This window comes from Ascaphus truei, chromosome 4 (assembly GCF_040206685.1).
Source record: "Ascaphus truei isolate aAscTru1 chromosome 4, aAscTru1.hap1, whole genome shotgun sequence".
Classification (NCBI taxonomy): domain Eukaryota; kingdom Metazoa; phylum Chordata; class Amphibia; order Anura; family Ascaphidae; genus Ascaphus; species Ascaphus truei.
The window spans coordinates 369519214-369591302 of NC_134486.1; the positions used below are offsets into that span (position 1 = coordinate 369519214).

Sequence of the window (72089 nt, forward strand, 5' to 3'; positions counted from 1 at the left end):
GGCAAGGGCCTTTAATACATGGTCTAAGACTACAACAGAAACAGGCTATTGCAAACACAGGAACAAGTAGAAAAATAAGGCAGTGCACTGCCCAAAGTAACAGAAGGAGGCTCACGTTTTAAGCAACAAAAAATAGATTTATTACATAAAAAGTGGACAAAAGGGCCCCCCCTAGGCCACAGCAGGGGTCCACCAACTAGTTTCAGGCAAAAATGCCCTTTATCAAGGTGTACAGAACAACCCAAAAAGCCCCAATTTATAATACAGCACTGATCGTGCTATCACGTGACGTCATGACCAATCAGAAAGCAGCACCTATTAGATGTGTCACATCAATACACTAAACTTTATTAGACCTCACATGTCTGCAAATACAAGGCAATGAGTATGGGCAAACAGGTAGTGCGCTCTGATTGGTGCACTGACTTCTGGAACAATTGTAACTTTATTAAACTGACATTTAAAAAGTCCAAGACAACACAAAAAGGGGCTTCTTAAACCTTAGTGCAAAGATAAAAAACAACAAAATATAAAGAACAGACATTCTACATAAGGACTAACATTAATAATAAACTTAAAAAAAAATATTAATAACAATTACAACTTAAAATTAAAAACAAACATATGTATAAAGTTCAATTAATCAAAATTGTGAGAGAGATAATAATACATTAACTGCCATGAGGAATTTTAACTATGTCCTAGATGGCATGAATATTAAAAATTGACAAAAATAGCACAGTTGCACACAGAACATTTGCAAGACCGGGAGGGCACAAAATAGATTCATACATAATTGTTAAATGTTACTTAATCATTTATCCACTCTTTCCTTTAAGATTACTAAGCACATAGACCAGAAATTAACCCTAAAATAAAAAAAGAGAAGGGGAGAATCCCCTAAGTATTGAATCAATAATGGTCATATGTGATCTTAGGTTTATCCAAAGGGAAGGGTGAAAGGTCAACATTTGAATACTCCAAAGAACAATAAATACTTGAATGTGAAAAGATTAGGTATATGTTAATTTCACAAAGCAGGAACATGATGATTTCAAAAGACCAATATTCTATTACAGAATATTATTTACTTGAGGAAAATCAATCACCTCAGAAAATGTCTATAACAGAAGATAACATATTTTTATCAAGTTTTTAGGGATTTTCTAGAAAGGTTCCCTTGTAGACATTTGGCAGATATTTCAACACTTAATTAGCAAGATTTTTAGAAAAAGCATATAGTTAGATAGATTTTTAGCAAATTTTATAACCAATCTCTCAAACATTTTTGGCAAATTTTTGGCCAATGTTCTAACCATTTATTTAACAAATTCTGCAACAGATTTTACAGTGAATCTCTAGCAGGATTAATAACAGAATTTTTAGCAAAATGTTTAGCAGAATTTTTTTTAGCAAACATTTTTAACAAGGTTTTTGCAAGATTTTTAGCCACATTTTTAGCAAAAATTAGAGGAAATGTCCCAGGTCCCAATCTGTATTAAGTCCAAATGGAACCTGGGTTTTCAAAGTAAATATCCAAAAGGCTTCTCTCTGATCAAGCCTCTTGGTACGATTACCACCTCTCTCATGACATAAAACTGACTCAATTCCACAAACTTTGAGTAATCTACTATCTCCCTGTGGGCAGTGGGTACAGTTTAGTGGAACCGGATGATTGAGATCTTTTTTCTTAATGAGCCTCACATGCTCCATAATACGTATTTTGAGGCTCCGTGTAGTCCGGCCCACGTACTGTTTGCAAGGAAATGTCCCGGTCACGTGACGCGGGACATTTCAATGCATAGGAGATACCGGCACCCCATAAAGGTGCCTGTATCTCGGGAAGCAGGGGGTCCCCGGACCTGAAACCAACACGGTTCAGCTCCGGAGACCCCCTGCACATATACACTATGAAAGAAATGTATATTAATAAATATTTTAATAAACATCAATACACGATATGGATAATAGATTATTTGCCCATTATTAAACACTGCATTAGCATACAAAAATAAAGTAAATAAATACAGTTATACTTACCACAACAGCAGGTCCCTCTGTCCTCCATAGCAAGAAAGCATATACAGTATACAGTCCATAATAAAGACATTCTAATGGCCCATAACCCCTTAGCGGTTACTAACCGCTATAGTCATTAAGGGGTTAACCCACAACTGACCCGATACAAACCCGGGAGGCCTAAGTACCCACCCATGAATGACTATACCCACACTGTACCCATTGAGTAGTATAGTGGTACATCATACCCATATAATAATAATATGGGCATGATAAGCCTCTATAGCACTCAATGGGCACCCTAATTACAATACATTAATACACAAGACACACAATAATAAAACATAACTAAACTCCAAAAAAAACACACTTCACTAAATAAAAACAGTACCCAGCTAATCCAATGAATACAAGCAATAACAACATCAACAATGAATTAATTAAACCATTAACCAATCAAACCAATTAATTCCTAAACCAACTCAAAATGAATAGTAACACTAACCAATCAAAACAATTAATTACTACAACATTAATGAATTTGAACAGTAAAATAGAAAGAAAGAAATTCTAAAATATCTGAAATAACCATAAAACGCATTAGCTAACATAATACAACATTAACTACAAACGAACACCAATCGCAAACATTTTATTACCATTAAGCAGGAAAAAAACAAACAATCACATCCACATAATAAACTGAAATGAAAAAAAGGAACACCAATACCAAGCGACAAATGCCCCCCAAATATTGTCATAATAATGTATTAATCTGTACCCTAAAGAGGTACCGATTAATATATTATCAGTCAATGTGCCTCTCCCAAAAAATCAAAAAACACATCCAATGAATAAAACTGTAAAAAGAGACATTTACAAACATTCAATATTTTACTTACCATTATAAGCGGTGGCCCTCCGACTCCTGGGGTATCAGGAAGCTCACGTACCTTGAAGCCGTCCAACAGCATCCGATGCCATCCGCCATTAAGATCCGGATCAGGTACGGAAATCTTCTTTTTTCTTTCTTTAATTACCTTCTTCTATCTTCATCTGTAACCATTTCTTGATCTTCTTAATCTTCTATCTTCTTGTTGTAATCCAAAAAGCCCCATGGTAGATCCCAACCGATGTTGTCTCGTCGTCTTCTTGGGCTCAAATGAGGCGTCACGGCCTTAAATAGGGCTTGTGACATCACATTTAGCCTCCAAATGGTTAAAAGCCACCTAATAGGCTGTTAAAACCATGTTCCGACTTTAATTTTTTTTTTTTTTGACATGACGTCACTAAAAGGGAATGGTGCCAGCCAATCAGAATGGCTGTGCTTCATTTGCCTTTAACATGACATCACAAAGCCGGCGTCACATGGTATTTCAGCCAATCAGATTGTGGGAACCAATTCCACACTCTGATTGGCTGAAATACTTTGTGACACCGGCCATCTTGGATTTAGTGACGTCATCTTAAAGGCAAAATAAGCACAGCCATTCTGATTGGCTGGCATCATTCCCTAAACAGCCACTAAGGGCCAAATTCCCCTTCACCCACCCTCGCTGGCCACAGTAAGCCTGGCACGGGTGTTTAACCCCTTCATTGCCTTAGTGGTTAGCCACTAAGGTAATGAAGTTGCTGTAAATGCATTTTTCCTGCATCGGATGCATGCCGGTGGGGCTCCGGAGCTGCTATTAATGGCTATCAGCTCCAGAGACCCCCGGCATCAATCCGAGGCAGGAAAAGGGCCTGATTTTTTCTGTCCCGACACATCGCAGCTCATCGAGGCATCTCCCCACCAATCTACCTAAATTTTGTGGTGAATTGGATTTGGGGAGAAGATCGCCTTTTAGGGCTGCGATAGGCTGCGACAGCTGACTCGCGAGTATCTGAATCGCACGAGTTTATGATCCTTCTGAAAATATTCGATAAGCGGCTGATCGCCGCTCAATTGGCGATTTTCTTTTGGTGATAAAATTTTGCGTCGATACAGGCCGTTATCGAGCACTTATCGAGGCTTACTGAATACGAGCTGTTAGCCAGAGGGATTTCACCAAAGTCACTACTTCAACCAAAAGCTTAACTTTACTTTAAGAAGTGGGACTGCCCCTGAAAGACCAAGATACCATCCCTTAGAGCGCACGCACACATGCCCGTGTGAGTGTTTTATTTATATTCTTACTATATATCCTGATACCTTCCTGATACAATCACAGTTTGCTCACATATTTTGTGTATATATTTATTCCGAGGGTGAGATAAACATCAAAGAAGTAGGAGAAGAAGAATACAGATGCAAGGCGGCGAAAGAATCCAGAAGACAGAAAGGAGACGAAAGAAGGAAGAAAAAAGAAGAAAGAAAAGGGAGTCCAAAAGATACCTTGATGCGACAGCATTCGCACAAGGCCGTGTGAGTGTTAAAAATTATTTTACACCCACAAAACCCTTCATATTGTTATAGAGCATTACACAACCAATTTAGGTTTTATACCAGCCTTCCACCGGTGCTCCCCCATCCCCCCTTTTTTCTTGAATACGAGTAGCCATTTTGGTCGATAAGTGCTCGATAAGGGCCTTATCGAGGCTTTCTGAATGAGGCCCAAAGTCTTTGCTATTTTTGATTTGTGAGGATATCTTCATCATATTGGTTCCCAAACAGTTATGTGACAGGCATTTTTTTTTTCCAAGTATGGCGTTATTTGCCTTATTGGCCTGGAGTCGTTTTTTTGTATTTTAATTAGCAGCCTCATCGGGTTTTAATCCAAAGCATATCTTTTTTTTTTTTTTTTGCACTGTGCTGTGAGTCCTAAACCTGCGGTACCAGTGCCTTCTACATGTGCTGTGCGTACAAGCAGCGCCCCTCAATGGGGCTGGGTCCAGTACGCACCTTCGCGCTGAAGTGCAGCCGCGCCGTACTTCAAGATTTTCCAGAGACACTGAAATGGAGTTTACTGTTTGCGATGGAGGCGTGGCCATGCCCCCACCAACAGTTCATGCAATGAAGGTGAACCAGCCATGTGAGGTCATGGCCACACCCCCGCAAAAACCCCACCATGTCCCCTCCCGTCGCAATCTCTCCCTCTCCCCACAGACCTCAGATCACGGTCAAGCGCTGTGCATGCGCGGCCCCCCCTCGCCAGGCCTGCGTGCTACAGTGCTGACTGGGACCGCAGCCTAAAGCTCCTATTCACCTGTGCTACATCCTAGTGAAGCAGAGCAGTTGCTTCCGATATGTAACTTGCGCTATGTGGAGCTACATGGTTTCCTGGGGAATGCTCATCACAGCTGCCCCTGGAGCTTCACTTGGCTGTTCAAGAAGAGTCCCTGTTTCTAGAAATAGGAGGTGTTGTGATGTGGCCTCTACTACGAGTGTTTATATCGCTTCAGAATCTTCTTCCCATGTCACATCCTCTGCAGCCGCTGAAGAGGGTAAGCAATGTAGTAATGTTTGTGAAAGCACCTATTCACCTGTGCTACATCGGGGTGAAGAAGAGCATCCGAAGCGTAACTTGCGCTAGGTTGAGCTGCTTTAGTCTCCTGTGGAATGCTCATCACGGCTGCATGTGGAGCTTCACATGGCTGTTGAAAAGGAGCCACTGTTTCTGGAGCTGGGAGCTCTTGTGCTGTCTACGCTAGCATTAGTGTATATACCACTTCGGAATCTTCTTCCCATGTGACATCCTCTGCAGCCTCTGAAAAGGGTAAGCTATGTGGTATGAGTTAGGGTGCATTAAGCCAGCAATGAATAGTTACAATAATATAACAAGACAACATCAGCTTTGCTAATTAATATACGATTATTGATACTTTGCTATAAAAAGGTATGCTGATCATTGTTGAAGTATATTAATAATTAGTTCATGAGAATGTGTTTAGTATGATGCGTGACAAGAGTAGTATTACATGACATTGACAGTCCAAATTAGGAAAATTAAAACAACATTTGTAATGTATCAGGCAATCATTTAGCTACTGTACCCAAATAGCTCCCAAATGCTGTTAACTTCAATTAATGTGCTTGTTTTTGGGATAACATTTACGTGACCTGTATTTTTAAGAGTAACATGAATGTTATAAATCAAAGCATTCCTGGTAATGTTTTCAAATATGCAATTGCCATTAGTCTTGGATTGCACTGTTTCACATCCAATGCATGGAAAAGATACAGTATATCATAAGTGAGAAGTATATTAAGTCACAAATTGACACATTCATGTTTTTGCCTTTACCTCTTGAAGCTCACATAAGTTGTGTGCTTTCATGCCCAGTTGCTTGTGATGATGGACCGATAATAGGTTACACATAACATATGTTAATTGAATGTGCATTATTTAATGTTGTGTGAAGGAGTATCTTCATAACATGTTTCTTTACAGTTATGTACTATTATAAAGCCACTCTGTTTAGCTCAAGCATTATAAGCCTGCAGCTCCACCAACACATGGCCCCTTTCAGGTCCTAACACAATCCAATGTATATTGGATGTAGCATTGGGATTTTTTGTCTTTTATTGTATACATTTGGTCTCACCCAATAACACTCCTTTTGGCACAAATATAAATGTGATGGGTGTTGGGGTTAGAGCTTGACAGGATTGTGTATATTTGTAAATTGTGAACTGGTAACAGTTGATTGGAGGTTAGTGAACCCTCCCCCTTGGGTTGAAGCTCACTCCCCCCCCCCCCCCTCTTTAAATAGCAGTTTTTTACATGCACATGTTGGAGACTGGTCTATTGATACATTTCTCCCTGTTATGATTCCCTCCCACTATACTCCTCACCGACCTGTAGGGGCACACAGAGGACTAAGGTTCTGACTCTGGCCGGTTAGAGCTAAAATTATCAATGAAGCCAGCTGCTATCGTATTTCTATGATTAATGTAAATATAGCAGTTTTCCACAGTTAGAGACTCATTCCAGTACTTCAGGATCCCTTTCTCTAGCTCATCTTTGTTTGCCAGTTTCCTCTGCACAATATCCCGAACCTCTGTAGCAGATCGCTCATAATTTTTAAGACTGAACTTCTCCACCAACCAAATAATTTCACTGTGAAATACAAAATTAGGACGTTGAAAAAAGAGTACAGATGCATAGGCATACTGTGTGGCTGGCAAAAGTGTATACAGTACTGTACTTACTCAGTAATAACCCTGCGGACCATCTTATGAGCAGTTCTCTGCCAAAGAGCATGATACCAAACCCAGCATAGTATCACCGGGATGCGCCCTTGACATAAACACCATCAGATTTCTCTTGTTGTGAATCCCTTCTTGTAAATGTGCATTATTCTAATGCTACTTTCTTTGTACATTTCTTGGGTCATGGCTGCTATTCAGAATGTACTGAATTACTAATGACTGTGTATTGCATCTTTGTTTTATTATACAGGTAATGCTACAGGTATACTCCTACCTTTTGACACCTTGCAATTGTAGACAACCAATCACCAACTCAGCCCCGCCCACATCAACACCTTGTGCTGAATATTTCCCCGGTGACATCAGTGGTACTGCACATAAATTCACATAGAAATTGAATTGCCATGCGCCCTGACCTTGATCAGAACACATGTGCTGATACCTGCTGATACAAGATTACCTGCAACCCCAAAACCTACACGTGAAAAACCTAAAGTGTGGGGGGAAAAGGCAGCACCAAAAACTACAAAAGGGAAGACTCCAGGACTCATGCGGAAAAAGAAGAAAATGGCCAAAACCAGAAAAGCTGAGTATGTACCCCAGTCACCATTTCACCCAGCTCATCTCACCTAAAGCCCAGTGCATCCTACTTCAGACTTTGCTCACCTCACCCCAAACCCAGCTCAGTTCAATTTGGATCCTGCTCACCTCACTCTGAATACTGCTCAGACAACTCCAGACCCAGCCCAACTCGGTCCCAGCTCACTCGACTCCAGACCCAGCCCATCTCAGACCTTGCACATTCCCCCACAAAGTACAGAGTTCCTGTCTAGCTGTAACTGATGACTTGGTCAGATGCAGCAGGGCACTGTGAAATGAATTGTAATGTATAATTATGATAGCCCGGGACAAAGCACACCTATAGCCAGTTCTGCCATATATCAGGCCCTGCCACCACATCTGAAGCAGAGGGTGGACACAATGGAAGTAAAAATTAACCTTCTTTTGTAGAGGATGACATGTCTCTATGCAATTATAGGTGCACAGAAGCAGGAAAGAGCAAGACATGTGGAGAAACAACCTAACCCCCCCCCCCCCAACCTCATGTGCCTCCATGCAATACACAGATATTATAAAGCACACCCAACAACCCAGACAGCAATGATGATGGGGGAGGGGGCCAGGGGAAGAGGGGGGTAGTGGGGTGGAGGGTGAAGAGAAAAGTGGGGAGAGAAAAGGAAGAAGGGAAAAGGAAAAGGAGAAAAAGGAAAGAGAAAAAGGAGAAGACAAAAACAAGAAAAAGAAAGAAAAGGATAGAAAAAAGGGGAAATTAAAAAAACGTGAGGGGGAGGGGGTGAGAGAGAAGGGTGAACAGGCACTGACTTAAATGTAATGAAAGCTATATATGGACACATATCCAAATATATATGGACAGTAAATCTCTTAATTATAATTTATGGGCAAAGACCTAGAATGATGAATGTCCAAAATGAATCTACCCTAACACCAAAAATAGGAATGAACAACTCTATGAAAGATTCTACAAAAAATCACTCAAGTCCCAACCTGTGTTTAGACCTGAGGTGATTCGAGTGCGCAACATATAAATCCAGTATATCTCCCGCTGGTCCAGGAGATTAATCCTATCACCACCTCTAACGGGAGGTGGAATATATTCTTGTCACGCTGGGCTCACCACAAACTAGGCGGGACCACGGTGCTGATGTGGGAATGGATATTACGCCACCCACAGCAACGAGGGCACGTCTTGAGTGTAGATTAGTCTGGATATCTGGGCCGGGGCAGGAGAGATACGGGTAGTAGGAGGTACTGTTAGCCAAGGTCGGGAGCGGAGTAGTCAATGCCGTAAGCCAAGGTCAGGTGCCAGAGGGTCGGAGTAGTCGAGGATGAAGCCAGTTCGGTACACAGAGTCAGGTCTGAAAGACAAGACAGGACTAGGGAGGCAGAGAGTGATGAGAACAGCAACAGGTTCTATGCTCAGCCAAAGTGCCAGTGGCACAGCTGAGCATAAGTAGGAGAAGGCATCCAATCGTGGAACTGCAGCGCGGAGGTGTGTGGCTGGCCGGGACTGCGATAGGTAGATTGCAGGTGGAAATGAGGGCTAGGAGACAGGGTTTAGCAGGCTGGAGTGTGCTCCCGTGCGTGTGGCCGGGTGTGAGCAATGGACCAGCACTATTTGGTTGGCGCTTGCGTGCGTGCGCGTGCCTTAGCGCGGCGGTCGGGTGGCATGGAGAGAGGCTGGCAGAAGCGGAGGGGCAGGACCCGTGGTGGTGCCGGTGAGTGGGGAGCACACCGATGGCGACGTGACTCCCCGGGTGTTACAGTTCTATACCACTGAAGGGGTGTATCAATCAATTGTTTTTTTTTTTGGCATTAAGATTAAAATTGAATTTGTTTTTTTATTTGAAGCTTGTTTTGGTGATTGTCAGGTTGTATATTGCCTGGCATGATGGCAATCAATTGTTTTTTGGGTATTTGTAATGGGTTTTTATTTTCTATGTAATACTGTGTTTTATTTTGGGCCTCTTTTTTTTTTTTTTTTTTTTTTTTTTTTTAGCTTTCCTATTTATTGCTATTGTGTTTAAAGCATGCCCATATTATTTGGGCATGCTTTAACACTGTGCCAATCAATGGGTAGCAGGGGTGGTGTTCCCGGGAAGGTGGGTGGTCAGCAGTGTAGGGTGGGTTAATCCTGTAATTACTATAGCGATAGCTAACCACTAAGGTGATTTAAGGGGTTAGGGGCCATTAGATTGTATTTTTTTTATTGTGCTGCTGCTGTTGATGCCCACGGAGGACAAGGACGGTGATAAGGATGAGGACAGCCTTCATCCTGGCAGGGGTAAGTGCCAGTTTAATTTGCTGCTGTTTTATGTTTTATTTTAAATGGGCAAATGCATTATTATCCATATCTGAATAATAGTAATTTTGCCCATTACTGTACTGTATGTATGGGGAGTCTGGGGAGTATTTATTTGAATATATTGATTTTTTATTTTTTTTTTTTATGCACAGGATTGATACCGCAGGCCAGCGGGGACCCCCAGACACCCGTGGGAACCACCCAAGCTCCCATAAACACCCACGGGGACCACCTGAGGACCCCCAGGGGGCCCCTGGATACCCACAGTGACCTGGAGGCCCCCGGACACTCACGGGAATCACCCGAGGACCCCCAGACACCCACGAGGACCACCCGAGGACCCCCAGACACCCACGAGGACCACCCGAGGACACCTATATATTTGTTTGATACAAAGTTATATTATCAATCTATATTGTTTATACTGTTACTGATAATCTCTAGCCCTATCCAGAAATGGAAATATAGATGTAATTATAACGTATCCATCCATATGAGTTTTTCTGGCTTATAAGAATAAATATAATAATACAGGCAGAACTTTATTACTTATGGACATAAATGTGTAGATATGTGTTCCAATAGGAAACACATACACACCCTGGTTTATGAGAGTTATTGACATGATAGAGAGGCTTCAATCAAATAAACAGTAATTTATTAGAACAGCAACAAAATATAACAATTACACAGTTGTACTAATTATACTTCCTTATAAGGTTTGTACTTATTACAGACCTAAAAAAACAATACAATACAGTTCATCCTATCTAAACATACATTGATATATATACAGATTTACAAGTGCACAAGAATTATGATCATAATTACCTTAAATTATGTCTATTGTAATTCCAATAGGCCTTTCTCACTCTCACTCCAAAACTCTTCTCTCCCTTTTCCTCTAACTAACTGAAGCCCCGTCTGTGGGTTTTAAATGTGTTTCTAAAGCCATTGGCCAACAGGAGGTTTGAGGTTTCTGATTGGTTGAGGAAATATGCTCCAACTAAGTTATGTGTGTTTCTCTTTGAAGTTGATGGGAATTCCGAGTAATACCTTATCTATCATATGATGGGAATAAATGGTGGACCAGTCAAAGTTCCCATAGTTTGATCTCTGTGGGGAACGTGTATTTGTTTCCCCTGGGGTCTAAATGCTAATTCAGGAAAAACAAGTCTGATAATAAACAAAAGAAGGTTTATCAGGGTGTGAAGTAAATAAACCTTTTGTTTGTCAATTTCCTCACTTCTTGCATCTCAATTAATGTGTATCCAGATGCAGTATGTACTTCAAAGACAGTTTCTGATTCCTGTTCCACAGAAACAATTCTCTCGGGTAAAAATACTGTAGATACATTTTTTATTAATACCAACAATATAATATTCTTAGGATTATATGCGTCACTCCCGGCTTAGCACTATTGAGGGAAGATAACTCTGGACACAACACAATCCGTCCTGCATCCTCTTACTTCACAAATGTCTCTGTATCACACCGCGAGTCAAAACCGGAGGTGACGTCAGATGCCGGGGGAGCCCGCGAGGAGGACACGAGGGTTACCAGCTGTTTTCCTCCTAGACACACTGGGACAAAACATCAAGACTCTTGGAAGCAGCAAAACATTTGTCCAAGTGACACCAACCCTTACTTACCATGCCAAATATGAATGTAAAGAGTGTGAGTACATGAAGTACATACTTTTAATACACCTTTGTCAAAATTGATCTGCACTATGTATCCTTTATCTGCTTCACCCTGAGATATATTCTGCCTTGATCTTCATGAAAAGAAGCTGATAAGCCACAGTTGGAGAGTGGCTCTATACCAATATACTTCTTCAAAGTAGAAAATCTGTGGGTGCCAAGATCCCACAAATAATCCACTTGTCACAACAGTGCACACTATGTATATTTTCTTTATTTTGGGTTATTCTGCCCCTTCTGGAATTTGTGGAGAGTTGACTGAAGAAGAGGACTGTTGGAAACAAGTCCTCACCAGAGGTTTTTTTAGCAATATTCGCCCAAATATACACTGTATGTTTATTTAATTATTTATTTAATTATTCACTTGTTCACAGTTCACTGGATGATTTTTATCCTTTATTAATCACTTGTATGCTTTGTGAAAGTGCCGCTCAATATCACTTTTTGGTGTTACTTGATTGTGAATTGACATTTAAACATCAGGTGTCAGCCGTGATCAAATCCTCATTTTTTACTTAAAGAACATAGCCAGGATTAAGCACTTGATTCCCTCAGAGGATCTCCCTATCCTGGTTTATTACTTAGTGTCTGGACAATGCAATTTACATGAGATTTTCCTAAACAGAGCTGCAATGGCCTGCAGCTGGTGCATGTAAGGAATCCACTACTGGCTTTGACTATAGCCTTGCAGACCTGTGCAGTTGCAAGCTTCCTCTGGCAATCTATGGCACAGGTGCTGCCTCTCATTGCAGCTTCTGCCCTGTGCTCTTTCATTGGAGGAATTCTCACACACCCTCCTCCTGTGATTGGATCTCCGCCCTTTATATTCTAGGCGTTGGCACTGAACCAGCGCCGAGCATAACTATTCCTACCTCTATGTTACTGTCTCTGCCACAAACCACCCCAGGCCTCTCTCCTAGCGTTCTTACCTTCCAAGTTCCTGAGTATCCAGAGGCCTGGTCCTGGACGTCTGTGCTGAAGCATTGATGCCAGCACTGGCCTGCTGCTATCTCCTTGCAGTGGCCTGCCCTGGACATCTGTGCTGAAGCGTTGTTGCCAGCACTGGTATCTGCTGCATTCCCTCCTAGCAGTGGCTTCCCTTCCTTTCCTGCAGCCTGCTGCTATTCCCTTGCAGTGGCCTGCCTTGGACTTCTGCGCTGAAGCGTTGGTTCTTCCCGACGCTGCCCTGCGGTGAACTTCGGCCAGCCTGCTGTCTCCTCCTGCTGAGATCGGCGCATGCGCGAGGATCAGTATAACCATAGAGTTTACCATAGAGTTTGGCGCCGCGCGCATGCGCGAGGACCACGATTTTTATTGGTTAAAACGCAATTATGACGTCACGGTTTGGCACGAAAATCAGGCAGTCAGCTGTATTTAAATTGTTGTTTTTAATATGCACAGCACTTCTTGATAAAGTTCCTTTGAACGAAACGCGTTGAAGGTTTGCTGTTGTCCCACACCATGAATTATTAATAAAGGACCATTTTACTGCAAGACCTGCTCCTCCTCATTACTGCTGTGCGCTGCACACCCCTGCTTTGGATCTATTCCCTTGCAGTGGCCTGCCTTGGACTTCTGCGCTGAAGCGTTGGTTCTTCCCGACGCTGCCCTGCGGTGAACTTCGGCCAGCCTGCTGTCTCCTCCTGCTGAGATCGGCGTCATGGGCCGAGGCCGCTCCTCGCGCAGAAGCCACCCCCGCGCTCACGCTTCTAAGCTGAAGCGGGGTACTCCTGACTTCCTGTTGCCGAACTCCTGCTTCATTAACGACGATGCTGCCTTCTCCAATCCTGACCCTGCGATGTACGACTACGAACTGCGCACTCCGGATCAGTCTGCGTGGACTAAGGTCGGTGATTATATAACCCCACCTCAGCCCCGCGGTCCGGTCCCGGTTTGTGGCGAGCATCGGCGTAACAGTATGCTCGGCCCATTAAAACCGGACCGCGCCGTGGCGAGGGATGGCAATTTACCAACTGAAGTTATGTCCCGGCCTGCGTACCAGTCCCACTCTGAAGGCCAGTATTTATGTGAAGTACTACCCCTGATTGATGAAATGTTTACCTATGAAGTAGAGAAGAAAGTGGTGGAGCACTGCAGAAAAAATGAAAGGGCTGGAGGCTGCTTGAAAATTAAAAAATGCTTTAATTTATGGCATTGGTAGACCGGGCTACAAAAACAGAGGGTAACTCTGACGCGTTTCGCGCTGTAGAAGCGCTTTATCAAAGAGTGACCTGTGTGTGTGCAATGTCTCCTTTATATATGCCTGAGCTGTGCAGTCTGTTCGCGCCAAAACGGGCCCGCCCGATCACATGGTCGGGTGTAATTACGGGTGCCCATTGAAGTATGGACAGCCCACCCAGCTCCTGCAAGAACAAACTAATTAAAAACAAACATCCTAAATCGCCACTTAACTGAGACTCCTTCTGCAGAGCATCTCTCCTCCCCACTCGGTCTCCTATCTAAATCCAAGATGGCGATCGGAACTAGAAAACTACGGAGGCCCTGAATGGACAGAAAGGTACGCTCTGCAGAATGGTGACTTCAAAGCAAGGAAACTTTATCAACCTAATAAATCAAAACAAAACAATGTATTGATAAAATTATTTGAACAAAAACATGAAACAAGAAGAAAGAAAAAGAGTTAAAAACAGATCTAACACTGTACATGATTAAACTAAATAATAAAATAAACAAAACAGTAATGATATTATAGTATATAAAAATATAAAAAACACACTTATATTAACCCCTAGTAGTGAACAATAGATAAATAATATAATGACATGATTTAGAATAGATCTAGAAAGATACCAGTATGTCCTTAGTGAGAACAACTATACTCATGTACATATACATATATATGATTGACCTAAGCAAAATTATTTAATCCAAATATTAATAAATAAATCTAAACCTATATATAAACAATGACCTAAATATATTTACTACATATTGCTAAATATCTATATAAAGTGATCATAATAAATCATCAAGTAATTGAATCCATCCCTATATGTCATAGCAGAATCAAGTATACAAAAATATATAAACACCTAAAAAATCCTAACAAAAGAAATATAAAGTTTAATTAGATAAGTCATAATACTAATAAAATACTATATAATAATAATATTAATATTTAAAGAAAATGAACTAATTCCCAATCTTGGTTTATTCCAGATGGAAAAAGCGTATTCATACTGAATATCCAGAACATCTCTCGTCTGTTGAGCGTGTTCAGTCTATCACCCCCCCGTTGGGGCATGGGAACATGCTCAACAGCCGAAAAAGAGAAGCCCTGGATACCGCTCTGTGGGCAATGAACAAAATGTCTTGCCAAGGGATGATAATATGGGATTTCTTAATAGCCCTCACATGTTCCATTATTCTTAATTTTAAAGACCTAATGGTTCGGCCTATATAATTTTTTCCACAACCGCAATGAATGATGTACACTGTATAACTGGTATTGCAATTAATGAATGATGTTATCTTTACATTCCTATTTGGTTTCAATATAGTGATGCCGGAAATAGGAATCGCATACTGGCAAATCACACAATGACCACATTTGTGGAAACCCCTAGGGATATTAGTAATTGATGATTGGTGTTGAGATTTAAACATACTGGGGGAAAGAAAACTAGACAAAGATCTTGCCTTTTTGAACACAAATCTCGGTCCCTCACTTACTATCGGCTTCAAATCTTTATCTAATTTTAGCATATCCCAATGCTTGCTGACGATCCGTCTAATTGAATCTGCTTGCCTAGATTGTTGGGTTATATAAAATGGCCCTAATTGATCTTTATTCTGAAAACAATCCACTTTTTTGTTATTATTCCTGCGTGTTATTTTGTTAGCTTGAATAGAGAGAAGGTCTGTCCTACTAGTGTTTTTTACTATATCCAATGCTTCCTGAATATGTGAATGTTGATAACCCCTTTGTACGAATCTGTTAAATAGGTCTATAGACTGGTTCTCGAAAGACTCTTCTGTCGAACACAGTCTCCTTAACCGCAAAAATTGACCTTTCAAAATGCCCTTCTTCAATGGTCTCGAATGGTCACTGTTGGCCATAAGGAATGCATTGCGAGAATTGGGCTTCCTGTACATGTCTGTTTGTATACTTTTGTTGGTATCAACATACAACATTAGGTCCAAATAGCACATTTTTTGGATATGAAAATCATATGTGAAGGTTAAATTATACTCGTTCGTGTTTAGAGTGTTAAAAAAAGATTCAAAGGAAAGAAAATCACCATCCCAAATAAATAGTAAATCATCTATATAACGCTTGTAATATCTAATGTGTTTCCTAAAGCAATTAGATACACCATAAATAAAAGTGGATTCCCAAAGTCCCATAAACAAATTGGCATATGAGGGTGCAAATGAGGTCCCCATAGCCGTGCCCTTAAGTTGTAGATAAAAATGTGAATCAAAATTAAAATAATTGTGTGTCAATAAAAATGTGATAGCATCAATCAAAAAGGTGCAAAGTGTAGTGGGTAAATCAGATAAGTGGAGAAAATGTTGTATGGCCAATAAACCTTGATTGTGTATAATGTTACTGTACAAGGACACAACGTCCATGGTCGCCCAACAATAAGTTGATTCCCATTTAACATTTTGTAAATCAGTTAACAAATGATTTGAGTCTTTAAGGAAAGAAGGTAGGGATTGAACAATGGGTTGTAGAAACCCATCCACATAACGTGATACACCATCTCCCAAAGATCCAATGCTCGCCACTATTTGCCTGCCTGGAGGGCAGGTCAGTGACTTATGGATCTTTGGGAGATGGTGAAAGATGGGCACTATTGGGCATTGACAATACAGGAAGCCCAATTCCTTATCATCAAGGACACACAACAATTTGCCCGTATCAAGAAGTGATAATAGTTCTTTGTTGAACACAGCTGTGGGGTCCCCCATTAGCTTTTTGTAGGTGCAAACATCTCCTAATTGTCTGAGAGCTTCCTGTTTGTAAGCAGCAGAGGACTGTACTACAACTGCTCCCCCTTTGTCAGCATTTTTGATAACAATCGTGTGGTCTTGCTGAAGATTAAATAATTCAATTTTCTCATCTCTTGATAAGTTACTATGGGGTGCTTTCGGGTTGCGTGCACAGTCCTCTGCTAGTTTTTTGAGATCTTCCTCAACTAATCTCTCGAATATGGCAATAAATGGCCCCTTCGATGTATAAGGAATAAAAGTGGATTTTTTCTTGAATTGTGTCGTTGAACAAAGAAATTTTTTGGTACAGACTCATCATTAGAACCCAAATCCTCTTGTTCCAAAAGTAGCCCTTCCATATCCGATATGGCACATAATTCTTTAAATGATGTTAATGAGTGGCGTGGGTCAGGGTCCAAGACTCCCCCAGTCCCAAAAGGGGGCTGGGAGACCGAGGAGACCTCAACCACGTCACTTCTAGAGGTGAAGAATTTTTTAAGGCATAGCTTGCGTATGAAACATTGCAAATCAATCATAGCATTGAAAAGTCTGAAATTGTTAAGTGGTGCGAAATTCAATCCTTTGTTGAGGAGAGATAACTGTCCAGGGGTAAGCGTTTTGTCTGAAATATTAATAACATTGTTACTATCAGATTTTAAAAGTATTTCTTTCTTTTCATAGCTCCACGCATATCCCCGTTTCTTCCTCGACCTCCTCGTCCTCTTCCAGAGCCGTTTTTTGCCTCCTGATCTTTCTGCATTGGAAGCCAGTAGCTAGTTTGTCCTGTCGAGTTAGATGTAGATGGATAATTAGAAACCTCTCGTGATCTGCTACTGGATCTCCATGATTCTATGTTGTCATCAAAGGCCACTGATGTGTTCCTGCCTTCTCCCTCCGATGCATCTGATTCAAAGCTGGATATTTCCGCTGCTCTGCTTTTAAGAATGGATTTATTGGGATTTCTTGAAGATTTCTCTGGATCCCTGGGGACAAAAGGAGACTTTCCAGATCTACCTCTGTTGTTAATAGTATAGGATTTCCTCTGCCACACATAAATTTGATTCTTGACATAGTCCTGCTTGTCACGTTCAAATTTGACCTGCTTCTTAATGATCAATTCTTTTTCCATACATTCTAGGTTTTTTGACAAGATCTGGTCATTTCTCTCAAAGTTATCCATCTCCTCAAAGGCTTTCAATTTCATCTGCAATGTTTCTATGTCTTTAACTAATAAAGCTATTTCTTTTGTTTTTTGTTTAATTATTAAATGAATGAGTTTAAATGAACACTCATTGAGAGTCTGTATCCAAACATTTTCAAAATCAGCATTATTGAAGCCAAAGGAGGGCGCCTTTTTGATGCGAAGGCCTCTTGGTATACGTTTAGTACGGACATAATTTTCAAGGGATGTAATATCCCACCACAGTCTTAAACGAAGGGTTAATAACCTTTCTAATCTAGCAAAATGTGTCCCTAGATCAGATGGTTCATCACATAAAAGTTCTCCGCTGTCATCAAAAGCAATCTCTGCCCTTCTGGTACGTTTAATATTGTCAAAACAGTTATAAGAAAAACTCTTGGTCATCACTTCCACAACATCATCCACTGTGGAATCCTCCATTGTATCCAGCAATAGTATAAATGTATATTCAATAGTAGTCGCTTATTAGGGGTTAATTGAAGATATTGAAAAAAATAGTGCAATACCAAACACTAGAAAAATTAAAAAATAATAAGCCAAATCCCAGCCCTTTTTAACAAAAAATATTAATATCCAATTGAATTAATAAATCAATCCTCCAAGAACATGAGCAACCTATAATCAGGTATAGCAGGAATGGGAAATGAATCCCTGTAGGTGCTACAAATGTCTCTGTGGTATTGTTGCAATATAGCATAGGTGTCCAGGCAAGTAGGTTTACCTATGAAGGTTTAGCCCCTTTGCAAAGACAATGCCGTTGTGATCTCTTTATTAAAGCTTACTGTATCCTGAACTTAAAACAGTCTCTGGCCGCTTGTATTCGCTCTCCTGATTCCCCTATAACCTGGGATAACGTGTACCCTATGGAACTGGCCGACGCCCAAGAGGCACTCTATCTCCTGGCCTCTTCACTGGACATTCATCTAGTACACCAGGGCGCCCTCCTCATGTTGGCTCAGTCTCAAGATACACTCCATGTACTTTCCTCAACACTAGATATTCACATAATAGAACAGGATCCCCTCCTTGCCAGATACGCTGCTGCTTGGCAGAATCTCTATGCTGCCAGTCCTGTTGCTAAACCTGTGGGGGTACCTCTCTCTCCTAAGAATGGTCAAACCATTTCTCTGTCGCTGCCCGCTAAGGAAGAAGCTGCCACGCTCCCTAACCCTGAGGTTATTTCGGTCTTAACCCCTGCTAGTCAGGCCTATGAGTCCCCCACTGTAAATCCCTGCAGTCCCCAGGTCAGTGTGTCTTTCCTAGCACCAGAGAATGAATCCTGTTTGCCTTCTTTTTCTAACCCAAAAATGCTAAGCTCTGTTTCCGAGGTTTTTTCTGTATTAACCCCTGCTAGTCTGCTCTGTGAGGTTCCTACTGCTAACCCTAGTATTCCGCAGTCTTATGATAGGTCCCTAGGGCAAGAGGCAGAACCCCCTATGACCCCACTCTCGGAGACTAGCTTCTATTTCTCTGATTCTCAGGTACAGAGTAATTTTACCCTTGAGGTTTTTCCTATGTTAACCCCTGCAGGTCAGCCCTATGAACCTTCCTTGGTAGATCCCTTTAGTTCGTCAGTCAGGGACACCTCCTTAGCCTCAGAGGATCAACCCCTTATGTCCTCTGACTCGGCTAAAATTCTCGGGGCTATGCCCCCTGAACTTTCGGCAATAATACTGGCTCCAGTAAAAAGTATTCTGGAGCCGTTTGTTTCTCTAAACCTGTTCGCAAATCCCTACTCCTAGGTATTTCGCTCACCCCGTCTGTCACTCAGAGAACTGAGACCCCTGCTTCTGAGCATAGACCCCTTTTCATGGAATCTGTTGTCGTTTCTGATGTCCCAGACACTCTTTCCCAAATACCCACTTCAGAGACCAGCACAGTCGTGGTTGCCCCACTTGCACTGTCTGAGTTCTCCTTTTCTCAAATCCTAGGATTTAAAGCGAACAGTACATATTATGCTCCTTTCCAAGTGACCCCTTCTGAGATCAGCGTATCTGCTGTTGCTCCCTTAGAACCATTAAAGTTAGGGCCCTTCTTTTTGAAGGATCAGGCTTTCAAGTTTGAGACTCCCTTTATCCCTGACTTTGTAAATCTGCAGTCCCTTCTCACTGTAGTTAAAAGTTCTCCAGCAGCCGCTGAGTTAAGCTTTGCCGCTGCCAAATCTTCTGTTATAGAAGCAGCCTTGCCTAGCTTACTTCTGTCTGTCCTATCTGTGATACCTGCAATTCCTTTAATCAGTTCCAAAACCCCTGTCACTAAGTCTCCCATGGAGTCTGATGCCCTCACTAGGGATTCTCAGGGACCCAATTCTGTAACAAGCAAGATGTCCCTTGTGTCTGTTGGAGAGTTTACCCCAGTTTCTCTCACGGATCATGCCACAGCCTCCGGGATGATTAAAAATGACTTTAAGTCTGGGATGCCCATTCCTGTAATAATACTGTTTCACGCTGATTCGCCCACAGTATTCGGGGTATCCACCACTGACTGTATGTCTACTACCACGAACTCAGGGGTATCGCATTTGGAACTTTCCCTTTTTTTAGAAGATCCCGTCTTTAAAATGGACTTATTTTTCTCTGTGTCTTACACAATAATTGCTATTGACTGTCCTGTCCCAAAACTAGGGTTACCTCTCAAAAAGGTGCCTGGAGCTACCGATGTTAAAAACCCTATGTTTAAAACAGTAACAATTTGCATTCCTTCTCCCACAGTATCATGTGAGACCTAGGGACCTGGGATCTCCACTCCGAAGCCAAGCTCTAGTTCTCTGTCTTCTTTCTCTGTGTTGGAGGCACCCAGCTTTAACCCCAAGACTTTTTTCCCTAAGGTTGATGCACCGCTTAACCGCCTGCCTTGTTTTTTGGATAAAATCTGTTTTCTCACCTTTCAAACAGACTCCTTACTCGCAGGTCTCTGTGCGGTGCCCAAAGTGCCCTTTCTGTATGGCAATTGGCCTCTCCCTAAGACGAAGACACCCTTACTGGACCTCGTCGCTTTACCTGAAGCGTCCGTCCCTGTTCTCTATGGGTCCACTATGGGTATAGACATGCTTATTATGTCCTTCGCCAAGGCCACAATTTCGGATTTGATTCTCTCTAAAGATCACAAACCAAAGGAAGCGGATCCTTCTTCAACTGCCAGTACCATGACCAAGAGTTGCATACACACTGCTACAGACTCTCGCAAATTGCTTGGGATAGCAACCCTGCTTGGTATCAAAAGTACCGCTGCAATAGTGTGTAGTGAACCCTCCCACCCCATTCCCTTGCTAACCACCACCCGGAATTCCTTGGAAGCTAAAGACTCTCGCAACTTCCTCCGTGCTGATTTCACCAAAGACATTGCCTTCTCTGAAGGTCCCTCTGCCATTTTTGTCCGACAATCTGTGTCCTGTGTCCCGTACTCTTGGACTATTACTATGCACCGGACACCTGGCTACTGCCCTTCTGATGTTCACATTCCGGAGCCCTCAGGTCCCATTGTTCATGTACCAAGAACTGCAGTACCACCGCTGTCTTTCATGGCACTCGCCAATGTACACCTGGATTGTGGACCTAATTCTCGCCGGAGACACTTCAGGAACAACTCAATGTCTCCCAGACCTATGAATGGTCCTGTTCACCCAGGCTTCTCACCCAGTGGTGGGGGTACTGTAAGGAATCCCAACAAACTATGGGCTTTCAACGCCACCTCTCGCCTAAGGAGGTTTAGGAACAATTCCATGTTCCCCAAATCTGTGATGGATCTTGTTCATCCGGAGGCCTCACCTGAAGGGGGGGGGGGTACTGTAAGGAATCCACTACTGGCTTTGACTATAGCCTTGCAGACCTGTGCAGTTGCAAGCTTCCTCTGGCAATCTATGGCACAGGTGCTGCCTCTCATTGCAGCTTCTGCCCTGTGTTCTTTCATTGGAGGAATTCTCACACACCCTCCTCCTGTGATTGGATCTCCGCCCTTTATATTCTAGGCGTAGGCACTGAACCAGCGCCGAGCATAACTATTCCTACCTCTATGTTACTGTCTCTGCCACAAACCACCCCAGGCCTCTCTCCTAGCGTTCTTACCTTCCAAGTTCCTGAGTATCCAGAGGCCTGGTCCTGGACGTCTGTGCTGAAGCATTGATGCCAGCACTGGCCTGCTGCTATCTCCTTGCAGTGGCCTGCCCTGGACGTCTGTGCTGAAGCGTTGTTGCCAGCACTGGTATCTGCTGCATTCCCTCCTAGCAGTGGCTACCCTTCCTTTCCTGCGGCCTCCTGCTATTCCCTTGCAGTGGCCTGCCTTGGACTTCTGCGCTGAAGCGTTGGTTCTTCCCGACGCTGCCCTGCGGTGAACTTCGGCCAGCCTGCTGTCTCCTCCTGCTGAGATCGGCGTCATGGGCCGAGGCCGCTCCTCGCGCAGAAGCCACCCCCGCGCTCACGCTTCTAAGCTGAAGCGGGGTACTCCTGACTTCCTGTTGCCGAACTCCTGCTTCATTAACGACGATGCTGCCTTCTCCAATCCTGACCCTGCGATGTACGACTACGAACTGCGCACTCCGGATCAGTATGTGTGGACTAAGGTCGGTGATTATATAACCCCACCTCAGCCCCGCGGTCCGGTCCTAGTTTGTGGCGAGCATCGGCGTAACAGTGCAGAATGCAGCAGACAAGTTTTTCCATCCATTTTTGCCACATGTTCTCCGTTTCAACATTGGCTTTTGATATTCACAGTCATGTATAATCATGGTGCAAGCTATCTGAAAGATCTCCTGTTTCCCAAATCTCCTACTCGCTCACTGTAAACCAATGATAACAGTTCCCAGAATCTCTTCAGCTACATTTAGGGCCCACATTTTAAGCCATGCTCCTCCGACTCTTTGGAACACACTGCCTCAAGAAACAGGCTCCTGACTTTACTGTTTAACAAGGCATTTATTTAATAAACCACAACCTGTCTGGTATTCAATAGTTATGTTTCCAATATGTATTCGGTCAAACCTATATTGTTAACGTAGAAGCCCTGTCGGAAAAAGGAATACTCATAACCAAAGAGCTATGTTCAAGTATTGAAGTGATCTGTTGACTTCTAGCATATAGAAAGAATGAAGATATGGATCTAATAAAAGCCATCCATAAAAAGGTATTGAAGTCGTAGTAGGAACTTCAAAGGTGCATGAGAATATATGTAAGCCCATACTGTCCAGGAAATAGGAACTGAATTTCAAACCAAACAAATTGGAAGTAGTAATTAGAAAACACTTCAGATGAATACGAATGCGAAGACTGTCTCTTGGCATAAAAAGGAAAATGTTCAAGATTACCGAAAGTCTGCTTTAAAAAAGGAGGATAGAGACATAGAGGAAGAATGTGTAGCATGTGTAACAAAGGAAAAAACTTAAACAATTATGTTGCTTTTTTTCACAGAACGAAACAAAGCCAAGGGACCAAAAAAATAAAAATAAACACCAGTTATTTTACAGTGGATAGACTAACCCAAAAAAGCCATTACAAATGTTTATAACATTATTTTAGAATAAAAGGTCCTTTTTTTCACGTCACAATGATTCTCATGCAGTACAATAATAGTTATTAAGCAATGGACTGTCACATGGAACTTAAGTAGTAATTAGACACTAGGGGCAAAACTATCATATAGGATAAACCCTTATTTTATCGACAGGTCGTAGACTTGTTACCTAACTAGAGAAATATTGGCATGGACCTTAACCGTGCATGCATGCATGCAGCTTACAACTGTAAATGCTTGCCTCAATCGGTAATCTAACTAGAAGCCAATGTGACAGATATATTACTCTTGATTCCTTTGGGAATAAATGTCATATTTGAAACGTGGACTTATTGTTCACTGTTCATGTATAATATTAGTTGTAAAGTAGTTAAATAACCTACAGAAAGATGGTGAACACATCTGTTTTACAATTAAAACACATAGGATTTTTAATAAGAATAGTAACAGCTTTATTAAAATATACAGCACCCATGTAGCACCCTACAAAGTACTGTAAGGTGTGTTAGGTCAAGGTTTATAGGATGTTTATACTTGTAGCGCCGCTTCTCCCCCCCCCTGGAAGATCTGACCTTGCTACCGGAGTCACGGTGCTTCATACCTGTGAGGTTCCAGGAGATGCTGAGGGTCCACATCGGTTTGTGGAAACAGGACAGGCTTTTGGATGTCATCAGGCTTGGTTCTTCACACGTCTGGTGCAACGCCTCCATTCACTGTGGGCTCCAGGTGTGCTGCAGACAGTCACCACTGTGAAAGTCATACTGCATACCCTTACCCAATAAACTGTAGACTCAGGCAGAGGTATAAAACAGGATCCTCTTTTATTGCATCCACTGCAGGTGTTATTATAGTGAATACATATATCAGCATAGGATCCCAGGCCTCTGGATGGTGCCTGGCCTTCTCTCAGAATTGAGGCCTTTGCAATCTGGTATATCTATTCAGCCCCCTAAGTGGCTGAGAGCACGTCTCACTCCCAGTCGGGAGAAACTCAGACTCGACTGCAACTGACTACAATTTAGAATGCAACCGCTCCTAGTATAGAAGGGGAGGGTACAAGGCCTGCACCGATTAGCTGCACACAAACCCAGTTCACCTCCCCCCGTCACTCAAAGAGGCTGCATGAGGAAGGGGTAAACCCCACAGGATAGCCTGCCACTGCCTGTAGCGACTAGAACTTACGTGAAAAGGGGCAGAAAGTATAACCTGGACCAGCCATAGCTACATACTATAAAGTGGTGTATCTTGATATATCATGTATTACTATGTATTACTGTAATGTTGATTTATTGCACCACCTGTGTGATCATTCATATTGTACCTTTCTCTTCTCTATAGTCAGTGGCAGCTGTGGGAGTTCTTTTAGTATTAGTATAAATAGTTATAGTAGTTACAAAGTGTAATCAGTAGGAAGTAGGAAGATCCTGTCTTGTAAAAGAGATCCAACGAAAATCTTGAAGGAAACGCGCAGCTAAAGTCATTCCCTGTGACTGAGTCAAAGGAAAGTATCAAGAACTTATTTTTCTTTAAAGACGAAGTCAAGACAGAAATGGCCCACTGATCAAGTAGGCTACTGTACATGCAGAACAAGGTTTGCAATTACTAAACATTTTATCATAAAATGAAAACAAGATATTTCAAGGTCTTCAGGTAAAGAGTAAAGTTCTCTTAAAAAAAAATCAGATAATGTATTCGCAAAAATACATCTACAGTAGGTGACAATGTCACAATGCCTTACAATGCCCCTCCAAGCACTTAAAAGACAAAGGTTCAATTCTGGCAGTAAAAATGGCAAATAATCATTTATATACAAACTGTGATAATTTTCTATTGCACTGGAAAATAAACAAAAAAACTGCTAAGTTAAAATATTTGTTTCTTAAGGAACACTTATGTACAGTATATCATTACACTTTCACTCTCTGCATACTGTATACATAATTGAATAAAAAAGAGCAATGTTAACATGTAACTGAAATATAATTTGAAATGTATATTTTTTATTAAAACATATTTATTACATTATCTCTGTTAAACATATGTAGCCTAGTTCCCCTGGCTATGGGTTTCCCGGCCCTGGTTCTTGGTAAGTGCCGGCAGTGTTAGGGTTAAATTCTTCCTCATGAGCCAGCTTGAGAGTCACGCAGTACACTTTAATTGTATCTGAATGTCGCCATAGCAAGGTGCAGGCTAGTGATCGTTGAAAGCATCAAGCCTGGGTGGGGGGGTTATAGGTGTCAGCAATGTGTGGTGATGCCTGTGCTGCCCTCAGACCAGCCCAGCTTTGGGGCATAGTCACAAACCACTCGTCCCAGGTATACAAGATGTCTTTCCCAAATTGAGTGTGTGAGGTTCCAGGATGTAGCCTGCTCCATAGTGAGCAAGATGTTTCTACCTCACTCCATAAGGGGGCGAGGAGGTGATGACTAGCCCCAAGGGCCTCAAGCCCTTGGGGGCCCTAGTCAGGGACAAAGATACCGCAAGACGCGAGGGAAGGTGTTCATCTGTAGGGTGTGATGAAGTACCTGTCTTGCGTGATAGATGGAATCTGCTGACCTGCCAATAAATGGTACAACGTTCCCTGTCTCCTGTCTAATTACTGGAAAGAGGTTCCTGCGGGGTCCATCTCTGCTCCTGCCAGATCCCTACAGGATGGAGGAGCTGTGCCAGATGAGTTTCATTGCTTTTCCCCTATACAAATGTGGAAACTCAGGCTTCCAGACAGACAAAGGGTGAGCCCATACAGCACCACGTACACCTGTAACAGCCAGATCTCCCTCTGGGGCATCTCCTCCGGCTAAAAGGTGATGAGATGATGTGCACGCCCTTGCGCCATGTGATAATGTCATGTGACGTTGCATTGTCAAGGCGACACGTCAGGTGGTAGCATGAAGCGATGCCGGCACTTACAGAGGCCCCGTGCCTTTCCCACGGCCCGACTAGATTAATCAGTTTTAATGTAACCACCACCACATTTAAACTGTGATTACAGAAGTTGACCGGTGAAGAGTGCAGGGCTTCTGTAACAGCTGTAGTCGCACCGATGACAACACCATCATGCCGTCCCTGGTCACCTGTCCACACACTCGATCCAACCCTGTTCCACAGTCACCCACACTCCATACACAGTCCAATCCTGCCTCCTAACACAGTCACCCACCTGCCCCCAAACACACAGTCCAAACCTGCATCCTTACACAGTAAACCCCCCAATATACACACAGTTCAACCCCCCCCCCCACCCTCTCCCCCCCTCCCCACATACAATTCAATCCTGGCTTCTTACACAGTCCCCCCACACACACAAACATGCACGCGCACATTAGCCTCCTTATATACGAGCACCACCACACGCGCTGGTCACCATCCCTCCACACACAGTACTGCCTCCCCCACCACCACACACAGTAACTTTTCTACCTCCCAGTGACACTTCCTCCCTACTCACTCTAGTCTCAACCCTATTGCAGACCTCTTACATGCCTGTATGGAGGGGAAGGAGTTGGTCAATGTTGGGCTGCTGCTTCTGCAGTTGCCTGGCCCCTCCTCCCAATCTGAGAGCTCTAAAGAGCACAAACTAAGGCCTAGATCCACTTCTGCATGATATCCTCAGGACTTCTATTTCATCTGTGCACTGGACCAACCAGAGAGAATCTACTGTCTAGTCTGTAAAATGTATGTTATGGAGTACAAATCTATTTCCCACTATTTGTATAGGGAATTTACCTTCACTATTATTCTGAGACATAAATGTACTTATATTTAAAAGATCTTACATCTAATTTATCCAAACCCTACTTTTATACTGCTGCGGCCAGCTTTATCCTAACGTTTGCCCGGAATTATTTTCGGCTGGGCGCCGAACTTGGCCGTGCGCCAGCCGCCTTCCCCTCCCCGCGTGCGCATCTTCTAGCGCCTCGCGACCCCCTGCTGCTCACCTCGCGATCCCCAGCTGCTCCCCCTTGCTCCCCCTGGCTGCTCGGCATCTTCCCCTTACCCCATCAACAGTCGGTGCCTTCGGGGATGCCGGGGAACCCTGGCACGGTGTGACCGGCGCCACTGTGACGCGCGGCACGTGCCAGGAAAAAGCAGCGACACAGCCGCGTCTGCCCGCACTTTGCGGTGGCGGCTGCTTTAGAATAAAAGCGGGTGCCACTGTATTAGTGTTCTACAAACTACAGGACTTGAAATAATGAATAATAAGGATAGGCAGCAATACAAAAGGATACCAAGAATGGGCTTTTTTTAGGTATTTTGTAACTACAGATGAGTTTGCAAACTTAGATAAATGAGCCACATCATGTCCATTAACTGACTTTTACAAGCACTGTAGTTTTAGTGTGACTGAATAAAAATAAATCAGTTTACAGTGCAGCTGAAATTCGATTATTGTGCTCAACTCTTGCTCGTCAGTAGCTTCTATTTTAAGGAAAACGTTGTACATGTTCCATAATATTATGTCCTAAATGCATATTCTAAAGGGTAATTTATGACCTACAGTACAAAATAATGAGACAGCCTCATTGCACCTGATATTTGTACAATATGTATTTTAACTTACATTGAAATTCAAAAATGTGATTTCAACATTGCCAACAAAGCACCAAATAAAAAAATATATATTAAAATTCGAATAAAGTGCCCTTCCTTCTATATGTGAAGACAGTATTTTGCAGTTACATATTGTCTTCAGCCGCCTATTAACATAACATAACAGTTAAGTATTAGCTACTGTATGCTGCAAATTTGCCAAATGTGTGATTTAAGAGTAGATGTCATCCCCAGATTAAACATTCTATTTTGAACTATATGACTGAGCATCCCAGAAACCTGTCTCACCCCCTGAGGGACCGCCTCCCCTGCTGCTCTCCTATGGTGGTCTTTCCATTAACCATACCCCCATACCAGGGAATAGACAGGGAAGAGGGGTAGGCATACTACTTTCCTTATGCTACACATTTCACATCATATCCCCTTTTCCCTTCCTCTCCTTCTAATCCAATGTAGTCTACACTGTCCACCTCTTTTCCCCCCTTTATCTCCATGTTTCTGTCATCTATCGCCCCCCCCCCCTCAATTTATTGATAGCTTCCCTCTGCTTTTCACCCTTCCTCTCTTCTGACACACCTACTGTCATCCTGGGAGACTTTAGCATACCTATCAAAAATCCCAATGCCACTTCAGCCCGTCCATTTTCTCTCCCTAACCTCCTCTTATAGTTTATCACAATGGACCACCTCCTACTCACTACACTGGACTCTTCCTTGACCTGTTTTCTCCCGCTTCTGCTCAGTCTACAACTCCTCTAATATGCCAGTCTTCATAATAAAGGTGAAGCCCGACTGGTTACCCCTGAAAACCGGCAGGTCCCTGGCAGCTAAATTGCACCATAAGCCAGGGATACTATAATGTATATGAAAACCCTGACCTGTTGTGTGGTTTGCCTGTTCCCCTTCCCCAATAAACATGGGATTTCGGGGGTGGGAGTTTCAAGGGGACTATTTGGGTCACAATTTGTTTACATTTTGTGTAGGAGTTCGGTGTACAAAGTTACCAGTAAAAAAACAAAAAAGGTCCAGCACACATTGATAAATTGTGACGTTCAGGGGATTCCTACTCCTCCATGTGTCCCCGTCACCGCTGTTTCCCCTGCCTCTGATCTTTCCCCCTTGCCTCCTCGTTCTCCTCTCCCTTCCTCCTCCTGCATCTGTCCCTCTGCGGCATGCCCTGACGCGCTCCCAGTTTCCACGTGCGTTCCCAGCATGTCCCCAAACACCCGATCCCCTCCGCGGTACTCACTGCTCGCTGCGTCCCTCTTTTTCCCCTCTGGTCACATTGCCTCCTTCAGTCACTCCTCTGGTTCCCTCTCCTGCCTCGGTGGGCGCCCCCGTGGCACGGCGCTCCGCGCACTTCCTGACACAGCCTGTGCGTGCGCGCACCCTAACCTTACAGAGGGCGTGCGCACACGTTCCTCTTGTAAACCTTCCCAGACCTCTGGTTCCGCCCCCCATGCTGTACAAGCCATTTCCCTCTCTGATCTACCTGTCTCCTCCCTCTCTCCTTCTCACCTATCCCTGCTGCCTCTCACATTACCCTCTGCTCCTCCTCTCTCTCCCATTGGTGTTCCCTCCTTTATAACCCCTGTCTGTCCTCTTACTCATTGCTCTGCATAGCTTCTTGTGACCCTGTGTGTGCAGTCCTATGCTTGGCTCTCCTGTCTTTTTCAGCATTTGTTCCTGTCCCTGCTACCCTTTGGATCTCCCTGGCTTGAACTCTGCTTTGTACTGGATTACCCTGCTCCCTCCTGCCCTTGAACCCCACATCCGGATATGATTTCGCTGTCTTCTGTTAACCCTGGACTCTGGCATACGGACATCACCATCCTGCTCTCTATTGCCCCTGGACTCTGGCACACGGACATCACTATCCAAACTCTGAGACCCAAGGCGCTGCAAGTATATCTTAACCCTTTCTCTACAGGCCCGGCAACGCACCACCACACTCCGTGCATGCCCTCACTGCTGTGGGTGCGTGTTAAAATCTTACCCACCTCAGTACTGGGGACTGGCCAGGTCTGCGAGCATACAGGCGTTACATTATGCAATAAAATAAATAAATGCAGACCCCCCGGAGGTGGGTCAAGGTGTTTCCTTGTAACATTTACAATTCGTCAGCAACCAACTGACCACTGTTTCACAACAATTTGCTAATTTGTCTGTCCAGGAAACCCCAGTGGCTCCGTCACCTCCTGTCTCTGTGACCTACGGTAATCCTGGGCCACATATACCACCTCGCAACCGGCATGATGGGGACCCTCTCGCTTGCTGCGGATTCCTAAACCAATGCAAGGTTGAATTTGAAACGTCTCCCTCTCTGTTTCCTACCGGCCGTTCCAAGGTGGCTTACATTTATGCCTTACTCACCAGCGATGCCCTCGCTTAGGCTTCTCCCCTCTGGGAGCATAAATCTGAATTAACCCAGGATTACCCTAAATTTAGGCATGAATTTCAACAAGTGTTTGACACTCCCGCACGCCGGGAGACGGCCGCTTTTTCTCTTTTTCATATCTCACAGACTCGAAGATCTGCTGCCAAGTACGCAATAGAGTTCCGCACCCTCGCCGCGGAGACTCAATGGAACGACGAGGCAATTGCCGCCGCTTACTGGCACGGTCTGTCTGACACCTTGAAAGATGATCTCACCAACTCACACCCGGCCATCCTCTCTGGAAGAACTGATCACTCTCAGCATACGTATGGATCAACGTACCCAGGAACGACGTCACGAGCGACACTGTTCCCGTTCTCTTTCTTCCTCGATTGTCTCCCACAGGTCTTCCCCTTCGCCCTTCCTGGCATTGGACGCCCCAGAACCGATGCAGATCGGTATCCAACAACCTCGGGCTGCGGAGAGAATGCGACGTCGTCAGAAGGGACTTTGTTTCTATTGTGGTTCCCCAGAACATCGTCTCCAGAACTGTCCCCTGAAGCTGGGAAACGGGAACACCCAGTAAAGGTAGAGGGGCTTCTACTGGGTACTATCTCTTCTTGCCCCTCTCTCCCTAAGGATCTCCCAAAGAAATTCATGCTTCCTGTAACGCTGGCGGGCCCTGATCTTCTATTAGAAGTAAAAGCTTTCATTGACTCTGGATCTGGCGGTAACTTCTTGGATCATACCTTCGCCTCTGAGAACCAAATTCCTCTGGTCAAGAGAAAAGCACCCATTGGCCTTGAAGCTATCGATGGACGTCCGCTTCAGCCAGCCTTCATCATCTGGGAGTCCATTCCTCTTTCTTTGACCTTGGCGGACGGTCATAAAGAGGTAATAGTTTTTGATATCTTCCATTCTCCTACCGTTCAGGTTATTCTAGGATTGCCTTGGCTGCAACTCCACAATCCACGCATTGATTGGACCGCCGCTTTACCTATCCAATGGCCTTCCTCATCTGAGCCAGTTTCTACTACTCTTCCTGCTGCTGTGCTCGCCGGTTTGGAGTTCGTTCCTGCTAACCTATTGATTCTTCTGACCATGTATCACGAGTTCCTGGATGTGTTCAACAAAGTACAAGCTGAAGTACTGCCTCCCAATTGTCCCTACGATTGTCCTATTGATTTAATTCCAGGTACTATCCTCCCAAAGTCGAAATCATATCCTTTATCCGTTCCTGAAACTGAGGCTATGACGTCTTACATCCAAGAAAATTTGGAGAAAGGATTAATCCGCAATTCTACCTCCCCCGCTGGGGCAGGCTTCTTCTTCGTGAAGAAGAAGGATGGATCTCTAAGACCCTGTATCGACTTTCGCGGACTCAACAAAATCACGGTAAAAAATCGATATCCTCTTCCCCTAAATTCTGAACTTTTCGATCGTCTTCAAGGAGCCTCTATCTTCTCCAAACTTAATTTAAGAGGAGCCTATAATCTCATTCTTATAAGAGAAGGGGATGAATGGAAACCCGCGTTTAATACGCGATCTGGACATTATGAGTATCTAGTGATACGCAATGCTCCTGCCGTTTTCCAAGAGTTCATGAACGATATCTTCCGAGACGTATTGGGAACATTTGTTATCGTATACTTGGATGACATTCTCATTTTTTCTAAGGACTTAGAGGAACACATTCGCCATACCAAACTGGTGCTTTCTAGGCTCCGTGCTAATCGCCTATACGCCAAGATGGAGAAGTGTTTGTTCCACTAGACGTCTACTGCCTTCCTAGGCTATATTATCTCTAATCAGGGTTTTTCTATGGACCCAGAGAAATTGAAGTCTGTCCTCGACTGGCCGCTGCCAAACTCTCTCAAGGCCGGGCAGCGCTTTTCTTGGCTTTGCCAATTATTACCGGAAATTCATCCATAATTTTTCTTCCATTGCGCTACCCATCACCGCCTTGACAAAAAAAGGTGCTGACCCCACGACTTGGCCTCCCGAAGCCATTGACGCCTTCGAGTTTCTCAAAAAAGCCTTAGTTTCTGCACCAATCCTACGACATCCTGATACTTCACTTCCCTTCACGTTAGAAGTGGATGCCTCGGATGTGGGAGCCGGTGCAGTACTCTCTCAGAGATCCTCTCCCCAAGAGAAACTCCACCCCTGTGGTTTTTTTTCTCGGAAATTCTCGTCTGCCGAGAGAAATTATGATGTTGGGAATCGTGAGCTATTGGCCATTAAATTGGCTCTTCAGGAGTGGAGGCATCTTCTCGAAGGTACCAAGGAGCCTATTGCCATCCTCACCGATCACAAAAAATTACTGTATATCGAGGGGGCTCGACGATTAGGATCTCGTCAGGCTCGTTGGTCTCTTTTTTTTTTCCCCGTTTCAACTATACCATTTCTTATATCCCTGGTACCAAAAATATCAAAGCAGACGCTCTCTCTCGCCAGTTCTCCACGGAGAACGAATCCAGTGAGTCCGCTGAATCTATTCTCCCTGTCAAGTGCATAATCTCTGCCAATAATTTTGATGTTTTGGATGAAATCAACAAGGCCCAGGTTCACATTCCCAGGAGACTCAGGGTACCAGAGGGACGCTTATATGCAGCTCCACGTTTTCGCCACAAAATTTTACTTCAGGGACATTCTTCTAGATCGGCCGGTCATCCAGGCATCAAGAGGACAGCAGATCTTATCAAACGGACCTTTTGGTGGCCTAAGATGAACAAGGACATTTTTTATTTCACTAGTGCTTGTCCGGTATGTGCCCAGAGTAAATCCGCCCATCACAAAACTTCTGGCCTTCTCATGCCTCTTCCCATCCCGGTGCAACCTTGGAAGCACATCTCTATGGACTTCATTGTCGAGCTTCCCAATTCTAAAGGAATGAATACCATTCTTGTTGTTGTAGACAGATTTTCTAAGTATTCACACTTTATTCCCCTCAAGGGCCTCCCTAATTCTGCTACTTTGACCGATATTTTTTCTAAGGAAATTTTCAGATTTCACGGTGTTCCTGTTTTGATTGTTTCTGCCAGAAGCTCTCAATTCATCTCTAAATTTTGGCGTGCGTTTTCCCAGAGACTTGGGCTTTCCCTTCTTTTTTCTTCTGGATATCACCCTCAGACCAATGGTCAGACAGAAACAATGAATCAGACCTTAGAGCAATATCTTAGATGTTTCGTCTCCGAATCTCAAGACAACTGGGTGGATCTATTACCGTGGGCTGAATTTGCCATCTAGTCTCTTAAAAATGAATCTACGCAAGAGTCCCCTTTCTTCATCAATTTTGGATTCCACCGTAGCAGTCTTCCCCTCTCCTCCCTCCCTTCTGGTGTCCCCGCAGCGGATTCTCATGTTTCTACTCTCCAGAACTCTTGGAGGAAGATTCTTAAGACTCTACAAACTGCTGTCTCAAAACAAAAAACAAAGGCGGATCGACGTCGTCAACCGGGCCCTTCATTCAAACCCGAAGACAGAGTGTAGTTGTCCTCAAAAAATATAAGGCTCAAGACCCCGTCTCTGAAATTGTCCCTGAGATTCTTGGGTCCCTTCAAGATATTAAAGAGGATCAATCCGGTCGCATACCGTTTGGCACTTCCTCCCACCATGAGGATTCCTTCTGTGTTCCATGTGTCCTTACTTAAACCATTTATCCAGAACTCTCACTTCCCGGACCGTTCCCGAAAACCCAACCCGGTGACCATTCACGGACAGCAGGAATATGAAGTTCACTCCATAATTGACTCCCGTTGGTCCAGAAATAACCTACAGTTCCTTGTTAATTGAAAGGGGTATGGCCCAGAAGAGCGTTCATGGATTTCTTCTCGTCACATTCATGCTCCCAAACTCCTCTGGCAATTTCATCGGAAATTCCCCCAGAAGCCATGGCAGGATTGCCCGGAGATCGGTCCTCAATGGGGGATACTGTGACGGTTCAGGGGATTCCTGCTCCTCCATGTGTCCCCAACACGCTGTTTCCCCTGCCTCTGACCTTTCCCCCTTGCCTCCTCATTCTCCTCTCCCTTCCTCCTCCCGTATCTGTCCCTCTGCGGCATGACCTGACGTGCTCCCAGTTGCCACGCGCGTTCCCCGCAAGGCGCGCGCATGTCCCCAAACACCCGATCCCCTCTGCGGTACTCACTGCTCGTGGCATCCCTCTGTTTCCCCTCCGGTCATATTGCCTCCTTCAGTCACTCCTCCAGTTCCCTCTCCTCCCTCGGCGGGCGCCCCCGCAACACGGCGCTCCGCGCGCTTCCTGACACAGCCTGTGCGTGCGCGCACCCTAACCTTACAGAGTTCGCGCGCACACGTTCCTCTTGTAAACCTTCCCAGACATCTGGCTCCGCCCCCCATGCTGTACAAGTCATTTCCCTCTCTGATCTACCTGTCTCCTCCCTCTCTTCTTCTCACCTATCCCTGCTGCCTCTCACTTTACCCTCTGCTCCTCCTCTCTCTCCCATTGGTGTTCACTCCTTTATAACCACTGTCTGTCCTCTTACTCATTGCTCTGCATAGCTTCTTGTGACCCTGTGTGTGCAGTCCTATGCTTGGCTCTCCTGTCTCTTTCAGTGTTTGTTCCTGTCCCTGCTACCCTTTGGATCTCCCTGGCTTGAACTCTGCTTTGTACTGGATTACCCTGCTCTCTCCTGCCCTTGAACCCTGCATCCGGATACGATTTCGCTGTGTGCTGTTACCCCTGGACTCTGGCTTACGGACATCACCATCCTGCTCGGTATTGCCCCTGGACTCTGGCACACGGACATCACTATCCAAACTCTGAAACCCAAGGTGTTGCAAGTATATCTTAACCCTTTCTCTACAGGCCCGGCAACGCACCACCACACTCCAGGCACGCCCTCACTGCTGTGGGTGCATGTTAAAATCTTACCCACCTATGTACTGGGGACTGGCCAGGTCTGCGGGCATACAGGCGTTACATAAATAGAGAAAATGAAAGAGTCACGGAATAAGCCAAAATGTAATAGCGGTAATAAAAGAACAATAGGTATCACAAAATATGGAAATATTAGTAATGCAGAATATATAGTTCTTAAAAAGCACAAGAGTAGGGGGGCAGCCACCTTTGAATTTGATGAGAGAAAGAGAGGACAGAAGTCTGATTATCCCATTGAAAGGACGGTTTGAGTTTGAATACACTCTTGCACATACTGTGGACTTTTGATTAGGGCTTGATTCTGAGCTTATTCTTATTTGGCTACTTTGTGTCATGTAGGGGGGTTAGGGTTACAGGAAGTACCTTGTGGTTCCGTTGGACCCAAGGGAACAGGCCTGAGGAAGGGGTCGTCATCCTGAAACGTTGCCCCTCTTACCCTCCCCCATTGTCTTTTTTATATGTTAATTTGTTTGCAGTTTTTCCTATAGTGTTTTTTTACCCACTCCCCTTCCCTGTGTTTCTCCCCCTATTATGCTTTTTAAGAACTATATATTCTGCATGAATAGTCGTTAAGCATTTCCATATTTTGTGATACCTATTGTTCTATTATTACCGCTATTACATTTTGGCTTATTCCGTGACTCTTTCTTTTTCTCTATTAACCAGTGTGTGCTGGAGCTTTTTTGTTTTTTTATGATCTTCAGTGGGGTTGTTTGGGCTCACTTTGTTCCGTTTGCACCCTGTACTTTGATTTTCATTCTTTATTTAGAGTGCTGTCTATTTGTTAATATAAAGTTACCAGTAGTCCCGTAATTCTCCCCAACGTGCAGGCATGATGTGTGTATATGCGAGGGGAATTACACCGGGGCTACACAGTGTCCCCCACTAGAATCGTGCTTTTCGAGTCCAAGTATCCCAGACTCATTTCCCCCACATGTATAAGGTTCCCCAAGAGATATGTGTGTAATAAAACTGTGTTAAGTTCTATACAGTATGTATTAATGTATATACAGTCAGCCCGGGCATCTACATAGGTGTCGGGATGTCTACATAGACATCGTAGATCAAAGGGGAGAAGGGATGTTAGTGGGTGAGAAAACCATTTGATGAGCGGGAAAGGGCGAAGTACCAGGTCCAGAGAACAAGGACACCCCACTGGGGCACCTTTTGGACTGCCAGACCTGGTAGAGCCTGGCCAGCGAGTGGCAATGGGTTGGCTGGGGGAAGATGCTGCTGGTAGGCACGTTTCCCATTGGCCAATTCATATTTCCCACTCACCCAGCTTTTCGAGCTGGCTTGGCACACTCCCTCCTCTGACGTCTGCAGACAGACGATCCCCCATTCTGAATGGCTGGCTGAGGTCCGATCTGGTCTCTGATTGGTCGCTTGTCCCCCTTACATGTTAAACATAGAACAGTGGGGTCTACGTAAGTAGACTGCCCGATCAGAGAACTAGAACATCTAGTGGCTTGAGTCGGTGAGGCAAAGGCGGGCTTTTCAAAGTTGCTCTGTTGTGAATAGCAGAGCAACTGGCTTCATTTTTGGAACTAGGAAAGCTTGCCTAACTGAGACTAAGTCAGACACAACGACCAAGTTATAAGAATAGAATGTAGCAGTCACGGTTGGGTATTCTCCCCGAAAAGAGTACCACTTAGCCCGGGACGAGGTCCCAGTCAGGGTAAGCCTTCAGAAGCAGGAGCACTGCACCTATTTGAGGCTAGTTTTCGCCCTAATACCCCCAGTAAGTGTGTATTCTTCCTGTATTTTGTATATTCTTTGTGTACGTGGGTTTCAACCGAATAAACCTCATTTTATTCCACTACCTTGTTTTGCTTAGTGAATGATCCCAGAAGGTAAAAAGTGTTAAAAGTGCTAGTCTTCCGTGACAATCACCACCTCCTAACATTTAGCCTCTCTCTGCACCTTCAACATGGAAATAGAGAAACCTACATACTCTAGACCCCCTCCAATTTCCAACATCTTACAACCTCTCCACTCTCCCATCACCTGCCCAGACCTAGCAACCTCCCTATACAATATTATACTTTCATCAACCTTAGAAAAAATGGCTCCTGCCAACACACGTCACACCAACAATTTAAGCCACAAAATGGCACACAAACTTTACCCACTACCTCCGAAAGTGCTCATGCACAGCTGAACAATTCTGGAGGAAACCAACCTCTGAAGACGATTTCCTCCACTATACATTTATACTCTCCTCCTATAACACTGTAATTTCCCTTGCCAAGCAACCCTACTTTTCCTCACATATACTAACTGTGTCCTCTAAAGCTCAATGTCGATTCACCACCTTTAACTCACTTCTGTGCCCAATTGTACCTGCACCTCCTTATATCCTACTTGACCAATACCTTGCCACCTTCTTCACATGTAAGATTGAGTTAATCAGACATGACACCTCTTCATGCCAGGCCCCACATGTGCCACCTATCTTCCTTCGCACACTTGCATTCATCCTCAGCTTATTTTCCTCTCTGACTGTGGATGAGGTATTCATACTGCTATAATCATCTCCCCCTACAACTTGCCCCCTTATGGAATGATACCGCCTGATCGGAAAGCCATCTTCGCCTTGTGGCATTAAACTGAGTGACACGGAAAAGTGTGATTCCCTGCTTTGTATAATGTGTGTCCGACACTACTTGTTTTGAGAGCTCGCAATCTACGAGCTCGTCTTTGTGCTATAAATCCCAGCAGGAACTTATAGCCCAAAGCCTAATGATCCCACCACTACCACCAGAAAAAAGCATGTCCTGGGAGACCAGGACTATTAACATTTTTATACCAGGATCATTCCCTAGGCAAAATACAATAGTGTAATAAAATTAGGTTTATTTGGGTAAACCCACGCACACAGAGTGAAATACAAAGACACGGGTAAAATATACACTTAATGGGGTGTTGGGGGTGAAATCTGGGCTAAAATAGGTGCAGGGCACCTTCTTCGGAAGGCTTACCCTGACCGGGATATCCACCAGAGCTTTCTGGTCCTCTTTCTGGCTAAAAATCTTAGCCGCGACCGCTACGTTCTAAAACGAGAACTTGGACCAAGCGTCTGACTTAGCCTCAGCTAGGCAGGCTTTCTCAGCTCCAAACATGAAGCCTGTTGCTCGGCTATTCGCAACAGAGCAACTTTGAAAAGCCCGCCTTTGCATCACTGGCCCCAGACAAAAGATCGTCTGGTTCTCTGACTGGGGCTTCTCCTTACATATCTTCCGCTATTCAGCATGGAAGTAGGAGGAGCGACCAATCAGAGAGTGGGAATTCATTCCCACCAGCCAATTTCTACCTATGGGTAGTTTAGCACATTCCGAAGTACAGCTCAACCCTGTTATAACGCGATCCGTTACAACGCGAATCCGCTTATAACGCGATGCAAGCATGGCTCCCAATTTTCATATTTATGAGTACTTTACAACATGATTATTGGTGTCTTAAATACTTTATTGGACAATGCATACTGCTGCGGCCAAGTTTATTCGAGCATTTGCCCGTTCTTGGCCGCAGCAGTAGCCTGGCGCGCGCCCGAGAGTGACGGGCGCGCGCCGAAGCAGCGGAAGAGCGCCCTCCGATCGGGGCGCTCTCCCTACCGCTGCCGGGTCCGCCGGGTCCCCCGGAACCCCCTGCCGCTGTCCCGCGATCGCGGGACACCAGGGCTCCCTCGGGGAGCCCCTGGACGCGCGTGCAGGGGGCGCACGCTCCCGAAGACGCGTGACCGTGCGTCTATGACGCGCGGCACGCCGAGGGGCGGCCACTAGCAAGCCGGGAAATCTCCCGGCTTGCGGATCTGGCCGCAGTGTGATTAAGTGTGTCAGTAGTGTACAATTGTACATTATGTCTAACGCGATCCGCTTATAGCGCAATGGGATTCTTTGGACCCCAAGCACAGTGTTATAACGGGGTGGAGCTGTACATTCTATAAATGGCACAAAAAAGATTAGGTTTCCATTAAAACATGAATGCTTTGAAGCATTAAGCCAATACTGTCTTGTTGTGGAGTAGAAGGAGTTTATAGAGACACAGTTAACCTTTCCCCTCAAACTACTAAATAACATTTTATACCATATGTGTACCTCTCTGTTCATGCTTATGATCTCCTAGAACTTAAAAGGAAACCAAAGCTGATTACTCTGTTTTTTTAATGTCTTTTATTGACTATTCGCAATGTCTAATTTCGAAGTCAGATACAAATCACTGTTGCAGCTTTTTTTTATGAAATGTCAGGAACATTTTCAGTCTTAATTGTTTCTGCCTAAATGTTATTATGGTTTTCAGTGGGTTTAACTTTTAACATATAATTATTCCCATTCTATTTACAACACATAATGCAAAATTTAATTTCATGGTACGTACTTTAAATATGTTCACTTGACCCCAAGCCTATGGAAATTAAGTTTACCACTGTGAAATAAATGATGGAAACATTTCTTTGTCATGTTTCTGTGATGACTTATACCTTTACAAAGCACACACAGATAGCTTCCTGAAGTTCAGCAGTGGAAAAGCTTACGCACACTTTTAGATATGAAAACATGCTGATTCTTACTGCTTTATCATGTAGTGCAAAATTAAAGATAAAGAAATCAAGCCAATGGCATTCCAAAGCACCATTCTTGTTCCCAAAGGGGCTCTATGGTTATAAAGGAGAAATAATGTTACTTGCAGTAAGCCCTGCCTATATTAGGGGCTATTCAATGTATATAAAATATTATAATACAAGTGTTTCAATTTTTTTATTATTTATTCTAAACTATAATCAAGTGATGAAAAAGATTGCAGTTATTAACCGATAACGGGAGAAAACACTATAACTATTTAATAATCAGACACAATTCTAAGTGAAATCACATTCAATTATGCAAATAGAATAGGAAATACTAATATGACAGAATAAAAATGATACAACCTCTAAAAGATGACCACACAAATAAGTCCAAACGAGAAGTAAACTCAAAAGAAAAGTATGTCGCTTTTATATAAAGAATTCCAGACGTCGGCATCCAAAGGAAAACTTATTTCCAAATATCTAAAACAAAAAACAGGAGAAAACATAGAATATAAGCATACGGTATATAAAACAAGTGTATAGTGACGTGACTGCAAAGATGTTTCTTCTCTCCCACTCTTACTCAGATGTTAATCAGATGATATTCCAAGGAAACAAACACAATCTCTGGTAGTCTCTCAAATGCCTATAATTAGGCTTTAATGACCAGTTAGCTGAGTATTTAAGGTTACCCATTCACTGTGACTTAGCAAAATTGATGCATTTAGGGTCTGACAAATTCGGCTTGGCTTGATGGAGGAAGGCGTTATTGGAATATTTTGTTTGGAAACAGCTACTGTACAACAATGGTTCGATGTTACCAACGCAGGGCTGAATTGGAAGTTAAATTAAGCAGGAGTAATACAGGTCCTGGTCTTGTGAAAAATCTGCACTTATTACATTATTTAACCGCTTTTCAAATAACAGTTGCTGAAATAGGTGGAATCTCTCAATCCACATTTTTGCAATGTTTTGCAATTCATTTCTCTGTGCAATGAAAAGACAGAAAAGGATGCACACAGGAGAGGACACAGTGGAAGGTGCTAACACTATTTTTATGGTGGAAGGAGTTATGTAAGTGTTGACTTATATAGTGTAATCAATACTATAATTGCACTATTTTTTCTCTAAAGAGAGTGAATATGGATTTTGCTACAGTAAATATAGCCTTTTCATTCTCTTAATGTTCAAGTGTTACAGTATGTGTTGGATCTATAAGAATTTTGAATCTGGAATCCTACTAGTTTTAAATACCTGGGCATATGGTTTGACTCCCACTTAACATTCGGGATGCACATTGATACACTGGCATCCAAAACCTATGCCAAACTAGGTGTACTTTACAGGAACAAATCCTCTCTAAGTCTGCTGGTCAGAAAGCGTATCCCACAGCAGATGCTAATGCCAATTATCAACTATGGAGACGTAGTATATGGCTCGGCACCCCAAACCCACCTTAGCAAACTTGATACCCTCTACAATTCAATATGCCGTTTTGTTCTCCAATGCAACTACAACACACATCACTGCGAAATGCTCAAAGAACTAAATTGGTCATCACTTGTGTCTAGGCGCAAAGTTCATCTTTCCTGTCTCGCCTTCAAATACTTTCTGGGCAAGCTACCCATGTATCTGAACAAGCTCCTCCCCCCTACCACATGCAACACTTATCATCTGAGATCAGACTCCAAAAGATTGTTCATGGTTCCAAGGCTCAACAAAGTATCCGGCCGCTCTTCCTTCTCTTACCGTGTACCACAAAACTGGAACAACCACTGACCACCAGTTTAAGTTCTTTCAAAAATAAAGCTGTCTCACATTTTAACCTGATCTGTAACTATTACATACACCTATAATATATTTTTTCTTTAACTGTGCATGCAATGTCTTGTATATAATGTATACCCAGTTCACTTATGAAACTGTAATTGTAACCATGTATTGTTTGTCTTAACTCTATGCCCAGGACATACTTGAAAACGAGAAGTAACTCTCAATGTATTACTTCCTGGTGAAATATTTTATAAATAAATAAATACAATGAATCTCCACGCAACTGCCACGACACCTATACACTTTGTCATTCTTCACTGTATTTAAACTTTGAGGAAAGGGGATATAGAGATGGGTACATTTACATACATGTATGTATATAATTCTAATGTTCTCCGAGAAAATGTTAAATGTATTGTATTGTATTTCTTTATTTATATAACGCCATAAATGTACATAGCGCTTCACAGTAGTAATACATATCATATAAATAACAAACAATATAAATAACAGATCATGGGAATAAGTGCTTCAGACATAATGTAAAAGTAACATTAAGGAAGGAGTCCCTGCTCCGAGGAGCTTACAATCTAATTGGTAGGTAGGGAGAACGTACAGAGACAGTAGGAGGGAATTCTAGTAAGTGCGTCTGCAGGGGGCCAAGCTTTATGTATCATGTGTCCATGATTATCCAGTGCTATTCATATGCTTCTTTAAGCAGATGTGTCTTAAGGTGAGTCTTAAAGGTGGATAGCGAGGGGGCTAGTCGGGTATTGAGGGGAAGGGCATTCCAGAGGTGTGGGGCAGAAACTGAGAAAGGTTTAAGGCGGGAGAGAGCTTTAGATACAAAGGGGGTAGAAACAAGACATCCTTGAGAAGAACGCAAGAGTCTGGATGGTGCATAGCGAGAAATTAGGGCTGAGATTTAAGGAGGGACAGAAGAATGTAAAGCTTTAAAAGTGAGCAGGAGAATTGAGTGTGAGATACGGGATTTAATCAAAAGCCAGAAGAGGGATTTCAGGAGGGGAGATGCGGAGACAGATTTAGGAAAGAGTAGAGTGATTCTGGCAGCAGCGTTTAGGATAGATTGTAGGGGAGACAGGTGAGAGGCAGGAAGGCCGGACAGCAGGAGGTTGCAGTAATCGAGACCTGAGAGAATGAGGGCCGGAGTCAGAGTTTTAGCAGTTGAGTAACAGAGGAAAGGGCGTATCTTTGTGATATTGCGGAGGAAAAAGCGACTCATATGTATATATACATATGAGAAAAATATGCTGCTGTGCCTGCACTGTATACCCAGAAAAAAGACGGTGCAATAATATGGGGAATGGTATACTATAGGTGACTAGCATACAACATAAAAAACAAACAAACAAAAGAGAAAAAAGACATCCCAAAAGCAGATATTACCAAGATAGGTACTACAGGAATGCCGCTGCCAGTCTTCAGGAACCACTTCTTTCCTCTTCAAACTATAAAACAAAAAGAATACAGCGCGGCTCCCATAGCGTAATATTGCCAAACAATTTTAATAGATGCCAAAATACATGGATCACAGCCACTCACAATGTTTAAAAAGAATATAGGCAAGGAACTCAATAAATATAGTTTTGTGAATTTCACCCACTCCTCCATCAATGTGATGTCCCGTCTGGTACGCCAAAACCACGTGTAAACACACCGGTATACTTCCGCGCTAAGACCTCGGGTGTGCGCGTCCGCACTATGCTCCTTCTCCAGTCCAAGTCTCGTGATAGTGGTTCCTGGTAGCCAAGCTCTCAGTGAGCTTCCCACGGGCGGCAAATTCACCACAGGGGGATAGGTTGGTAGTTCATATAAACATTAAAGATGATATAGAGGCAAAGTTTATAAGTGTATATGCTAAAAAGAGTCCTTGATCTTAGCCCTACGCGTTTCGTCACGATTACTGCGGCTTCGTTAGGGAATAATGTGACTGCATTAGTGTGCTCTTAAATTGCCTGATATTTAATTATTTAATTGGCTGCATACCTACTCCAGCAATCAATGACAGATTGTCTGCTATGGGAGAAATCACAAAACATAAAATGCAAAAAACGAACAACAAACAAAGAACAAGTCACCTATATAGTGTATATAACTAAACATCATATACTCAATATTTGCTAAAGTATGAAAGATTTATAAATTAAAAATTCATATTAAAACATGCAATAATGAAAATAGTGTATTAGTGATTTTCTAATCAAAATAAAATCTATGTATATACATTTCCTAATCATTTTAGATGGATCTGGTTTGAAACTACTGATACCAAAGTATCTATGTAGCTATTGAATATTTATTGTTTAAATACAGTCCAGACAAATCTCGTGATAATGTTATATTATTTGTAAAACGATTTAAAATGCATGTGATAAAAAATGCATGTAATAAAAAATACATATGATAAAAAATATATATATAATAAAAAAAATTTGATCACATAAAACATGAATTAAAAACATACAGTATTTATTAAAAATATGCATTAAAAATGATTTTAAAAGGATGTGGATGATGGGGCCAACAGAGCGCTTTAGAACCCGAGGAGGACTTAGGGTTAGATGAGTTTGCTGGTGTCTATACGTTCATTGAAGCCTTTGGGGGACAGTGTATCTAATGTGTAGATCCAGAAGGTCTCACAAAGGCATAACCTCCTGAATATATCACCACCCAAAAGGGACACCGAAACACACTCCAACCCCCTAATAGTCATGATGAGTGATCTTTATTATGAACATGTGAAAAAATGTTTTGATAAACTATGGGCACGGTTACCATTTATAACATTTCTCCTAGAGGAGTTTAGAACGAAGGACAATATTGTTATCTGTCAGGCAGATAAGTGAAGTGTATGTAGGACGGAGAATGAACTCCGAAAACCGGTGCTCTAAAGTCACACACAAAGGCACTGTAACAATGAATAATGAATGTATCAATACTGCGACAGCTCAAATCCACTTAGGTATAAGCGTATTAAAAGGGCTCCATATGTGCAATAAAGTCTCAATCCTCAGGAAGGGGGCTAGAAAGTGGTAAGGAGCAAGGGTCAGTAGAAGACACACATGTATGAAATACAACTCCGCCACTACCCTCACAAATCCTGGCGTCCAACGCACAGCCCAAGAGCCCCTAAGGGCGTATAACTCACAAAACTTGACCCGTCGGTATCACCGATCAAACTCTGTAGTCCGAAGATCTGATCTTTGCGCAGTGTCGGCGTGCTCCAGTCTCGGGAAGTCAGAGAAGAAGAAAGTATGGCGGTTCACAGCCGTCTGTGTGGGTAATGAAAAAGCACAACTGATGACTTAAAAAGGTAACTTTTAATGTGCCCTAGACATATACAAAATGCGACAAAAAACTCTGACGCGTTTGTCAAAGTCCTATTTACAGGATGAAACGTGTCAGAGTTTTTATGGCATTTTGTATATGTCTAGTGCACATTAAAAGTTACCTTTTTAATTCATCAGTTGCACTTTTTCATTACCCACACAGTCAGGGAGTAATCGCGGGCCGCACAGAGAGTCCAGGCGGGCCGCATGTTGTGCAGGCCTGTATTACATATTACATCTAGAATCAAAATCCTCTAAACAAACACTTATATAAAATGCTACAGAGCAAAGCCTGTGGTGATCGCTAGATTGCAGAGCTTCCTTTTTGGGAAGAGGGCGGGTTCATTTTTGAACTAAGGTGAAATTTGCTTGTTTACAGTTCTTCTATTTTAATACTAAAATGGACAGTCAAGATTAACGGCATTTAAAAAAAATTATCATGCAGATTGTTTTTCTTGATGGAGCACACCCCCTGAAGAAGCGCCATTTGGGCGCAAAACAGGTTGAGGTCAGCGAGATTGTGACGACGATACCCGGAAGCTGCTGTTCCCAACTCCACGAGGACTCGGATCTATACCTCCTAAAATAAGCTTGCTTGTTTCACTCTATGCGGCTTAGGCTGTGGGTTTTTTTTGTTTTGTTTGTTTAGCCACACCATCTGTGCTATTGAGCAGCCTTTTGTCTTGCCCATGTCTGCCTTCCTTTTTATTTAGGATTGTAAGATAGTGGGGAGGTCTCACTCACTCCCTTGAGAAAGGTCCTGTTCTTAGGACCGAAACGTCGGGTGATTGTGCCATGTCTCCTCTAATACACTTTTGACACAGGATTATCTTGAGTGCTGTCTCTTCTTTGCTGTGGTGTCCTGGGATTCGAGGTCTGCCTGGAAAGGAACTATATATATATATATATATATATATAAAATAAAAGAAAAAAGCTCCCAATCTAGTGCATTACTGTACAAAAAATGGTTTAATTCCCAATAAAAGAGTTGCAACAGCGCTTTTAGATCCTTTGGAGCATGAGTATAACTCATACAATGCTTTTTTATCTTTTATGTTTGTGAGTTCATTTTATGAGTCTTTTATTGGGAATTAAACTATTTTTTGCACAGTAATGCACTAGGATTGGGCGCTTTTTTCTTTTATTTTCTATGCAGGTGGAGAGAGAGGTCGTTGTGCCCTTTAAAGAAGCAGCCTTTTATCCTGTTAGTGTTTTTCTGTTCCTTGAATTTTTGGACTTTATTTTGGACTCCAGAGGAACTCTGACAAAGTTTGTTATTGGGTACACAGCACATCCTTTTATAACTATTCATGCATTTGGTGATGTATTGATTGCACAGTTAGATATATTTATATTTGTATTTTTTTTTTTTTTTTTACATTTTTTGATTATTCATTATTGCACTTGATTTTGCTACTGTTACACTATACCCAAGCACAGTCCTTTACTATATAAATATAAATATATATATATATATATATATATACAGTGTTCGACAAACCTATACATTTGCTCGCCCCGGGCGAGTGGATTTAACCCCCGGGCGAGTAAATATTGGCCCAAGCAGCACACGTTTGGTACTAGGTGGCGAGTAGATTTTTTTGTGTGGCGAGTAGATTTTTTGGTGATTTGTCAACCACTGTATATATATATATATATATATATATATATATATATATATATATATATATATATATATATATATATATATATATATAAGGAAAAAAAGAGGAGAGAGCGCACGCCCATAGCGTAAAATTGTAGATTTAATGAGGGGAAGGGGGGGAGAGGGGGGGTAAAAATCGCACTTACAAAAGTACAATAAAATCAAGCATATGTGATAATAATCACCACCATCCGGCTATACTGCATAATCTTGGGGCAATCCCAGACTCCAAATGTAGAGGATCGACGTCCCAGCAGGACTCCATTTCTGATATTAGGTGGAAATCCACCTATCTATGGGCCACATGTGATGTCACATCACTTTACACCTGCATTGAACACACCAAGGGGTTAGAGGCAATCAAGTATTGGTTGGACAGGGATCCACTATTTCCAGAAAAACACAAGCTATTTTTTTTACAAAGCATTCACTTTATCCTCACGCACAATTATTTTTTATTTGAAGATAATTTTCACCTGCAAACCTGTGGAACGGCCATGGGCACGAGATTCGCTCTTAGCTATGCCAACCTCTTCATGGGGCACTGTGAAGAGTCCTATGTGTGGCAGAACACCTTGCTTGGGGCGGGTCTCGTTTACTATGGCCGTTTCATAGATGATATCATTATGATTTGGGATGGAGATGAGTCGGTTCTATCCGATATCTTGAGTTCCTTCAGCGACAATTTGTTTGGACTAAAATTTACATTCGCTATTAGCAATATGTCCACTGTCTTTCTGGATCTGGCCCTGAGCACAGACACAGACCTAAATATTATCACCACCACACATTTTAAGTCTGTGTCTGTGAATAGCTATGTTCATTCGTCCAGCAATCATCATAAACATTGGCTCAACAATATTCCCTTGGGGCAGTTCCACAGAATACGTAGGAACTGCACAAGGGATGTTGATTTAAAAAAACCAGTCTGCATTACTTGAAAAGGTGAGCTCCTTTGCTAGATCATCCCTACTTAAAAAGTCTAAATATAAACAACAAAAGGGGATTCGTTTAAGTTATGACACCCCAGCAGTACATACAGAGATGGAGAGGTCTACAGTGAGGTTTATAACTACCTATAACCAGTCATTCAAATCTATCAACAAAATTCTTAATGATCATTGGTCTATCCTCAAGTGTGACCCCCATCTAGGACCTGCCCTGCCGGATAGAGCTACTGTGACATACAGGATGGCTAGAAGTATTAAAAGTATGCTAGCTCCCACTAGACTCAAGTTTTCCTCCAATTTCAACACTGCTAAGAAAAGTAAGGGACCACTGGGTAACCACCCTTGTGGTCGCAGTCGATGCATTACATGCAGGCACCTCCTGAATCAGACTCATGTCTGTTCTTCAAGTAGGGGTACCGCGTATGCCATTAGTAGTTCTATCACCTGTCTTAGCACTTATGTTATATATTTAATTCAATGTGGGTGTAGTTTAAAATATGTTGGACGCACCACAAGAACACTTGGAACACGTTTCCTAGAACACAGGAGAAATGTAATTAAGGGTCTCAATAATCATAGTGTCTCTCAACACTTCAAATTATTTCATCAGCAAAACCCTGAGACTATGAAAATTATGGGAATCGAGACCATTTCTCCGTGTGTTCTAGGGGGCGATCGGTTCAAGACTCTTTGCAGGCGGGAAACCTTTTGGATTCACCAATTGGGCACTTTAAACCCCGGGGGACTTAACGAATGTTTAGATGTTAGTACTATTGTTTAATGGTTCCCTGGACCTCTCTTCCTGTTCACCTCCTCTGCTTTCCGCTGCCATCCTTTGTCTGGATCTCTCCTTGAGGTCCTTCCCCCCCCCCCCTCCTCCCCATCTGGGATTTGGGTTACAATACCAATTTATAATATTAAATATTCATTCATATATTCAACAAAAAAAATTATATTGCAATAATACATATTATATTATATATTAATCTGGGTATTTGGGTAGCACCACACGTTTATAGATGAAACCACTTCACAATTTGTAAATCACATTATTTAGTACACCTCTAGTCACTAATAAATAAATATAATATAATATTATTTAGTTTATACCATATTTGGGGGCATTGTTAGTTTAGTGAATTAATCAAAATTGAAATTAAGGTTATTTATTTAGTTTTCACTACACACATATATAGACATATGTTTTTAACACCTATTAACAATTTTATTAACACAATGCACTCATACAATATATCACCATGTCGGGCCCTCCGGGCCTCTCACCTTGTTCGTGGCATATAGACTCCAGATATTAATGTTCTCCACATCTGAGTAACCCCAATGTATAGGATATTATGGATTTACCATCATTTAAACCATTCGAAAGGGGAGATTATTCAGATCTCAATTGTTTATGGTTTTTATATACGTGTATGTGTATATATATTAATACTTCACACATATAATATTTTAAGTATTGTCCTATACAGTTTGTGAATTTGTAGTATTGATGCATTTACAATGTTTACTATGTATGAGCCTCTATGGGAATCGCGCCACTGTATATATGGGTGGCATCTGACCCATATAGCTTTATACATCCAAATGGATGTATAATAATATATCTCATTTGTATATGTATATATAAAAATTTCCCTCTTCTTTCAATTCTTAATATGTTTAAAGCGAATTTGTCAGCTTATGTGGTGTATATTTTCCATGTGGGTTTAGTATTGACAATCCCTGGTTCCATCCTCTAAATCCATCTGCTCTTTGGTCACGGACACTGAAGGGTGTTGTACTGATCCATTTGGATTTTATACCAATTGGCTGTCAAATATATGTACAGAATTTTCTGAATATAATTGTGACCATGTGTAAATGACCTTAGTACAGCTAGGATTTTGTGTCTCCATTAGGCAAATATCCACTACTGTGGATTTAACTCTCTCATAAATGTTCTCCTCCAATTCTTTTAGGTTAATTATATACAATTATATGTATTATATGCATAGGTATAGATGTGTATTTGCACGAAGCACTTTTCAGCTGAGTGGGGGCGTTCCAAACAATCAACATCATTAGGTTGTATATATAATACCGGACCTTCCCCCTCTAAAGATATCCCTTTGAAAAAGTTAGCCGTGACTGACGAAACGCGTCAGAGAGCGTCATTACGTCAGACGCATTGACACTGAAGTCATTACCAAGCGCTGGAGTGGACTCATCCATGTGCGAGTGCAATAGAGACTTACACTATACGGAGCTACTTTCTTGGATTTCTACACAGCATACCAGCCCTGGAAACCTGCTGGGACGTCGATCCTCTACATTTGGAGTCTGGGATTGCCCCAAGATTATGCAGTATAGCCGGATGGTGGTGATTATTATCACATATGCTTGATTTTATTGTACTTCTGTAAGTGCGATTTTTACCCCCCCTCTCCCCCCCTTCCCCTCATTAAATCTACAATTTTACGCTATGGGCGTGCGCTCTCTCCTCTTTTTTTCCTTCTAGATATCCTGTGGACGCGGTTTGTCCACATTGAGAGCTGCCGGAGACCCTCCATACCAGCACCCACACATTCTCACTGGAACTATTTGAGGACTGGTTTATCACTTTTTTGCTTTTTCCATATATGTTGTTTTGTACTTAGTATGGGCTTACTATATGATTTTTAGGTCCATGTTAAATTCTGCTAATGTCATTCAGGGATTCACCCACAATAGTTCACATTTGATTTTAATTTATTTTTAGCAATTTTATATTTATTTTTATTGGTTCATTTTAATCAGAGGCGCAGCTTTTTTCTTTTTCTGTTTGTCATATATATATATATATATATATATATATATATATATATATATATATATATATATATATATATATATAATGACTATATTGAGACTACCTCTCTGTGGTAGCTTGAATTTTTGTGCAATCCATACTAGAAACTTACGGAATGGATTCAGACTGCTGTGACAGTCTCTGGTCCCATAGCATCAAACACCATAAATCAGCAGATTTGAAAGCATTAAAATGTTTATTCTTTATGTAAAGTTTCCAATGCTCTGTAAAAAGATTAGGTATTTACATCTAATACATCTATGAACAACTGTTATGTCGGCCCATTAAAAGGCATCACAACCTAGTAAAGTACTTTCCACAAACCGACATGGTCAATATAGTATTGCAGTGAAAATATTATTGTGATATAAGAGCTACCACAGCTTTTTACACTTATTTCCAGAGCATGCCTAATAAAAGTATTGCATTGATAAGTTTGACTCTCTTTGAAGACGACATAAGCAAATATTTTAGCAAAGGCAGCGGCAAAACTATCTGGGTTGGGAAAATGTCACATTTTAAAATATTTAAAAGTCTCTGACATGCTGTAGATATTTTTCCTTTCAATTAAAAGTGTTTAAAGCAACAACATACTTTTACTTACACTTACAGATGGGGCAAGATTATTTTCGTTGCCGTGATCATGTGTGGAGGCGGTTCCGGTCAGGCGACCCCAAAACCAGTAAGCAGCCAGGGAGGATTAAATGTGGGGGCCCATGATTCTGAATGGGACTCCCTGCAGCGTTGATCCAACAGGACCAGCCACCAGTCTGATAGAGCTGCACAGAGGGACAGATAATGATGTCTGCTTAAAGTGATGTCAGTTTTTTTTTTCAATATACTTTTTCACATACTGCACCGACACACTTTATTCGAGCAAATACCCGGTATGTACCTGGCAGATACCTGGAATGCGCCGCTCCTCACCTCTGACAAGCCCCGTTGCATTTGCCTTCCCAGCCTGGGTTCATGCCTGGCTGACGGGCGGCTGATCTGTTAAATGATAATGATTAGGATTTAATAGGCTGCAATGCTTCGCGTGTCTACCAGATGGCATAAATTCATGAATTGTAATGCAGTATATATATATCTACTGTGCAGTATTGCAGCCAGAGGGAATAAAATGCTTCAATCCCTGCTTGGAAAACACCTCAATGCACTCGGGCACAAAACAGTCACAAACCTCAATACACCCGGGTATACCCGAATTCGTGGGACTAGCCGAGCTCGAATAAAGTGTGTCGCCAGTGTACTGCTAGTCTCAATTCATATTTAATTTAAGTTATTGCTGGTTTTACTGTATAAATACATTTAATTTAAAAAATGGTCTAATGCAATACTACATATCAGAGAACACAATAACTGTTGGTCTTCAGATTTGATCTCTGAACATATACAGTTCAATACTTGCTATACCTGTAACATTAGAAGCCCAAATCCTTCTGAATGCCAATATTGCTTTATATTGCATATTATACCTTACCATTGGAATATTGCCTTGCACTGCTTGAAAACAAAACAATCCAGCTTTAAGATGTACTTAAAGTCTCAGGAAAATTTGCAGTTCACAGATACTCCGAATCAAAGGTCACAGGGGAATGAGAAACAGCGGAAAATAAATTCTTCATAGATACAATATATATGTATTGCTCCTGGGATACAGAGTATGTCAATGGCTGTGCCTCATGTTTCAATGCTCAGTTGTTTGATGTTTTCTGGCAGAGCCGCAAATAGCTGCAGTATCTAGCTACATACAGAGGTGATGAAGCTGCCTCTGGATAACAAAACAAGAGCACAGCTGCAAGCTGCCATATAGGTGGTAAAATATCTGATGTGAATAACCACGACATACTGCATCAAAGTTATTCAAGATTAAATGAATAAATTAGCAATATATATTTATGCAAATATTTGTTTCCAATGGAGCATGCACATGGTACAGTTATGTATAATATGAAATACTGTATATATATTTGCATCTATATACGCGGCTATGGATATATGCCTCAAGCCTCAGCTATAAAGAGCAAAGTACTGGCTCATGCATTGATTATTTGCTAACGGTTTTAATTGTAGTTTATTCCAAAAACCATCAGTGTCTCTTTTCTTCTTTTTTTATTTTATTTTATTTAATACAACAGGGACTGGGTGAGCTTAAAGGCTCAAAATCCTGAGAAAGTCAAGTTTTCTATGGGAAATTGAATCTACCATGAATGCCAGCACTCTTTTAATGGCATGTCTTTTCAGCAAATAAATACTCAATGTGATTATTTGTGTATTAGTTTTTGAAGGATTCTATGCTTCCTTGAATACATTTTCTGTCACTGTGAAAAGACCTTGATTTCCCACATGAAATACATTGTTACATGTTTAAACTTTAACAGTAACAATGTCTCAGAAGGCTTCCATCCTCTTTATAGTGTATGTACACAAAACTCTGGATATCTGATTGAGGGATAAAAGAAGCTCATGAGATTTGCAGCACAAGACTTGGAAGTATTATTTCTCAGGAATACTATTGATGAGTGACATTTTCTATGCATAGCATTCTCCTGTTTGGGGAACTATGGAAAGGTTGGCAAACCTCCCAAAAATTGAGCATACAGTAGCAATTAATTTTCTACTCTGGTTCTGAGACATCATGCTAAAATGTTTAATTAAATGGGCTTTGACACACAGAGATGAAAATGCCTGCCTGGTTTTTAACCAATTATTACTGCAAGTCTAATGCAAATATTGCTGTCCAAGTAATATTGTTTTATTTTGTATAGTAACGTTTGGCACCGTATCACAGTGTAACAGAAGTCTTTGTAAGTTTTAGATCAAATCTTTTGCATTGCCATGATCTGATCATTTATATGCTACAGTACATCACAAAAGTAGAAGGTAGTTTGACCTACAGTATTCCTTATTAAACCATGCTGATTATCCCTAATTATATAATATCCAAAAGACATTCCTGAAAAGTATCCTTAATAATCTGGTACAGTAGGTCCCTTCCATTGATGTTAAGATACAATGCCTTATTTGCCATTCACTGTAGTCTTTAGGCTCTGATAAGCCCATCAAGGACACGGGGAAATCTTTGGCAGGCGCTGGTTTGTGACTTGCAGATCGCTGCCCACCTCTTCCTCTCTTCTTCCATTGCAGAGGGATCACCAGGAGCTGGCACGCTCAATTGAAACCACGTTCACCTGTATTAAGTATCATTGTCCATACAACTCACTTTCACTAAAGGTTGTTCAATCTGAGGTAATATTTGGTTGGCTTTTCAATACAGAAACATGCAACTTTATTTATTGTGGTATTTATTAATATCACATTGTTCAAGAACAATGTGCTAAACTAAGTGAAGGATTTCCACTGTGTTAATTGTTTTGTGATTTTTCTATCGCAATGCAAGTATACAAAAAATGCATTACAGACCTCTATGGTATAAGGAACATACAACACATCAAGAACCAAATGACCAGCAAGATATGGATAACCCAGGCACCTCTGTAGCATGAAATTGGGTTACTATGAGGCTGCTTTAATGTCCAACCTGGAAGTGTAGATGATGAGAAAACAGGGGGAAAATATAACATAATAGTGTATTAATCCAAGTGAATCGAGTGAAAGAAAAAAACAATCTCATATACTGTAGTGCACTCACATTTAAATAGTTATTTAGCTGCTCATAATAATTCTGCTTCGATTCAGTGTCTGTTTCAGTCATTCAACTTTTTATCTCGTAGGAGAGAAAACATAGCGAAGCAATCCCAAACTTAGCTATATCAATATTAATACTTTATTGTACTCATGAAATATAAAGAATAAAATTACCCGGCGCTCTTGTGAACAAGATAAACTGTGCAAATAGTGTATATAAATAAAAGGAATATATAAACGTGCTGATTTATAAATAGAAAATCAGTTTTACTAATAACTGGTGCCTGATCAGATTCAACCCACGATGAACCCTCCAGGTGGATTCTTGGAGATGCAGCTTGTTGAAAAAATGCGGGGAGCTCAGGAACCATGGGGATTTCAACTTCAATTGGCTTGACCCTAAAAACCACAAAATCCAGATACAACTCAAGTCACTTAACCTATCGCAACTCATTTCCCAACCCACACGGATAAACCTGAAATCGCATAACCATTCCTTGCTAGACTGGATTCTCTCCTCAAACCCCAGCAGACTCCAATCCTCTGGCATCCTTCCTGATATTTTCAGTGACCATGCAATAGTGTACTGTGTAAGGAAAATTAAACTGCCCCATTCAAGCCCTAAAGTTCTCCTCACTAGAACATTTAAAAACTTTAACCCACAACAGTTTCTGGATGATCTTACCAACTGCCCATGGCACAGAATCGATTTAATTCCCGACCCTGATTCTGCTCTCGACTATTTCCAATCCGAGTTCTTAAAACTCTGCGATACCCATGCTCCACTACGCAAAATAAGGGTACGGGGCGCCCACCTTCCATGGGTTACACCTGACCTTATAGCACTCTACCAGTTCAGGGATGCCTTGTGGAAAAGCTTCAAAGTAACTGGCACTACCAAGGATCTCAATCACTACAGATGCATGCGGAACATGTGCACAAGGCAAACAAGGCATGCAAAAGCACAATATTACTCTGACAATCTTCACCAGAATACATCAAACCCAGCTAACTTCTGGAAGGTTATCAACAATATATTCCAGCCTCCTAACCATCAACAACCAAGTAATATCACTAAGGGGGTTATTACTCTGACAAACCCCACTGACATTGCAAATGCATTCAATGATTACTTTGTGGGGTGTGCCACTAACTTATTAGTGAAACGCAGCCCAAACCACAAACCTGAATCTCATCCTGGGAGTATCCCTACAGTCCCACCCCCTCCCAACAATTTTCAATTTGGCCCAGTATCTGAAGAGGAGATTATACAAGCGCTCCTCAAACTAAAACTAAGCAGCCAATGTGGACCCAACTTACTACAATCTAGGTTCCTACGACTTGGTGCCCCAGCCATTGCCAAACCAATTGCGTCCATAGTCAACTCTATCCTGTCTGCAGGCCATATCCCCAAGACCTGGAAAACTGCCAGAGTTGTCCCAATCTTCAAAAGTGGGGACAAAAACACTGTCTCAAACGACAGGCCAATCTCACTTATCCCAATCCTATCCAAAGTCATGGAAAAATGTGTCCACTCTCAATTAAGCGATTTCTATACCAAGACAAATTTCCCTAGCCAATTCCAATCTGGGTTTCGTCCCAAACACTCCACCGTAACTACCCTGCTAAAAGTTTGCAATGAAATCCAGTGTGGAATGGAACGGGGACAACTCACTGGTGCAGTATTCCTAGATTTTGCAAAGGCTTTTGACACAGTTGATCATGCTATCCTGCTTAACAAACTCCAGAGCTCTGGAATAGGGAAACATGCTTTAAACTGGTTTCAGCCCTACCTATCAGGAAGATCCCAACATGTGTCCATCTCAGGCTCTAACTCCAACCCCCTGGATATCACCTGTGGTGTCCCACAAGGCTCTGTTCTGGGGCCCCTACTCTTCTCAGTGTTCATTAATGATCTTCCCACAGCTTGTAAGGGAGCCTCAATACACATGTATGCAGATGACACAATCCTATATGCACACAGCCATAGCTTCTCTGATCTTTAACACATACTTGTAAGGATGTGCTCACCACAAACGAGACGGGACCGCGGTGCTGAGGTGGGAAAGGTTAGAACGCCACCCACAGCCACAAGGGCACGTCTTGAGAGTAGATTGGTCTGGGATTCCGGATCGGGGTAGGAGAGGTACGGTTGGTAGTGGAGGCCGTTTGCCAAGTCCAGGGTTAGAGAGAGGGACGTTGTCGTTTACCGTAAGCCAGGATCGGGATGCCAGAGGTGCGGAGAGTCGTGTAGCCGTATGCCGAGTTCGGGATGCCAGAGGTACAGGAAGACGTAGCGGAAGCCGGTTCGGTTCACGAGGAAGTCTGCAAAATAGAACTAGGGAGGCAGAGAGTGATGAGAACAACTGGTTCTATGCTCAGCCAATGAGTTAGTGACTCTGCAAGGTATATATAGGAGAGAGGGTCCAATGGCAGCGCAGCAAGGTGGAGGTGTGTGGAAGGACAAGGCTACAGCAGGGATAGGTCCAGAATGAGTCCCAGGGAAGGAGCCATAAAGCCCAGTAGTCTGACTGCATTTAATCGTAGCAATAGTTTGGGGTGCTGTGCCTTTTAGAGGCGGGTGCACCTCTGTGTGGCCACGCCTCCGTGGAGTAGCGCCAGTGGCTGCGTGCACGGACCCACGCTCTGATCCGAGGGCAGAAGAGGGAAGCAGACGTGCGCGCGCGCGCATAGGAGCAATGGAGATCGGCGGCTTGCTTCCGGAGTCCATGTGAGCCGCGGGGGACCCAGACGGAGCTGCAGGTAAGTGAGGAGCACGCCGTGAGCGGCGTGACTCCAGAATCCTCACTATACTTCAGTCTGACTTTTTCAGACTCGAAAACTGGATTTCCCAAAACAAACTGTTTTTAAACACTGACAAGACTGTAACAATGGTATTTGGGACCAAGACTAAATTTGGAAAGCTTCCAGTGACTGAGCTCCTGATTAGAACCAACGCTAACACCACCCTAACACCTGTCACTAGTTTTAAATACCTGGGCTTATGGTTTGACTCCCACTTAACATTCGGGATGCACATTGATACCATAACCTAAGTCTCCTGGTCAGAAAGCGTATCGCACAGCAGATGCTAATGCCAATTATTGACTATGGAGACATAGTATATGGCTCGGCTCCTCAAACCCACCTTAGCAAACTTGACACCCTCTACAATTCAATTTGTCGTTTTGTTCTCCAATGCAACTACAATACACATCACTGCGAAATGCTCAAAGAACTAGATTGGTCAACACTAGAGTCTAGGCGCAAAGTTCACCTTTCCTGTCTTGCCTTTAAATTCTTCATGGGCAAGCTACCCAGCTACTTGAACAAGCTCCTCACCCCTACCACTTGCAGCACTTATCACCTGAAATCAGACTCCAAAAGACTGTTCATGGTCCCAAGGCTCAACAAAGTATCCGGACGTTCCTCCTTCTCCTACCGTGCACCCCAAAACTGGAACAACCTACCAGAGACCCTCACATCCACCACCAGTTTAAGTTCTTTCAAATCTAAGGCTGTCTCACATTTTAACCTGGTCTGTAACTGTTTCCTACGCTCATAATATATATTTTCTTTAACTGTGCACACAATGTCTTGTATATAATGTATACCCTGTTCATTTATGTAACTATACTTGTAACCATGTATTATTTGTTTTACTCTGTGCCCAGGACATACTTGAAAACGATAGGTAACTCTCAATGTATTACTTCCTGGTAAAAATATTTTATAAATAAATTTAAAAAATTATAAATAAATATGTAAAAAACAAAAATACATAGTGCAATACTGTGTGAAAAATCAATGAACCAATTGAGTGATTAAGACACCTAATGAGTGCACGCTCACACTTTTACAGCATATGGTAAGCAGTGTACCCTTCCAGGGTTTCCTCTGAGTGCTGACAGAATACTTGATAGTAGTGTCACCAATCCAAGTCATGTATCAGCTCCCAGGTACATGCAAGTATTAAGGTATACACACAAGGAGAAGCGGACTAAGTGTAGGGTGTAAAACAATTTAGTGGGTACATTCAAGATTAAAAAATGGCTACTCACATCTAGCCCCCATACACAGTATGTTGTACGAAGTCTGCCCTCGTGGATACCGGCAGTGAGAAGCTTTTGAGTAGACGCTGCTCGGTTCAGCCGCTGGTGCGCACCCAGCTGCCGGTGGGAGCTCCCTGCTCGTGCGTCCTTTGTTAGCGCTCTCGGCGCTTCGGGAGACGTCACAAGAAGTGACGTCACTGACCGGGTCCGTCTGGGCTGGGGATGTGAAACAACTCTACGCGTTTCGCACTGGATTTTTTAACTTGGGAGGTTCTGGCATTTTGCTGAATAGACAAGACTCACTGTAGTTCCTTCCCCTCATACAGAGGTAACAGGAAGGGTTCACAGTTTTAGTGTTAGGATCTGCATTTTTGGTAATACCTTGACGTTTGGTATGCAGGCTTACAACGCTTTGGCCAAAGGGTTTCACTAAATAACCAAGTAATTACTATTATTATTGAAGTATTTAAACGTTATACTTATTACCATATATGTTTTGTCAATTGGATGTAGCATTGGGCACCCCTGTCTTTTGTTGCATACATTTACCACGCTCAGTAGCACTCATTTTGGCATAAATATATATTCATGATGTGGTGGGTGTAGGAGTTTGAGCTAGCTGGGAATGTGTGTGTGTTGATTAATGAACAACCCAGATCTATCTCAACATTTAAACCCAATTGTTTCAATGGTCTTAATTTATAAATCAAGAGATTTTTTGGGAGAGTTTTTGCTGTCGATTACCACCTCTCCAATGTACAGGCCCTCAATCAATTGCATCAAATTTTACATCCTTGGGATTATGTTCATCGTTCATTTTAAAATGATTGGATACATTATGGGTTGTTTAGCCAACCAACGTTCCTAATGTGTTCCCTCATACGATTCCTCAGATGTCGAATTGTTCTCCTTACAGTATATAGTGGCACCCGCAGTGGCATTCTAAAAGGTATACTGCATGATCACTTATACAGTTTCAAAATTGTTAAATATTATGTTACAGTACCTACGTAGGTAACATTAGAAAATAATTTTTTGACCTCCCAATTTGTGCAGGGGAAACGTATTTGCATCTGTTTTCTAACCCAGGGGTGCGCAAACTTCTTGAGCTGCGCCCCCTTCCCGGGAGCCACAGCGTTCGCGCCCCCCCCCCCCCTCTTCAAAGACTGCAAATGACGTCGCGGGTCATGTGACGTCACGTGACCATGACACGTCATTTGACGCGTGTTGCTATTGCGACGCGTGATGTCACATGACCCCGCGGAGTCATTTGACGCCACGTTGCCGTGGTGACACGTCGCCGAAGACTCGGCAGAGAACAGGTGAGTTACAGAGGCCTCATGTCTCCCCAGGATTTCATTTAAATGCTAAGGGGAAGAGCGCGGGGCCCACCTAGAAATTCTCGCGCCCCCCCAGTTTACGCACCGCTATTCTAACCAACAGTTTTATTATTATCCTCCAATTTTAAAGTACCCTGTGCTAATTTATTTTCAATTTAGGGCCCAAATGGCTTTATAACCAAAAATAATAATCATCCAAATGGTAAACAAAATAATATTGAAAACATCTTTAGTCTAATACAAGTGTAATCCAAAGGTTTGGGATGGCTTTCTTCAATGCATACCCATAACGTCACACAGTAAAACATCACTAATATTCACTGGAGATAGCATCAAATGTTATTTGGCTGACCATTGTTGCTATGTATGGGTAGATCTCAATGGATAATGATGCCTTCTCTACTAACTGTATATTATATTACTGCAATATTTGGAACTTAGTCAGGGACTACTATGAGAAATATTTTTACTGTTTTATCTTTCAACTCCTCACTGTTTAACCATTTTTGCTCAATATATTTTTGTTCAAGTTATTCGAGAAAAACATACTGTTTTTTTTTTTTTACCAGTCTTTTTAATATAATTTTTTTTCTACACAGGAAGATCAGAAAAGTATCGTATCAGAGCCAAGCAGAAACTCATGAGGGCAGTTTGCATGTGGAAGCACAGGGAAGATCATGCTCAAAAGTAAGAACACAACAATTAAGCTCCTTATTTAGGTGATACTGTATGAAAGAGTTAATGGATAGCAGGCTTATGTAGCCTTCGAAATGGAATTTTGAAATTAGAAGTGATTAGTGGTCATGGATTACAGTTTTTTTTGTAGCATCAAGCAGTAAAGGGTTTGGTATTGTGCTTAATGAAAGACACAGGTCAGTGGTCACCACTTGTATCTTCAAATGTAGAACTTTTGATCTGGAATGAGGAATACGAGATGCAATGACTGTACTCTGATTTTTTTTTTTAAAAACAAACATTTCAGATATATTTTAGAAAAACAGCTTCAACACTTTTTTTTTCATAAATATAGCATTTATAGAATTAATAATGTTAGGTGATTGTTTAACTTTGTGCTGTAATTATATGCTAAAAGAGATGTATTGCCAAATTACCTACATCTACATTTTAATTAATCAATTATTTAGATGTAAACTAACCCGTAAGGCAATATCTGATGCCAGATGCTCATTTCTCGAAGAGATACACAGCTTGTGTGCAATTCTTGCTGTTCTCTGGTTCTTTTCAAATCTCATGGAATTACTGGAGCAGTGGGGAAAAGAGTCCAATTTAGGTCATAAGTATACTGACAAGGACCGTCTACACTGGATAAATCTTGACGTATTTGAAATAAGTTTTGAAAGTGCAGGTGTTTCACTTATCGCAGGGACTCTGAGGGGGGTGGAATATTATTTAGCCTGTTTTCTCCACTGGTCATCAGATTTGTTCCTGCACCCTCTAAAAGACATAAGATTAAGAAACTAGAACAACTATGAGAGCCAGATTTACATTATTCTGTAACATTTGAAAGAACTTTAACAATGTAAAGTTGTAAGATTCTTCATTTAAAAAAACAGCCATAGATCAGCATAATGATATCATGACCATTTTTGTCCTAAGTGGAAATACAACCTAAATGTTACTGAATGTATTTTTTGTTGGAACTCAAGCTTGAAATCTCAGATAATTTGTTTGCCTATTGTTTGTTGGAACATTATTTACATTACGTATTGATCATCTCTCACAAATAATTTAAAAAAAATGCATGTTGTTAACTCAATAATTGAAATATATGTCTTAAACATGTTATCACCTTTAAGTGGTGGAAGGACCACGGCAGCAGAGTGCCACGGCCCATCCGGCACAGTGCGGTCACGTGGCCACTCATAAAAGCAGTCACATGACGACAACAGCCCTTAACCGAGACAGGGAAGACTCTTCCATTTCCCTATACTTCAAATTGCTTCTGCCATTCCCATGGAGCGCAGGACGCAAACTGAAGTATAAGGACCTAAATGAAAAAAAGCACTCCAAAAGCACTCCTTTGGCATGACATACTGTAGCAACTACGTCATAGGACCCCTGGAGTGCAAGATCCCATGACATACTAACTACATCTTGTGGCACCCAAATGGTTCCAGAAAAAACTTTTTATGCACGGATAAAAGCAAAGATATACAGTAGTGCGCCATCTGCTGGACACATACTAAATTGCCATTACATAAATAACCCCAGACATAATTCTGCTGGCCGGAACGTAGCCGCCCCACAGTGAACAAAGTGTGCACGCTGTTGTAATCTTGCACCTTTTAACGCTACCGAAACAGTTAGTCTTGCAGGAAAGGTTTTCTTTTTAGCGAGACTCCTATCAGAGATCCAAGGAAAAGGAAAGACAATTTGAGTATGGAAGGGAGGGCAGCTCAGCTTGTTCTCATGCTCAGCACATTAGATTGTAAGCTCTTTGGACAGGGACTCCTTTTCCTAATGTCGAAGTGGTTATTCCTATTATGTCACATGTATTACTGTTGTAAAGCGTTATATACATGGATTTATAAAAAGTGGTTTATATATGTATGTAGTGGTGTTCCCCTGGCCCCCTTTCTACCTCCGCTGTGGGGGCGAGCACAGGCTCTGAGCTGGGACTACAATTCCCATGAGCCTCAGTAGGCATGTGATGCCAGGGAGCGAATAGGAGAAGAGGATTTGCTGGCAGGCAGGAAAGGGAAGCGTGGGGGGGAGACCACGCTAGCAGAGGGTCCTGGAGGAGCAAGGGGAGAGGAGGTGTGTGTTGCAGGGGGTCATTGACCCACTGCATAGGACAGAGATTCCCCTTAGGCCCTAGTGCAGACCCTGAGTCACCACCAGCTTGTGGTACTGCAGGGAACACCCATAGATAGGGAAAACATACCCTTTACTGTAGTAGCAGATAGGGACACAGTATTCTTCCTGCGCTGCTGTGCGGTCAGTGGTTTGGAATCAAGCTGCTGGAGACAAGTAACTACTCGTGAGAGACTACGCGGGATCGGCGGATCCTTTGCCAAGTACTGTTACCGGCTGCTGGAGCAGTCGGAAGGTAATAATAATAAGTGCACCAACACCGGTACCTGCAGGCGCTGATCCCGCCTTGGGGAGGGTTCTTTGGGGACAGTGAGGGTTAAGTGACCAAGGGACCGGTCCAGTAAATTGGACACGGTGTGGGCGCACACGGTGGTGGGTAAAGGACATTATTCCAAGGTGGAGTGTGGCAAGGCCACTGATATCTCATTATTGCATTGCTATATATATATATATATGTATGCACTGTGGTTATATGGGTGATATGTGTATGTTCATGCTCTGCATTCAATTAATAGTAAAAGGTTACAACGTTGTGGATTATTATCATTATCCTTGTCCAGGGGAATCTTACTTATTGGGGATCCTGGGCAAGTGGAGGCGCTGCCAAGTACATATTGTTAGCCCAGGCTCCCAGTTAGCGGAGGCCCAGATCTCGCTGAGCCAACAGGTATATACAGCATTAGTACTCTCTTTGAATCAGCATGTATATAATTACATGTATATAATTAATTCAAATGGTTTCCAAGTTTCAGAATATCAGGCCATAATTACAAAGGAATCTTCGGCCATAAGGCATCTTCAAAGAATAATAATAAATAGACATTGTTATAGTAGAAGACAGCATAGTAAATATAGTCACAATGTTTACATACTAATAATTTTTTTTTTATTTGTTTATTTATTTATTTTTTAGGAGGGATTTTTAAAAAGGGATGTATCATCCAGATTTAGTCACTTAGTTCAATTCAATACACATAGCACATTGGGGATGTGGACAGATATATCAAATGGGGCAGCATTGTATTTCAGACCTATGGTTTTAAATGTAATTCTAGAGTATATGGGAAGCAAGTGTAGGGATTTGCATAGTGGAGCAGCAGAAGTGGAGCATTGAGTGGGGTACTGTAAATGAGTCTGGCAGAAGCATTTTTTGTGGATTGAGTTGGGACATGTGGACAAGGGGGTTGTTAACCAAGAGAAGGTTACATTAATCAAAGAGGGAAAGGGTAAGTGAGTGAATTAGGATTTTAGTGAGAAAATTGAGTATCCTAGCAATATTTCAGAGGTAGAGATGGCAGGACTTAGTGAGGGTTTTAATGTGAGGAATGAATGAGAGCGCAAAGATGACCCCTAGGCAGCGGGTTTGTGGTATTATTAATAGTGAAGAAGAGTTTGCGTGTAGGGGTAACAGTGGAAGGGAGAAAGATTATTAATTCTGTTCTGGACACGTTAAGCTCCATGTAACGTGGGACAACGAGGAGATTGTGGAGAGACTGTTGGTGGCATGGGACAAGAGAGAGGAGGAGGAGAGGTAGATTTGGGTATCATCAGCATAGAGATGATTCTGAAATCCAAAATATTGTTTTAGTTCACTAAGAGAAGAGGTGTAGAGGGCCAAGGACAGAGCCTTGTGGGACCCTAATAGAAAGAGTGTAGAGGAGGAGACATCAGAGAAGGAAACACTAAAAGAGTGATTGAATAAGTGATTTCAACCAGGAGAGGGCTGCATCACAGAGGTGCAGGAAAAGAGGGTGTCAATAGTGTCAAAGGCAGCAGAGAGATCCAGGAGAATTAGTAAGAAGAAATGACCCTTAGCTTTAGATGAGAGTAGGTCACCGGCTACCTTTGTGTGATCGTGCTTATCTCCAATCAGGAAGCGGACCCACAGGGCTGAGGTAGGGATGCAGAATAACCGGAGCCCAGGGCCAAAGGTCAGGTCAGGGCAGGCAGAAAGCAGCGAGGTCAGAGTCACGATCCGGGGTCAGCAACAGGTGAATCCAAACAGATAAAAGGTTAATAAGGCATGACAGCAATGGCAACAGGAACTGCAAACATTAAAACCTTGCTCAGCGACTCCCACTGGGAACTGCAGCCTTATATTGCAGGCTGCCAGTACACAAAATGGCCAAATTGAGCAGAAAGGGCAAGAAACCTGAAAACCCCACACTGCAGCAAAACTCAGCACGTATAGAGCAGAATCCTTACACTTTGTTAGTGCTGTCTCGGTGGAGTGTAGAGAGTAGAAACCAGATTGCAAAAAGTCGAGCAGGGAGTTGAAGGAGAGAAAGTGAATCAACTGGTTGTATAAAAGTAGCTCAAGTAGCTTGGAGGCAAAGGGGAAAAGAGAGATAGGGCAATAGTTAGACAGAGAGGCTCGATAAAGAGAGGGCTTCTTTAGAATAGGCATGATGAGTGCATGTTTAAAGGAAGATGGGAATGTGCCAGAGATGAAAGAGGTTAAAAAGGTGAGTATGGGTGGGGCTTAAATTACATGAAAATACAAGTGAGATAAAGATCAGCAAGGGAGTGCAGCAGAGAGACACAATGTCACAAAAGCTTTTCACAGCAACACTTGAAGAATTTTTCAAGACATTAGATTGAGAAAAAAAAGGAATCAAAATCAACGGTGAATACTTGAATCATCTACGATTTACAAATGACATTGTTACGTTTGACACAAGTACAGAAGACTTCTAGCAACAAATTGGAGAAATCAATGAAGCAAGTAAGAATGTGGGCTTTCATATGAATCTAAGCAAGACCAACGTGATGTTCAACAAATGTGTCAAGGCTGCAAAGATCAAAATAAATGGAATAAAACTAGAAGAAGTCGAAGACTATGCCTTGGCTGGAAAATAATAATGGATGGGAACCTTAAGAATGAAATTAAAAGGAGAATGACTATGGAATGATTAGCATTTTGAAGAAACAATACAATATTTCAAGGAAACCTTTCACGGGCTTCAAAAGAAAAGTTTCATAACGCTGAAATCGGCTGATAGGGAAGACTGGGAGGACATCTGGAAATCGGCAGCCAAAACTTCAATTTGCACGACCACGAAAGAGAATATATACACAATTTTATTCCAATGGTACTTAACCTCAAGTAATCTGAGCCAGATCTTCCCAGGCACACCGGATTTATATTGAAGGGGGTGCGGCCTGAGAGGAGATATGGTACACGTATGGTAGACATGTCCACAGATACAAAAGTTCTGGGTACGCATCCGAAATATGCTATATGAAATTTCAGAACTGACAATTCCTCTAGATCCCTTGATATACCTGTTAGCTAAGCCCGTTGAAGAGGCTCCCACTCCAATGAGGAGAATGATTTCTTTTGTGCTCACCGCAGCTCGATGCTCAATAGCAGCAGCCTGGAAGAATATAAATGTGCCATCTAGGCAGACAGTAATTAAAAGGGTGAACGGAGTTAAATTAATGGAACAACTATCGTCCCAGCTTAATCAAAAATTAGATGAATGCCATAAAGTTTGGGATCTATGGTCCCCATCCTAAACTCTGAACCTAAGCAAAAAAAAAACCCATCCTCACCCAGGTGGTCAGGGAATCAACTATCCGGGGTCTGCCCGACTGAGCCTCAATCCATTCCCCACCTAAGATTAAGCCCAAAAGTGAAAGAACCAAAGGAACTAATTTGATTCAATACAAAACAATTTATGAGGTTTGAAGATATGAAAAACTGTTGTGAAAACTCTCATTATGTTAAGATAAATGTTTCAAAAATGTAAATGTATATATACCAACCTTATGCTATAGACAGACATGTAAAATGTGAATTTATGTAAGCAAAACAATAAAAAAAAATATTGAAATAAAAAAAAAGAAGAAAAGTTATTGATCAGTGTATTCTGCCCGTGCTCACGTATGTATGTAAAACTTGGACCCTAAATGCAGAGATAATTTAGAAGCTTCAGACAATACAAAGATGTATGGATATATGTATGCTGGATATTACCTAGAGAGAGAACAAAATTATGTGACATCATCAAAAGGGTGAAGAAATTAAAATGGCAGTGTGCTGGACATGTACTTAAATGACTTGCCTAGGCGCCACAGTTCCCTAGTAAATACACAGTGTTGTGATCAAATTCAAACAATAAATATAATAAAAAATGAATAATGTTACCCAACAGGATACTTCTCAAACCTTCCAGGGAAATATGCTTTGATTTCCCACAGGTACAGTCGTAGTTGTTTGTGGAAAGTGAGCGACCCCGTCAGGAATACAACATGTAAATAAAAAACATATAAAGCAATAATTGTGCAGTATTGTGATTATTTTTTGGCTTGTTCAAGAATCTTGGCTCTTGGGGAAAACCTACTTACAGCAACATAGAAGAAAATTCGCATTTGTCTGACTCTGTCAGGTAGTGGAGAAATGATGAGGTTTCTTTAAGGTGTACTTATATCCCCACTTGGTCTTGCCACATATGGATAAGCTCAGGGTTGGTAAGATTCAAATCCCCATAAGGTATATGTGGACAAAGAGCAGAGAAACAGACCGATGGTGTAGGTTGTAGAACAGGATTTTATAAATAGCAAGTTAAAAGACATGTACTCACACTCTGTACATGTATATAATGCACATAAGGGTATCTTTAGCGCTGTGTGCGCCCGCTGTCGCTTCTCCCCGTCCTTCTCTATCCCCAGTCCTGCTGCCGGCAATGGCGTGTGACGTCACGTCCCTCTGAACGGCTGATCGTGTCCAAAGGAGATAGGCTGTGGCGCGCTGGGAGAGGAATCGCGGGTGAATTCAAACGGCTGAAATCTTGAGTCTTCTCTTTAAAGCAGCTGCAGCTTGATGAGATGGCTCTACGCGTTTCGCTGTCGCATACAGCTTCGTCAGGAGCGTCAAGTGTGCTGGACATATCACAAGAAGAAATTATCATCGTTGGATAAAGATGGTACTCGTCTGGATTCCAAGAGAAATTAAAAGAACAAGACAAAAAACAAAAGTAAGCTGGGAGGATGAAATTTGAACATTTGTTGGAGCAATGTGGAGAAGAGAGGCTTGCAACATCAGGACCTGTAAGATCCTTTAAGAGGACTTCACCCAGTAGTGGATCAACAAGGGCTGATGACAATGATATACCACATACATGTAATGGAGAATCCCAATAACTATAATAGGTTTTCATATTCTTTTTATATAAAATGTTGAAAATGGCACTGGCCAATATTAATTATAGAAAAATTGTACTCCTTGGCGCTGTTCCACTCTGTGCTCAGTGCTGGATGTAGCCAGGGTCCCCCTCTGGGCTTTCCCCTTATTCTCCTCACCTCCACTGCGCGCGGGTAGGCGCGAGTGCTCAGCAGGCGCTGGTGGTGCGAAGGGGGGCTGTGGGTGGTTGTGGCGGGCAATGGGATCGTCGGCTCTCTCTGCAGGGTGCCACCATGTTTACAATGCGGTCGCATGCACAGAGGGAGTCGCGGCAGCCACTGCAGTTGGCGCATGTGCCGTACGCTAGGCGCACGTGGTGGCCATAGGAAAGGGCTCCGCGGGAACTACAAGTCCCATCATGCATAGGGACTGCAGCTAGTCAGGTGTCAGGACACAGCCAATAGGGCTGCAGCATTCACAGAGGACTGCAGTGATACATTTGGAGCATCTTAGACCACGCTAGTCGGAGCTGGGACGCCATCAGGGTAGGGTATATATGTGCAGGGGTCTGTGACCCCTGTACTAGCCCCAAGCTAGGCCCCGACTCCCTTGGGTAGCTTGCTGTTGCTGCAGGGACAGGCCCATAGATAGGGACACTGCCCTGTAGAACCAGGTTGAGGGACACAGCCAAGACACAGCATATTATTTGTTTTACTCTGTGCCCAGGACATACTTGAAAACGAGAGGTAACTCTCAATGTATTACTTCCTGGTAAAATATTTTATAAATAAATAAATAAATAAGTATCCTGATTACAGGTGGTCTGGGACCAGACACCTGCATCATAGAGACTATCTTCGTGTGGGACACTCCAGCCAGATACCACCCCACGCCGAGGTGGACTTCCTCGCTGGATCAGTGGATCCAATCTACCCTGTTGTCGGCGCGCCTGGGTGCTGGAGCCAACAGTTAGTGGCAGCACCGGTAGCCTTATTGTTTAGGGGGAAAGAGTACTACATGTATATAAGAGAAGAATAAAGAAAGACACAGTGTATAATATCATACAGTGCAAGTGACAATAACACCTCTGTGAACAGGTAGTTGGAACCAGATGTGGATACCTAATGATAATTCACTTCAGATTATGATGTTATCAGGCGACAGACCCATTAACCATTAGTACTGATAATAGGATACACCATTAGGGGCCTAGGCTATAAGCGTTCATACTCCACTTATCGAGCACTTATTGGCCAAAATGCCTACTGCGATTCTGTAAGCCTCGATATTTGGGCGATAAAGGAATGAATCGCCAAATTTTTCATCCGTCAAAAAAGATCGCCGGGTGAGCAGCGATAAGCCACTTATCGGCAGGTTCTGAAACTCTAGTAGCCGCGATTAGGTTATCGAAGCCTATCGCGGTTCTAGAATGCCAAGTTTCTCCCAAAATCCTAACGCAAGGAAAAGTTGGCGTCAGGCTGGTGAGAAGCTGCTGAGAGGCGGAGAGGCTGGATTTAGGGGGAAAAAAACTTTTTTTCTGCATCGGATTGATGCCGGGAGTCTCAGGAGCTGATATCCATTAATATCAAGATATTAATCATTATTATATCAATGGGATGGTCTTCAATCCCATTGGCTGTAATACCATGTGATATAGCCATGTGGTTTTAAGTTCAACTCAACCCCGTTATAATGCGATCCATTACAAAGCGAATCCGCTTATAATGCGATCCAAGCATGGCTCCCAATTTTTGTATTTATGAATACTTTACAACACGATTATTGGTATCTTAAATACTTTATTGTACAATACATACAATTGTACATTATTTCTAACGCGATCCGCTTATAGTGCGATGTGATTCTTTGGACCCCAAGCACAGCGTTATAAGGGGGTTGAGCTGTATGTGACGTAACTCCCATGGAGAGGACGTCACATCCTTAAAATAAAAAAAAGGCGGGCACATGATACAGCATCTAATCGGATTGGAGCTGTACCATCTGACTGTAAAATGTGATGTCACAGGCTATATATAAGGCCTGTACATCTCATTTTACCTCAAGAAGCAGACGAGAGAACATCCTGTTCTGGATTCACCATGTGATTTTGGATTAACAGATGAAGAAAGAAGATTATTTTCTTCTTTTCTTTAATGACAGATGAAGCAAGAAGACAGTGATAAAAGATAAAAGAAGGAAGATTTATTTTTGCCTGATGCTGGTCTTCAAGGTGGATGGCATTGGATTGCGAGTGATGATGTCGCAGTAGATACAGCTTGTAGATACAATGTGTTGGAGGGTGAAGACTTCTAAAGGTAAGAGAAATATTGAATATATGTAAATTTCTTTTTTTTCAGGTTTTTTTTATTGTATTTATTTATTTATATGTTTGTATGTTTGTGATTGCCCATTGACTTATAATGTATTAATCTGTGCCCTTTTAGGGTACAGATAAATGCAGTGTTTTGAATTGATTGTAATTGTTTCTATTTGTTTTTATTGTTTGGATTCAATTGTTTGGAATTTGAATGGCTTGTTTTAGTACATTTTAGGATTGGTTATCATTTTAAATTAATTATTTGTTTTGTTGGCTACTGATTTAACTTCATTAATTGTTTTGTTGGATAGTGTTTAAAATGAATTAATTATTTTGTTGATTAGTGCTTTTATTTATTAAATTGATTGGTTGGCTAGTGATTTTATTTATTTAATTGGTTGGCTAGTGCTTTTATTTCTTGAATTGGGGTGTCTAGGTGCTTGTGTATATCTTTTATTATTGTGTATTTTGGCCTCTATGCTTTTTTATTAGAGTGACCATTGACTGCTGTAGTGGCTTATCAGGACTAACTGCGGGATATCGCTAGCAGAAAAGCAGCAAAGTGCATTCCTAACAGGCAGCCGGCGAGAAGCTTGCGTCATCACGCAATGGAGTGCGTGATGTTATCACGGTAGGCGGAAGCAGGGAGATTCAGGACCGGCATCAGCATGTACTGCCAGTATCCCCGCCATTTTTCAATCCTCCATGTCACAGCCCACGAGACCAGGGAATTTAAATAATGCAGGAGGTACCGGCACCACATTCTGGGGCCTGTATCTCAGAAAGTAGGGTGGCCCTAAGGCTGAAAGGAATATGGTTCAGCTCAGGAGACCCCTACTCCCGTACAGTATTATTAATAAAAAAAACTTACAAAATTAAAACTTTATTACTATAGCGGCAAGCCACTAAAGTAATGAAGTGCTTTAATGTGAATTTTAATAATAGTGCATGGGGTCTCCTGATCTGAACTGCATTAATTTCAGGTCCGGGGACCCCCTGCTTCCTGAGATACAGGCCCCCGTTATGGGGAGCCAGTATCTCCTATGCATTTAAATCTCCCGTAACACGTGACCGGGAGATTTAAAAATGGCGGGGATACCCCCAGCTACCCATTGATTGGCACAGTGGTACACCATACTCCCAATATGGGCATGGATTGCCACACTGACAATGAATGTGCCATCTAAAAAAACAGTACAAAATAAACACATTACAGTACATTTAAATCAAGCATTTGACAATAAAGCCAATGATTGGCATAGTGGTACATTATACCAATATAATATGAACATGGTTTGCCACTATGGCAATGATTGAGCAAGGTACAAAGAAAAAAAAACAAGCACCGAATAAAATAAATAACAGTGCAATAAAAAAATTGCCATTATGTTACAGTACTAAAAAAAGCAGGTTCGGTGCAATAATACACTGTTATCTGAGCTTTGTGAATAGCAACACAGGCAATATCACACTATAAGGGCATTTATAGTGCTATAGTCCACTTAACAAGATTTAGTCAATAAGCCCTTATGAATCTGAATATGTAGTTACAGGAAGAGTCAAGTTTGAACATACAATATTCATCTACAGTATTTCTGTTACTTATATTAGACAAATCTATTACAGAGTGCTTTTCCTGGTAATGTACAGGTTAATAAAAGCTTCAATCAGACTTAGAACTTTTGCAACTCATATTGACAGATTTATTATAAATCATTCTTCCTGGCAATGCACAGGTTATTAAGAATTTATATTAGTGTAGGGACCCTTGAACGTGGTCTGCCGTGAAGTTTGGCTCAAGGGCTTACAACAATTTGGCCAAAATGTTAAACTAAAAGACCATTTTATTTATTAGTTATTTATACATGTATATTTAGGCACTGTACCGTATATAAGTTTTTCTGGATGTGCACTGAGCTTTGTCTGTGTTTTATGTTATGTCTCTGGTTTTAAATACTTATATTACACTCACATGTTATTGCCCTAAATTATTTTAGCAGAATATATTTGCAACTAAACCTCATAAACCAAACAGTTGGGGCACCTTAATAAGGTTGCCATAGAAACATTTGCAGGTGTGCGGTCAAGTAATGTCAGTAAATATGATTTCTTCTTGCTATTCATGCAAAGGCTTTAGATCACATTAGATGGAACCTCAATGTTTGTTCAGTTAATACTGTATATATTATAATATACAGTATATGCAACTTCTTGTTCTATTATTTAATGATTCATGTATGTTAATGGCTGCTGTATAAGAGATTAAACAGCATGCAGTACAGCTCATTATGAACCAGTTTATGTAGCTTGTACATATCAAAAGGATTTGAAGTATAATAGCATTTTAACTGTTTCAAAAGCAGCTAATAGGACAAACAGG

General features: G+C 42.2%; 1 long non-coding RNA gene across 1 annotated transcript; it reads left to right on the forward strand.

Moving 5' to 3' along the window:
- Positions 1-3799: 3799 nt before the first annotated feature.
- On the forward strand, positions 3800-17900 carry LOC142492164 (uncharacterized). Its single transcript, XR_012800787.1, has 3 exons — positions 3800-4423; positions 7401-7740; positions 17378-17900. It is a non-coding gene; the product is annotated as an uncharacterized LOC142492164 (long non-coding RNA).
- Positions 17901-72089: the final 54189 nt, after the last annotated feature.